The sequence below is a fragment of the Biomphalaria glabrata genome, chromosome 9, assembly GCF_947242115.1.
Source record: "Biomphalaria glabrata chromosome 9, xgBioGlab47.1, whole genome shotgun sequence".
Taxonomy (NCBI): Eukaryota; Metazoa; Mollusca; class Gastropoda; family Planorbidae; genus Biomphalaria; species Biomphalaria glabrata.
The window spans coordinates 41097808-41169896 of NC_074719.1; the positions used below are offsets into that span (position 1 = coordinate 41097808).

The window sequence follows — 72089 nt, forward strand, 5'->3', positions numbered from 1 at the left end:
TTTATAAATTAAAATATTGAGATTTTAAATCCACATTCTCAACCAAACAAATAGTCACTACTTACGGAACACTATGGTAAGCACTTGAACTTTGGATTGACTTTGGGACTTGAACATAAACAGCACAAACATTAAAGTAAACATCCCATCACCCTCACCTATCTCTTAGTCTGTTAAGCCATTGGGGCACCACACGTGAACCGTCTTTCTCCATTCCTCCCTGTCGTTTGCCTTGGATAAAATCTCTTTCACTAAAAGGTCCGTCCAAAACTTTTCATTACGTCTTCTTCTTCTTTTTCCTGGTATCGTTCCATGAAGGAAGGTCTTAGCGAGACGTGAGGATCTTGTGATATGGCCATAAAGTTTTATTTACTTTTTTAAAAAATAGTTGGCAGGTATCGTTGGGCCCAATAGCCGTTGTAGTCTTGTTTCTTATCTTCGTTTGTGATGCGGACTTTGTATGTGATACCTAGGATCTTTATGCATCTGACTTTGACAATTACTCAGGAGATGTTTGCGTGTTTTGTACGGGCGTAAATCAACTAATTTGAGGGATGTTAGCAAAGTACATCATAACAACAAATGATGTTGTCAACTTGAAGTCCTAATGCAAACTGAATTTAAAATAACACCATATAAACAAACTAAATCCTAATATCCCTGATGTCACTAAATGTCGCGTTCAAAGTCCATCAAATTCAGCGCGTCGCTAACCAAAACACGTTTATTAAACATCTCAGTTCCTTTGCTAGGCATCTCTTCTCTAGTTCTGCAGTCAGAGTAGAAGAATCGCAAGCATTTAATTAAGAATGAGGTCATGAAAAGGGACAGTATCCGTCTGATTTTAGTGCCGAGCAAAGATTATAAAAAGAAAAACGGCAACTAAATTCTGGACAAGAAAAACTTTTAAAATATACATTATTTAAAAAAAAATGACAATACCTCCAGTATACAACTTAAAATAAAAATTTAATATAAAAAATAATAATTAAGAAAAATGTTTGGCTCAAACCGTGTATCAAACATGTGATTTTGCCAGTCAGCTGCTTTGTGGGAACTATGCCAGAGGGCAATGCAAGGATGTGCAACTATTTATTGGTACTTTCATTAAATGGACATCTAGATCTACTTCTAGATCTGGAATTTAGATGCAGCCAATAATTAATTTAGGTAAACATATAAGCAAAGCTTAGATAATCTTTCAATAAACTTAAATCAACTTTAAATGGAATGAACAACTCAGTTATCGATACTATGGGTGACTACGCCATATTTGTTTTATTGAATAATTCCAATCATCATCTTCATCAGTCCTTTGAGTTCCTCAAGGAACATAGGGCCTCGACAAAAACAGGTCCACTCTCCACGGTCTCTTGCTAGTTTTTTTTATGGTTTTCCAGCTCTTCCTGGTCTTCTCTGCTTGTTCAAGTACACTGCCTCGCCATGTTCTTTTTGGTCTTCCTCTGCGTCTTGTTCCCTGGGGGTTCCACTCTAAGGGCTGCCTAGCTCTGTTGTTGATATCTTTTCTAAGGGTGTGACCAATCCATCTCCACTTCCTCTCTAAGATCTGCACTTCTATAATTTTCTGCCCACTCATCTCCCACAGTTTGGTGTTTTCTACTTTGTCATACCATAATAATAATTCCAATAATAGGCCTTTAAATTTAGATTTGGAAGCAAAATTTTCCTGAACATTGAGTTATTAAATTCTTGAATCAATTAAGCCCTACATTCTGAAATGTCAGAAAACGATAGTCCTTTCAAAAAACGCGATCATCCTTTAAAAACCTATGTTGGATTTAGATCTTGGTCTAGTTCTATAGCCAAATTTAAACTTATTTTTTTTACTTTGAAATATTATAACGGTCAAACTAGAGTTTTCTTTGTGTGACCAACGAGTTAGTAATTCTTTTCTTAGCGAAATACATCAACTATTAAATTTCTATAGAGCCGTTTTTGAGATCAGCGTCCATGCAGATTCAAGGTTCAAGGTTCCAAGTTCCATGAATTTCTAACTTGAATAATAGCATTGTAAAAATAAGGAATATGTTTCACATAATCGTATACATGCCTTAAGAAATGGACATTGTTACATCTCGTCTTGTTTACAATGCAATCTATTTAAATATTCTTTCTTTCTTTTTTTATATGTGCTTTGAATTACAAAGCTCCTAGCTTTAACCTATAACTTCAGAGTTTAATTAAAAAAAAACACCAGAGACGTAAAGAACACATTATTTAGCTCATTTTAACTCTCAAATTAGCTACACTACAACTAGTAATAATAATACGTATTATTATAATTTTCAGTTTAAGATTATTTACTTGCAGATGACGTCGATTTGTGACTCTTTGTTGCTCAAGGCCTGGAGCAAGTTGGAGGAATCGTTGACTAAACATTTGGTAACAATTTCAGTTACATTTTTGGTGTAGATGTCACACAGCTGCCCTATAGAGTAAACATTCATAACATTTATACTAAGGGGAAAAGTTAGAAATAGGACTGCAAACTGATACCTAATAATTAAGTTTTTCAAGTAAGAAACCTCATGAAATTTGTCGTATTTTTAAATATGTACTTTTAAATAAGAAATTGTATAAATGTACTTCTATAGACACTTTTAAATCGCTTTTCATAAAGCATAATTTTAAACCAATTTCCAAAATATTTAATTTTGAATTATTAAAGCTTACTTAACACATACGTAATTATATATATAAAAGTGGGACCCCATGCATATGGCTATGCTTGAGAGTTTTATCCCACCAAAGGTTTAAAAGGTGGTAAAGACTTGTTTATGGCAAGATTTCAGATTAAGATTTGCGTATTCATGTGGAACACTGCACACATCCTTACGAAGGTTGCCTGGTTGTGTGGTTTGCGCGCTGGACTGTTGTTAGATCGTCTTGACGGTCCAGTGTTCGTACCCTGCCCGCTGCCACCCTGATCGTGCTGTGCGAAGTTTGGACTAGGAAGTAGATTATCTTCCACTTTTAAGGTACATCCGAAAATTGAAAAAAAAATAATTTTAAATTGGAAACTACACAATTATTTGTTGTACCTAAAATATAACGGACCAATTAAAAAAAAAAAACAAAAAAAAAACAACAGTTATTTAATTATGTATCTTATCTTATCTTATATAATACAGACGTTACTTCAAAAAAGAAGATGATTACGTCCTACGCGTCATGCATTTAGTCATGCATATTAACCAATGACTTAAATTCTGCCAAGTCACTGGTTTTCCTGGCTAGCTCAGGCAACCCATTCCATGCTCTAATAGCACTAGGGAAGAAGGAGTATTTGTACAAATTTGTCCTAGCATATGGGACGAGGAATGTGCCTTTATCTTTGTGTCTTTCAGAGTATTTTATTAAATTTTGTTTTTGTATTTGAAGATTATGGTTCAGTGTTTTATGTATTATTGCTACTTTACTTTTGAGCCTTCTGTCCTGAAGGCTTTCTAAATTTAGTGATTTTACTAAAGGTGTTACTCTAGTCAAATGTGAATATTCGTTTGTTATGAATCGCACTGCTCTATTTTGTGTCTGTTCTAGTGTCTTAATGTTTTCTTGAGTTGAGGGGTCCCAAACAGAGGATGCATATTCTATTATTGGCCTAACCAAGGTTAAATAACATTTTAGTTTTATGTTCTTATTTGATTTATAGAAATTTCTTTTAATAAATCCTAATGCTTTGTTTGATTTTTTTGTAGTTTCATCAATATGTGGATTTCATGACAGTTTTTCATTTATTATAACACCTAGGTATTTTGCGTTTTTAGTCTGTGTTACTGGTTTGCCATGAATAAGATAAGTGGAATTAATTTGTTTTAGTTTTTTTGTTACTCTTAACAACTGACATTTTTCTGGGTGGAAAGACATGCTCCAATTTGATTCCCATTTCTGTAATTCATCTAATTCTCTTTGTAAAATATCTGTGTCTTGTGTTGTTTTTATTGTTCTATATATTATGCAATCGTCTGCGAATAATCTGACTTTTGTTCCTGAAGTAATGCAATTTGGTAAATCATTTATGTAAATTAAAAATAGTAGTGGACCCAAGACTGTTACTTGAGGTACACCTGAGTTTACTGTTATCGGTGTTGATTTAGAGCCATTTATTATTACAGTTTGTTATATTGGTAATATATTGGTAATTAATTATTTCAATTGATATCAAAAATGGAAATAAATGCTGTTTAAACTTATTGAGGAATGATATTATATTTGTTGAGTTAGGCCTATTCTTTTTCCATTATCGGATGAAGTTTACATTTTACATACTTATTCATAGTGGATGATAATACATGAGTCAATAAAAAATGAACTAATTAGTTAATTAGTTGTGATTAAATAATTTTGTTTAATATAGAAAATGAGAGCTGCAGTGTTGAGATATATTGAGGGATTTTGCGGTTCTTCCCCTTAATAAAAAAAAAGCAACAAAAATACAGCTTTGTGTTTAAACATTTTTTTTCTTATATTTTGCTTGTTATATCCTACTTTTGACCACTTTACACATATTGAGTTTGAGCTAATGATAGGATATTAGAAAACTCGAACTAATCAAGACCCAAACTAGAGACCTTCTGTCTACGAAACAAAACGTTCTGCCAATTTGTAGTTCTTAAACTATACCTGTGTATAAACTCCATACTCACCCGTCGGATTGGCGGATACAGCAGATATAAATACAATAAGCGTGATAACTAGCACTGACATGGCTTGTGAGAGTGACGGGCCCTAACGCAAATGTTTACAAATATCAAATTTTATAAGACAACGGAATAACCGCGTCGTCTCATAAATTTATAGATCCAGGCGATCCAATCCCAATCTGATGGTTGATATCCTGAATTTACAGCCTGTGAATCCATTTACATGCGACAGTGTACGTTGACTTGATTTCAAAATAGCTTCAGAATGGAAGATAAAAGCTGTTTTTCACATTTTGTTGTTTGTCATTGAAATGTATACTGGGAAATAAAAGGATTTATTCATTTCTTTTGTTGTTGTTTTTTCTACGTAAATTACAATGTAAATGAATGTATTGCTAATCTTAAACGCAGTTTGACTAATAACACAAATATTATTATACTGTAACTTGTTTTTTTGAACTGATTATTTTTATTATTACAATTATTGGCTACATACTTGTTTTTACTTTCTCTACGCTTGATGTCATGTTGAAGTGATTATTACCTCATCTTATCTTATCTTATCTTATCTTATATATTACAGACGTTACTTTATAAAAGAAGATATTACATCCTACGCTTTTATTGTGTCAATCTAGTCATACATGTTAATCAATGACTTAAACTCTGCTAAGTCGTTGGTTTTCCTGGCTAGCTTCAGGCAACCCATTTCATGCTCTAATAGCGCTAGGGAAGAAGGAGCATTTGTATGAATTTGTTCTAGCATTTAGAATAAGAAATGTGCCTCCATCTTTGTGTCTTTCTGAGTATTTCATTTAGTTTTGTTTTTCTATTTTAAAAATTATGGTTCATTGTTGTATGTATTATAGCTACTTTACTTTTTATTCTTCTGAATTGTCTCTAAGTTTAGTGATTTTAGTCATGGTGTTACTATTATCAAATTAGAATATTAAATGTTAAACATTAAAAGAATACAGTCTCATTTATATACTTATGTGGACAAAGTCTTTTTCATACTTTTCATTAATATTAGTAAAATTTTGTTAACATTTTCTTTCTTAATTAAGTCACTATCGGCTTGTAAGTTTTGGAGGTTTCTTTTGAATCTTTATAAGTTAGAATTTATTATTTCAAACGCTGAGTGGCTTGGCTGATTGATAAAACGCTTGGCATCCAAACCGGAACGTTCTAGGGTTCGAATCCTGATCATGACTGGGATTTTTCATTTCCGGATCTTTAGGGCACCTCTGAGTCCAACTCTAATGGGGGCTTGACATTAGTTGGGAAAACGTAAAGGTCATTGTCATGGCCACATGACAACCTCTTTAACCATTGGTCACAGAAAAAGATGGCCTTAACGTCATCTGCCCTATAGATCTGGTCTGAAAGGGGAACTAATGAAGTTTTGTTGTCAATAATACCCTTTTACTTTTATCAATTGTCCTCATGTTTTTACGCAGTGTTCCTACCTATAGACATATGAATTGAAATTGTTGATTCCTATATTTTCTGAAATGTATTTTCGGTTCTTACTTTTGTTAGTGTCACTTGATTGAAATACTGTTAAGACCTGAACATGATTATTATCACAAATATAAGATTTGGTCATCTTAAAGTAATATGCTTGAGGCGCGGTGCCTGAGTGGTATAGCGCTTGGCTTCCGAACCGTGTTCGAATCCTGGTGAAGACTGGGATTTTTCATTTCGGGATCTTTGAGCACTTCTGAGTCCACCCAGCTCTAATGGATATCTTGCATTAGTTGGGGGGGGGGAGAATTAAAGGCAGTTAGCTGTTGTGCTGGCCACATAACACCCACGTTAACCGTGGGCCACAGAAATTTGATGCTTAAAAATCGAATTGTGTAAAAATGTTTTTTTTTCGGGTAGGGTAAGTTGGAAATGAAGATGTAGGTAGGTCCATGACTTCACCTGATATATGTGTGCGAAATAATAGTGGTTAGTTCTTGTGATATCCACATAGCACTTAAGTTAACACGTTAACATTAAAGCTGAAAAGGTTATCTCTGTATATATCGCGCAACATACCATGTTAGGAGCCTCAAAGGCATTGGTCTTGTATGACATTTTTTTTAAATCGATAAATAGATGAATCACTTACTGAATCGACAGATTTTTTTATATCTTTGAAAGTAGCTGCAAATTTCTAGTGGATACATTATTATTTATATCAAGTAATCCTAAAGCTTATCTAGTAAAGAATTAAATTAAATTAAATACATCTACAACCAGACATATTTTATCCGCATAGCTCGGTGCCCAGAAGGGATACCAACAACAGAGCTAGGCAGGTCTTAGAGTGGAAACCCCCAGGGAACAAGACGTAGAGGAAGACCAAAAAGAACATGGCGAGGCAGTGTACTAGAGGAAGCCGAGAGGACAGGAAAGAGCTGGAAAGCCATTAAAAAAACTAGCAAGAGATCGTGGAGAGTGGCGTGTTTTTACTGAGAGCCTATGTTCCCTGTGTTCTCGGTGATATAGAATAACACTGAGATTTGTATTCACTGTTCACAACTGAGCCAGAACACAGTGTTTTATTTCGATTGTTTACGATTCTTTCCCAAGGTATCATTCCATCCGCCCGAACTTTGTATTTAAATATTAATTATAGTATACCCCTTTCTCTAAGCAGCTTGCCAAATTTACAAAAATAATTTTAACATAATGATTTTAAAAGAAAAAGTTTATTTTTTAGTCTATAGTTTTGATTACTCCAATTTAAAACCAGTTTCTCTCTTTCATTAGTTGGTTAATCTAATATTTTTGTAGCCCTTTACTTAGCGGGATTTTTAACTAGTGTACCAACAAGCGTGAGCTAAAATTAAAAGCATGAAGTATGAACTTTGTTTCCCTTGATATCCTATATCTATAATTCATTTATTGGATTTTTTTTTTTACTTGAGACTCAAAATATATATGTTTATGAGCAGATGATAATGAAAAGGATTAAGTGAGGTTTGCAATAGAGACCCGGTCAACTCCTACGTAGTACTAAAGTACGCTTGAATGAATCGGTCTGTTGTATAGCTGAATAGGAATAGGATGAAAAGGTCCAAGAAGATATCATCCCGCAAAACACTTAGAGAAGTATCGCCAAAAGTCGTATGTATCAAAAGAAAACATTGCTATTCAACACGTCAAAATTGTATAAAATAAAGCCGAAATGACGTTTTTCACTAAAAAACGACTAACTATGTGAAATACTATCCAAGGCAAAATAGAGAAATGGAGAAAGACGGTCGACAGATCTTATGCGGTGCCCCAACGATTCAACAGACTAAGGGTTTGATGATGAGGAAGCATGCTTAAAATATGTATATTCTATTCAACGATACAGATCTCATTTTGTTTTTAAATTTTGCTATTGGTTGTTAAATATACGAAACTAAAAGAGTTAATTTTGAAAATAATTGCTAAAGCGCTTTTAAAACTGCTAAATAAATGTCCATAGTACTTTATTGCCTATGTTGTGGTTTTAGATAAGGAACGTTCGCTATGTTAATTGTGAGTACATGGTAGAGAAGGTGGCATGGAGTGTGCGTGTGCGTGTGTGTGTGTTGTGTAAAGTTGATGATTGGGTTGGTGGCTATGCAGTGAGAATGATGAAACAACAATAGGGTCTAGCGTAATACAAATATGTAACGGCAGGCAACCCAGAGCTTTAAAACACAATTTTATATTGTTACTATTACATTTATTTCATTTTCATCTCAAGCTGAACTAGTCTATATTGTAATAAAAGTTCTATTAGTTTTGTTTCAAAAGAGAAGTTTTTACAAGTTATTTCAAGCTCTACAATTGAAAATATTTACTCCTACTATGGTTTAATTACTTCTTGGTTCCTCGCTGCATGTGTGACTTCTTAACGCATATCTCTTTTCGGCTTAAGGCGACACTTTTATTTCAGAATCATATGTACATTTAAATAAACTTAATCGACTACCTGCGGACAATGGTTATACTTGCCATACAGGTGGCAAAATATGTAGGTCAACGCTGGGGCTGCGTAGCCACTGAAAATACTGCATTCCACATTTATCTTCGGACTCAAAGACAAGGCTTACTATTATCTAAAAATTGCAAAATAATAATTATGAGACGAGAGTGTTCTTACTTTGGATGATCAATTACTAGATCTAAACAATGATATGCTGCATACGTTAGGGTTGAATAAAGACTTAATAACTACTTAACAAAAACAACGCCTTGTTTTAGCTTTTTTGAAGTTTTTTCCACGACATTTTGTGTAATGTTAGAGATTTCTATATCAAGTCTCATTATAATATATGTCTATGATAAGGAAATATATGTCATAATAAGCCATATGTATCTTATGAAGACTTTGATCGTATCTGAGATATTGTGTAATATTGTAGAAGTACATTAGGTTTTCAATAAACTCCGTACTTTTATTTTGTCGCTGTTTATTATCGGCTGATGACATGAATTATCTAAGTGGTACAGCATCCATGTGATTATAGTAGATCATGTCTGAATCATCGTTTCTTAAAGCCTCACTTTCCAGTTATAAGAAATAATCAAACGAAACGTTGAACTTACCTATTTCTTTAATTGGTTTTATCAACTGTCCTTTATTTCAAAGTTTTCAAGGTACCAAAAAGTATAACTGTGATATTTCATGTAAAAGAATAGACTAAGAAAAAGTGAAATATCTCTAATGGTGTTTGTTTTTTCTATTTGCTAGATCTAACAGACTTTAATTCCTCTAAGATATAATTTGACAGTTTCCAAGCTATCCAGTCTTTTTTTTTATTTCATATGGAAAAATATATATTTTTGGTGCTTCAGCGACCCGCTGCTTTGCAGATTTGGTCAACTGTAGTAACTAAGTCAGGCCATAAAAATCGTTTACGTCTCAGCTCTGGGTCTTGTTCCACGTATTCCCCAGAGCGCCTTCCGTTGTTTGCCAGTGTGTCTGCTACTTGACACACTTTTTTACCAACGTTGCCGAGATCTTCCCAGAAGTCTCGTTTGTCGTCTGCTACTTCTGGGTCAAGGCCGCTAGTTATATCCCTCTGTGTTTCACTTGCAGCTTTGCAGACCTTGTTGACAACGGTCAAGAGATTGTTCCAGAAATCTCTCTTCTGTACTTGGACTGGGTCTACTTCAGTAGCATTGTTAGCATTATTATCCAAGGAAAGGGTTTTGGCTATTTTACATATTCTGCTGCCAGTCTTCCAAAGGCCTTCCCAGAAATCTCTTTTACTGAATTCCTGTATTTAGAATTTAAAAAATAAAATAATTATCGCATTGTGAATGGTTATTTACATGATTTTTAAATAAAAAAAAAGTATTTTGATTATTGTGAGTATTAGTAACAGATGCCTCCATTAAAGCGTCTTGCCTTTACATGTAAAATTCCTAAATTTTCAATAGTTTAAAAGAACCCACAGCAGGGCTGGCCTTTGACATATGCAAACTAGACAGCCACCTAGGACCTACGACTAGTGGGGGCCAGGAATCAAAACATTTTTATTTGAGAAAACGAAAGAAAAACGTACTTGTCCCCAATGTTATTGTTGAAGCGTATTTTGAGATTTTTTATAAATTACTTAATTTTTTTTTCTTTTCGCTGTTTATTTTTTATTTTTGTATTTCATTTGGTGCCACTAAATTCATTTCGACTAGGGCATCCAATTATCAAAGGCTGGCCCTGTCCCCAGCCTCCTACTGCATGATGTCCTTCTCCCTTTGCTGCAGAAATAAATCATACCATACACAGTGTAGAACAAGGCTTGAGGGATTTTTTTTTTTCGTAAAATTATCCCTTCAGCTCGGAGGCTTTCTGGGATCGCACCACTAGATCAAATTCTAGGCCTATCCAATTAAAAAATGTGCCAGCCGCAACCCACGTCATGTACACAAAGAGTGTTGGGCTAGAAACTTAGTACTGCAATGTCAAAGAGCGTAGTTTCGCTTCAAAGAAAGAGGTCTAGTAATGAAGAGGAAAAATATCGGTCTTTGGCTGACCATACATCGCCCTAAATTGCTAGTTTTTGATACAACCAAACTCAGATCAGTCAGCAAAGAGAATTGTATAATTTTATATGTCAAATAGAAGTCTTAAGACAAGAATCAGAGATAAGAAAATGTTGTTATGTGTCCAAACCAAACCAACATTCAGTTTTACTACAATACTTTACATCGGTAAAGCTACTATAGCAATATCAACAATAAAGATGTAAATACGAACAACATTCACACACCGTACACACACTCACAACCAATGCTTTCTGAGTCACACTTCCATGTTCGTCTCTGTGACGACAGCTGAACTTGTAACGCTCTGACTGAAAGTGGTGTACAGGTGTTTTCAAATCTTCCGTTTAAGCACTAATGGAAAGAGGACAACACTTAGTACAGATGTGATGTAACAGTGGTTTAATGGGTGCAGATTGTCTTGACCAGTGAATGGGGGGGGGGGGTTGGCGCAAGATTTTCAAGTAAAGAAAAGTTGGTTGCTGCCTTTGAGATTCTAGAGTTACACAGAGGCATAGTTTCTATGTAAATTAGGAGACTAAGGCATCAGTGGGGGCCCCTAACCCTTTTGAAAACTTTACAAAAAATGAAGTTAATTATAATGTAAGCTAATGCAATCGATACAGTTTTTTTTGGTCAAAAGAAAGAAAAAAAGTATGACCTGCTGCAGCGTTTGCAATTCCCTCGAGAAAGTCTGATATTCATCATCACTTGTTGGTAGAGCCGAGGCCAATACAAGACTGAGTAGAAATGTGAAGCTAACTTGAAGGAACATGTTCAGCTGATTTGAGTTGTAAATATATATATGTACATATATGAAATGAGAAATGTCTATAGTAATACACCACTCAGCCTACACATGTATAAGAAATAGTTTTATTTATTTATATGTTATAATCTAAAACACATATAAAGTTATTTTTAAATCGGAAAAGACAACAGTTTTGTTTAAACCAAAACACTGTCTCCAGTGGCGTTTCATTATAGGGAAACATAGGAACCCCTAGTTGGCTCGGCTTCCGGCCTCAATGAGAGGAAATCAGATGTAACTCAATGAGTCGTGCTTAAAAATAGCGGATTCATTTTAATGATCCATGATTGATGGGGAAAACTCTGGGCTGAGGGTTCGGTACAAGGCCATCTCTCATACCTGGCCTCTTGAGTAAAATCCATCCAGTTGATCAAGGGTCATATATGGTCGCAAGCTCGACCCTATAAAATATATTCACTGAGGACAGGATAGACAAAAAAACAACAACTTATTCCCTTCTTAAAAAAAAGGTAAAAAAGTTGTTTATAGGGAAAATAAATTTGATTCGCCTCTCCCTTCTCTCTCTCTCTCTCTCTCTTGCTCTCTATATGTCCATTGCATACATTCATTGTCTAGCTTTCTAGATGACATATACATACATATATATATATATATATATATATATATATATATATATATATATATATATATATACATATGCAAAAAGAAAAAGAGATAGAGAAAGATAGAATGGGAGGCAGAATGTGAATATTGAGAGAAAAAGAGAAAAAGAAGATAACTGACTAGTATAAATTTAGCAATAAGTAAACAAATTAAAGAAACAAGCAAAGTATTTAAAAATTCTTTAAAAAAAAACGTTTCTTAAGGGGAAGAACTCTTAAAACTATATCAATAATGAACAAGCTATTTCCCCTGTTTGATATTAAACAAAGTAATTAATTACCAATAGTTAATTGACTGATTGGGTGTTTTTTTTTTAATTGATTTATGTTTTATTAGGTACAATAAATAGTTGTTTAAAGTATCAACTTTATCGGAGAACGCGTGAGGGAGAATTAGCGTCAATAATTATTTAATGGGAATAAACACTACTAATTTAGCCATATCTGAATACTGAAAGATTGGTTTCCCTTGTTTGTATTAAAAAGTAATTACAAGTAATTAATTGACCGATTGGCTGCTTTTCTTTTTCATACTAATTCATGTCTTATCTATGCCAATGAATAATTGTGAGAAGTTTCAACTTGATCTGAGAATGGGTGTGGGAGAAATAACGTGTACACACCTTTTGACAGACAGACTGAAATAGAGACAGACAGACAGAGGTTAGACAGACAGACTGATAGATAGACAAAGTGAGTTGGTTTAAGCCTTGTCAAAACTACTCTTACCACAAAGTTTGACGATTAGTCTATGTAGATTCATTTCAGTATTAGCATAAATATGCCAGGAAATAAAAGAATAAAAAGCAATTAAATCATTTATTCAATAAATATATATCTACATATTTTCGTTTAAAATAAAATAGAGAAAAGAAAAATTTAAAAAAAAAGATCTACAAATTATATTGATAGATTAAGTAACATAAATCTATTCTGTTCGATACATTTATTTGTCTTGGCTGAATGTTGTTCAATAAAGCAACAACAACATTCGTAGAAAATAATTACTTTACATACACAACAAACATATAAAGTAAAGGGAGGTAACTCCTCTTCCCCTCACATCTTGCTATTAATTGGACTGTTTCTTTTGCCAACTGTTCACGAGAATAGTGTCATGTGGACAGCAAGACGGCCAACCGCCATTACTTCACAAATAAAGTAAAGGTCGCTGGGTTGATTCAGGGGCGTCCTTAAAATCCCAAAGTCTGAAACCCGACTCTTCCCCGAGTTTCGAACCCGAGCCCTCTCGATTCGTAAGCCAAGCGCTTTACCAGTCAGCCCTAGCCCACCGACACAAATGTACGCACGTGAAATAACCTTAACTATCATAATCAAAAAGGGAAAGATAACTAGTTACATAGGTAAATGTTCTTTGCGGAAGCACTACAAATTTAAAAACTGAAAATGTAAAAGCCAAAGCAAAACAATTTGTAGCACGAAACAAAACAAGAATGGTTACGTTAGCTTCTAGTCCCTCAGCACGCTAAACTCTAAACGTTCCATATCTATGCAAAAATCGTTTACCATTTATACTTTGAAACTGTGAAGTGTTCGTGATCAAAACACAGTTACTGTCCCTGCTATGCAAGCTCGTAGGCGATAGAAAATAAAATGTATAATTGATCATTACACAATCTTAATTTTTTGTTACATTCAGGATGCCAGTGACCTGACTTGTTTCAAATGAGTGTAAAAGCTAATTACTATGCGATCACACTTACACGAGAGTGCTTCATTTAACCGGCTGAACACCTTCTTTGTACCTTTAGATTTAAATTTAGCCTACATAATTATCAGAAAAAAAGAAGAAAAAAAATTATAACCATCTATCAAAGTGTAAAGGGTTTATGTTTTGCAAGTATTATGCAATATGAAATTATAAAACTGTCTGTTAAAATGAAGTCATATTTACATACACATTTTACATATAAAACATGGGGGGGGGGACTCACCCTCAAAAATACTCTTAAAGGTACAGTGGATGGAGCACGAAGAAAGGGTCGTCAAATGAAAAGCTGGCTGGACAAATAATGGCCTCTGGATTTTCGCCAGTGGACAGCTGCTGACCGAGAAAAGTGGAGGGTTTTGATTACGTCAATGTTCATAGCACCCCCTACTTTGTATTCAAGGTACCTGAGATGAACTCCTATTGAAAAATCAGAGCAGGAAGGACTAGTCCTCCCGTAGTGCTCTGGCAAGAAACTTAGCCGTCCGGCGTAGTGTCTCATAGCTACCATACAAGTCGAGTGACTGCACAGGCAAGTCCCCCCTTAGCTCGCGGAGCTGGGGACACTCGTACAAGACATGCGACACTGTTTCGACGCTCTCTCCACAGTGACGGCATCGGGAGTCAAAGTTAGTGCGGAACCGGGCAAAGTATGCCCCAATAGGACAATGTTCCGTCCTGCACTGCGCAACTATTGACTGCTCTGACCTCCTCAGTCGCCACCATGGATCGTCGCGATCTGGGTGACGCATGCGCTGCCAGACACCACGTGCTCTGTCGGATTCCTCCCAGGACTTTAACCACTTCTCATGAATGAGTGCTCGGATTTGTGCCGTTGCTTGTAAGTACGTGCTTGGTGCTTCGAGGTGTGTGGCTGCCATTGCACCCTCCCTTGCGAGGGCGTCTGCCGTTTCATTGCCCCTCACGCCGCAATGTGAAGGCGCCCACTGCATATAAACGACAGCTCCAATAGCTCGGCGGATGTTATCTGCGCCGCCACCCATAACTAGGAGACTGGAGCGAGAGTCAGTGACCAACACCACCGTAGTGGCGCTAGTCTCGCGTTGGAGCATTCGGGCCCTAATGGCCTCGAACGCCCTAGTTATCCCTGTAAGTTCGGCATACATGGAGCATGCAGCGTAGCCGCATGGACCAGAGAGCCTATCTGGTTCAGTCCGGTCGGGGTAGACAATAAGGGCCCCATACCCCGATCTATCCAAGGTACAGATAACGACGACGATGACAATGACATAAGCAAAACTATTCCTCTTGCTCAACGGTGGTCCGTAGTAATACCAATAATGGGAATTCAATGTAGAGAAAGAGGGAGGTACATCGTCAATATAACGGGCACTAGGCCGAGGGGTTATCTGATGAGGTATACAGGTATACAGTTTACAGACTTTAAAGACCCTGATCAAAAAGTAAGTGTTCGTCTGTTTATGTATTAAATTCTTTAATGGAAATACCCGCTGACGCAAGTCTGTTCGAGATATATATTGTCTAAACACAATTTCGAAAATTTATTGCGGTCAAATAAGAATTATCCTTGTGTGGCTGATTTACTCACTAACTTTCTAATTCCTAGGAAATCAATAGTGTCGTTTCCAAGAATCATGTACAGATCTTTCCGGTTTATAGAGGAATTGTAAAATTAATTAAAATTTTAGTCTGTTACTTGTCTAAAATTACGGCTTAACTATCCGAAAAAAAATAAATCTTTTTATTAGGTAGGGTCTACGAGTTGGAACATTAAGGATGACTGCAGACCCATTTGCGACCTGTATAGATTTAAACATCTCAGAATTTATATACAAGTATTTAACCCCTTCTATTTCATTAGAGGGAAGGCAGGGATGGCTTAGTGGTCAAAGGCTAGCTTTCGAAGCCGAGAGTCCGCAGTTCGAGCCCTGCTGGAGACTGATGTTTTTTAATTTCGGAATCTTAAGGGCGCCTGTTAGTCCATCTAGCTCTAATGGGTATCCAACTTTAGTTAAAAAAAGTAAAGGTGGCTTGTCATTCTGCTGGCTACATGAAGCCCTCGTCAACCCTGGGCGACAGAAACAGATGCCATTTACATCATCTGCCATATAGATTGCAAGGTCTGAATGTAATACTTTATTTTTTTTTTAAATTTCGTTTTAGTTTATGGACTAACTCAGGTGATTAATATTGTAGAACTATATTAAGACGTAGACTACAAGATAATAAATGTAATTATAAAAATACTTGAAAGACCTGAATTGGAACTTGAGAGCTCAGGTTTTCTCAACACAAGAAACTTTACGCCAACCAATCGCTAATGAAAATCGAAGGTTTTATAGTTTTCTTTTTTTAAACTCAAACTTTTTCAAACTTTAAAGCGGCGTATAAATGGGGTTTATTTTACTCAGTGATGCCCAAACTATGGCCCGCGGGCCATATCCGACCCGCGACATGTTTCCATCCGGCCCGCCAAAAAATCGGAACAAAGTGTAGAAAAAAAGGTAAGGTTGACACATTTTTTCACAAACGTCAGGATTGGAACTTTGATTTCATTCCAATCTAATGTAGAGTCTAATATTCATAATTTTTTTTTTCTAAAGAACGCAACGTTGTTTTTTTTTATTTTGGCGACAAAAGTTGACAGTGATTTTTGGTTCTTCAACAATGTCGCTGCTGTCTTGAGTTTGGCCGTATCCTTGACACCTCTTGTGTGCAACGCAGGGCATCATTACTGCATCCTTTTTGTTCGCGTTCTTTTTAGTATCAATGCGAGTGGTACCATACCATGTAATATTTGTGCGTTAATGAAATGGGAGCAAACATGGGTTTAACCCTTAAAGTGCTGAGCTATTTTACAATGTGGAATTACAATTCTAATGTTTAGAGGCTAATTTACCACACGCGTTTAAAGGGTTAAGGATAATAAAAAAAATTATAGCACTTATTTGAGTAGGCGTGCACGTAATCGCTTTAAGGGTGTAAGCAGAGCCACGTGTTTGTAATAAACTGTTTAAACTGGTTTATTCTCAGTTTCATATTTTCTTCTTTTTATTGTTGTGGCCCGCGACAACAGTGTTGGAAATTAAAACGGCCCGCAGACCGAATAAGGTTGGGCATCACTGATTTAACTTATACCATACATTAGTCAGGCATAGTTTCCCCTCCTTTGTTCGATACCTAACAAAATAATTAATGACTAACAGTTAATTAATTAATTGGGTAATATCTATATCTATATATACATATACAAAATACATATATATATATATATAAATTCATTCGTTGATTGATTCGTTTGTAGTCAAAGTGAATGAAATAATTGTGCCAAATTTTTAGTTTGATTCGAGATTTGGTGTGTGGACAACGTTTACATTTAATAACATTTCAGCTCAGATATAACTTTTGAGGTCATATGATGTTTACACAATTTAAACAACAGCTTGATGCTGAAGCAACAGATTGTGTACAGGAAAGCATCCGCTACTCTGGCGTCTACATTCATTTTTTAAGCAATTATTGCATTCAGTGATTCTTAATTTAAAACCAACAAAACGAATTAATGTGAAGTTAGGCTCAAACATTGCCAAAATATATTTTATGTCTATGTGCTCATACTATTATTTCCCGCCGGCTGAATCGATAAATACAGGTATTCCTTTCATCTGACCGAATACTGAAAAACATGACAAGGGGTCTACGAGCCTAAAAAGTTTGGGAACCACTGATCTAGATCTATTACAAATTAAAATAAAATAACTCATAGATCTAATAGTCATAAGATCCACTATATTTTCACTAGATTTAGACCATACATGAGATCAACATGAAAATATATAGTATATAGAATCTAGATCCATCTACTTCACATCACACGATGATATAGACCAGTGAGTGAAACGAGTGCACTGATTCTGATTAACACCAGTTCATAATCATCATCATCATAGACTAATGATAATAATCTAAAAGCAATAATCATACTGCCTTTTTTAGTCAATAGCCTATAGTCAAGCTAGTGGAACGTAGGTTAAACGTGAAGGTTTAATATGGTATAAGATCGACCTATTTTGTATGTTTGTAGCTTGTAGGTCATCTCTCAATTATGATAATTGATATCATCAGCCATATCTAAAGTTACTAAAGTGTCTCAAAAGTCTTTAGCTGATGATTTTGTAGCTGATTCGAGAGGCCCAATAAGGCAAGAGTCTAGTACTCTGTCTCTTGATCTATCTACTTACAAAACTAGTGCATAGCCATAATGTAGTCAAATCTTGATAACTAGTCTTCTAGATCTAGCAATCTAGATAAAAGTACTAAATCTACTGATCTATATTTTAGATTGGACATCTACAAAAATTATATCTATGCCAGGCCTAGACTCCATATAGATCTATTTATAATAGATCTAGATCTATTGGTAAAACTTACCCAAGGCAGTTTATAATCCATGCCTCGCCTACACCCCATATACATTTAATAATAGTTTCAAAATAATTTATTTTCCATGCCATGTCCAGATGCAATTCATTAGACATACGAGTTCATGCAGTATTAAATGATGTAGTGTCAAGTTAGATCTATCCCCTGAAATTCAGTATAATATAAAACTCATAGATCTAGTTAGTTATTGGCTATGACACTGATCAACTTGGACTTGTGATACATATATTTTTTTGTCTCTTATCAGACTTGATGAATGAAGTTTTGGTGCATTTTATACTTGTAATAAGGCTACAAAAGTATCATCAGGTGTGCTCTAACCATTGGTATTTTTCCTAGCAACACTTCTGATCTAGTCTGTAATACATTTTTTTTTTTTTAAATGTTAGTAATGTTTCAGTTATTAACAAGTAGAACCATGGCAACCAGTTCTGGTCCTATTGGGGCATATTTTGACCGGTTCCGCACGAACTTTGACTCCCGATGCCGTCACTGTGGAGAGAGCGTCGAAACAGTGTCGCACGTCTTGTACGAGTTTCCCTAGCTCCGCGAGCTAAGGTCGGACCTTTCTGATCAGTCACTCGACTTGTATGGTAGCTATGAGGCACTACGCCGAACGGCTAAGTTTCTTGCCAGAGCACTACGGCAGGACTAGTCCTTCCTGCTCTGATTTTTTTCAATAGCAGTTCATCTTAGATGATGTACCAGAATGGCTCAAGTATCATACTTATACTATTTCTACTCTCTGGGCAGACATTAATTATACTGGCATCCATTCAATATTTACTGTAAGTACTACTATACAATTTTTATTTTAGTTATCTAATAGATGTCTTATGAAGTGTGTGATTTTCATGGTCAAGCAACATCCAAATATCTGGGATGGAACTTAACATTTTTCTCTAGGTTTTTTTTATAACACTCTTAAGCAAATTAATCTTTCATGAATGTCTAATATACCTTTGTTTTACAATAAACATTTAGAATAAATTAGGCAAAAGTATGTTTGATAATTTGTATGTTTGATACAAACATGTATTCAATTTAATATCATTATTTTTTAATTTTAATGTTTTCAAAAGAAATTTGCCTATATGCCTACATGTATAATTACAGTTATGTTTGGAGATGCAAGAAAAAAGCATGCATTCTTGAAAAGTCAATGATTGGTTGCACCGCTTCAAGGGAAGGTACTGCAAGTATAATTTTCCATGTATTCACTTCTCTCAAAAGCTGAAGTACTTGTATTTTTGAAAACTAACTTTCCATGACAATGTAAATCATAACATATGTTTATAGCTGTAAATTAAATTAACTGAATATCTGCATTCACCTATAGTAATAATTCATAACTAAGGTTAGGGCCATGCCAGTGTCTACACATTAACTCAGTAGCTCATTTTAGGTACAGACTCTTTTTAGAATGGCAAAATTAATTATATAATTATACTTAATAACACATATATCACACATACACTTTTAATCTTTTAATTTTTTTTTAAAACTAGATAACTTTCTGTTATGAGAAAAGATGAGATTCTTGGACTCCTGCATAACACCACCAGAAACAAAAATCCCATCATGTTGCAAAATAAAAGTCTTGGACCAATTTTAATAAGTTATATTATACTGTAAGCTCTATACATATTTATGTATATTCTGTCATTCAGCCAACAGGTTTGAATTTAGTATTTCTTTAAAACTATTATTCTGAGCTCAATTAAAACAAGAGGGAGCGTAGTGGATGAGTGGTAAAGTACTTGACTTTTAAACTGAGGGTTCTAGGGTTCGAATAAGACTGGTATTTTCAATTTCAAAATGCTCTGAGTCCACCAAGCTCGAATGCAGCGGTTCTCAACCTTTTATGCTCGGTGACCCTTTTTTACAATCCCCCACTCCGCCGCGACCCTCCCCCTCCCCACACACACATACAGCAATAGAAGAATAGACAACAGCAATCCATATTTTTGATGGTCATAGCGACCCCTGGCATATCGTCAATCGAGCCCCAAGGGGGTCGTGATCCACAGGTTGAGAACCCCTGCTCTAATGGATACATGGCATTAGTTAGGAATAAGTAAAGGCGGCTTTGGAATCCGTGGTTAAGTCATGGGTTTGAATCTCTGTGAAGACTCAGATTTTGAATTTCTTGATTTTTATCTGAGTCCACCCAACTCTAATGGGTACCTGACTTTCGTTGCGGAAAGTAAAAATGGTTGGTTGTTGTGCTGCACCCTGGCCAAAGAATCAAATGACCTTAACATCATCTACCCCAGTGATTCCCAAAGTGGTCTATATAGACCCCCAGGGGTCTACGAAGACTTCTAAGGGGTCTACGAAAGTGAAAAAGCAAATTGGGGGTCTATGAGATGTCCATGGGGGTCTATGACTTTAATGTTCACACCCCATTAATGTAACTATTTCAAACACTTATAAATGATTTTTACCTTAGTTATAAATAATTATCACATCAGTCAAAAGTAAAATAGTTCTATTTATATTTCAATACTTATTTTAATAGTTAATTTTGTCTACATATAAGTAATGTTTAACAAAAAGAAATCTTGATTTTAAAGCGTTGATTATTTATTTCCTTGTTAAATAAGAGATTGTCTATAATAAGAGCCTTTTTATGACCATATGAAACCAATTACACTCGAGGATTATTTGAGACGATGCCACCCTGATAAAAAGAGAAAAGTGAGAAAAAAAGTTCAGAATAGACTCACTAAATGTTTCTTCAACATCATATAGAAAGGATAGTGGTTTGTGAGCATTTTACAAGATCTCTTTACATGTAGCCAAACACGGAAAACACTGTAGATAAAACATTGATTTTACCAGCCCTTGAAGTAGTTTTAAAAACTGTTTTACACAAACCTTCATCTGATATTATGAAATGAATTTCTTTTAGTAACACTACAGTTCAAGGGCACATCGGTGGGATGAGCATTAAAGCTGCAAACTGCCTAATGGTCATCAGCTCCATATTTTTCCCCAGGGCTGACCCACGAAACCTTTCCCATGTTTGGGTGTATAGCTGCAAAGCAGCAGAGGTTTGAATTCTATTTACCTTCGGCTAGGTAGGCTGCAAGCCAAGGCCAATGAGCCCCTCCTGCCCGAAGCTTACTGGTTTAGGCGCCAGTAACTCACCTTTGCCCTTTCTCCTGTTATTGAAAACAGCTCCGCAGGCTCAATATTTGAGCCAAACGTGAAAGATCAAGAAACTCTTTGCGAAAACGTTTACAATAATACATAAGGCTAATTAATAAATTAATATTTAATGTTTGAAGGACTACTTCATAGAACAACGAATTCCTATATGAAACAATATCCGCAGAAACGGATGATGAACATAAAAAAAAAAAACATATCTGTAAAAGAAGATAGATCTCTCTAACTTATGATGTAGCTTTACATTACTTTTCACTCTTTGACTCAATGCAGTTTGAAATTAGTATAAAAAATTAGTTTGTGAATGTGCAAAAATGCAATATAAGTTAAACAGGGGGTCTACCGAAAATCAGAAAACATGGCAAGGGGTCTACGAGACAAAAAAGTTTGGGAACCACTGATCTAACCTATAGATTGTGAGGTCTGAAATGGGAACTTTTTTTCTAAAGGTGGTTGGTTGTTGTGCTGGCCACATGACACCCTCGCTAACCACGGGGCACAGAAACAGATTAACTTTACAACATCTGCCCGATAGATTGCAAGATATGTAAGGGAACTTTATTTTTTTTTATTAAAATAAGAATCTAACAAAAGTTAACATATAAAATATGGCGCATTCTCCTTAAAGCTAAAACCCAGGTGGGAAGGTTGAAAATGATGGAAAAAAAAACAACCATTAATTAAATATTCTTAATGCCCTTCAAAAAACTTACATGCATGTTGTTCCCTCATAATATTTTTGACAGAAAATCTTGTTTAAATTAGATTTGAATTTTGCAAATTAAAAGAAAATTATAATCAATGGTTGTATCCAAACCTTTTGAATTATTTTTCATTTATAAGTATATTGAACTGAATGGATAGTCATGAAATTGTTAAATGCATTTTAAATTGCTGCTATCATTCCATTGACTAAACAATCATAAAATAATAATAAAAAAAAAAATAATTTCAAAATTATTTTTTTCAAGCATAGATTTCACATAGAGTGAAACTTTTTATTTTTATTTGGCTAATGCTTCAATTTTATTGTATCATATTAGTTTTTAATTTTCATTACCCAGGATATTTTAAAAATATGTCCACTATTCTCACATATAATGTAACTCGTATTCACAAAATGCTCAAATTAAGCTATAATCTTTAGACCATAGAGATTTGTATAAATTAACTTGTTTAAATACATTGTAAATGTATATTGCATTTTTGTATCCAAAATTTTTCTGTTGAGTCTTATTGTTAAAGATATACATTTCTGATTATAAATGACTGTACAAGTTAGTGAATAAAAATTTGTCATTATTTTAGCTGCTATAGGAATACATTAATGTGAGATACCAGTACTTTGGTATGTGTCATATAACAATTTAATGTAATGAAATAAATAGTCTGTAGAATTGAGAATTGACAGTAAAAACATTTAAGTGATGGGCTGTGATCTGTGTGAATTGAGAGCTGATCATGTATTGAATTTATGTGTTTCATCTTTAATTCAAGTAAATGTTAATGAATGAATAATTTAAAATAAATTTTGAAATATCTACTTTCTTTTAATAATATTTTTTTGCATCAGATCAGAATTTTCAACTTTGCATTCTTAAAATAAACTATAATTTACTATTTGCCTAAGGTAATGTCAGAACACAAAACCATAGTTTTATAATAAAGTGTAACTTATCTAAGGTGTATATTGACTACACACAATTTAATTATTATTCTTCATCAAATAGGAGTTTCAACCTTGAGATAAATAACTTGTACATGTACTTATGCAATTTAACTATAAAAAAAGCATAGTCAATGAAATAGTAATACTAGTAAATAAGATAAAAGTAAATTAAATATCAATGCTATTGAAGCCACAGTTGTCTTTTTTTATCTTGTTTGGTGGACTGCAATTTAAGAGGCTATTAATTTCATTGATAATTTCCTCTTAGCTGAAGTGACAGTGTTGTCTCTTTAAAACCTAAGCTATACCAGTTTAGGCGCCATCTTGCTTTAACTGACACAGAAGAGAGCACCTGGTTGCATACACCTTCAGAACGAGACAGATGGATGTCACTTAAAAAACGTAGATGGCAAAAGAAAAAATCTGATTCTACCACTGGCGGACAATGGTTATGCCTGTGCTAGATGTGGCAAAATATGTAGGTCACTGCTGGGGCTGAGTAGCCACTGGAAACATTCCTCATTATTCTTCAGACTGAAAGATAAGTCTATCATTTTTGAAACATAGTTTGTAGCTTCTGTAAATGCATGAACTGCCGTCACTAATTACACAAGTCCCATGTGAGTTTGATGGCTTCTAAACATCTTACTTTGCCTTATATTAAATCGTCGTTCTCTCTGTTCCACTGAGTACTTGTTCAAATATCATTGATATATCGTAACATGTCATCATTTAGAAAATAAAAGCGATAATCTCTGAAACCTAGGTACAAGTCAGAAGCCATTGATAACACTTGCCATTTAAAAAAAATGAATCTAGATTAGTTACTGATTATTCAATCCATTTAGGCATATACATTTATATATGTGAATGTATAATTTTCCAAAGGCTGCAGCCTATTTGGACTAACCAAGCCATTGGACTCGAGACAAAAATACACTTTCTCAACACAATCGTCATTCCAACTGCTACATATGCATTTGAGACATGGAAGTCATCTGTCAAAATTGAGAAAAGACTAAATGTGGCTCAACAGAGATGGCTGAGACGGATTTTGGGAGTCAGTTACACAGATCGGGTCTCAAACAAGGAAATCCTATGCCGAACTGGGAGTCGAACACTTAGTAAGGTTGTGACTGAGCGGCGCATGAGGTTTGCGGGACATGTTCTACGTCAAAATGAATTACGCACACCAAGAGTTGCGATAACATGGAAGCCAAAACGAGGAAAGCGCAAATAGGGACGTCCTCGTATTACTTGGCGACACACCTTCGTGGAGGACCTCAGAACAGTGGACAACAGGTGGGAGGAGGCTTCAGACATTGCCAGTGACAGATCTTTATGGAGACAGCTTGCCCCCGAACGGCGGGGGAGGACCTAAGTCTAAGTATGATTACCGTTTACACTTGACTATACTAGTATACTTTAGCGTAGGCTTCTTGAGCTAAGGTAGGAAGGTTACACCTTCAGATTTACTGTGATCTAGATCTAGAAGTATGCCTAGATCTCACAGTGTAAGGTGTTCAACATGTTTATTTTTGTTTGCAAGCCACTCAAAAGAAAAAGAAAGTGATAAAAGTATTGAAAGGTCTTGTCAGTCTAGATTACTCTAGACAGTCTAGATCATCTACTCATCTAGGATTCTACACTAGAGTATCTGTCATATCGTGATCAGAAAGGTGGGCGGCTCTAGGTATACAGATCTATTCCATGACTAAGACCCTGGCTAGATCTACTGATCTAGATCTAACAATATAACTAGAATTAAACTAAAATACTAGATTAGAAAAATAGCTTTCTTGATCTAGAATCTAAATATAGATCAAGAATAGTTGCGGCAAATGCTTAATTTTTAACCCTTTTAAGTCTATATCTAAGAGCCTATTATCGGAATATTATACAATCTTTTGGATCTATACATTCGCTTAACTCGTACTCTTTCTCGGTAGGAGGTGGGGAGTGGCTAGTTTAAAAAAATGGCGTTTTTTTTTTTAAAAATCTAACATTCATAAGTTATAAAGAGAAAAAAAATGGCTCTATTAGCTCTATAAAGGAATATTGTATTTTTAAGTATTGATGACAATTATGCCCTTGTTTTAAAGAATTCGGAAGCTACTACCTCTATAATGTCACGTTTGCAGTTTTATAAATTGACATAACAGCTACATTGACAAATATTGTTTTCAACTTTCTAGAAGCAGATACAATAATTTTGAATTCGTTTGATTTGTAAACGTTTTTAATTCATTACAGCCTCGAATTTTGAGCGATTTTTATTTTCCGAAAATTAAATCAAGGACAGAAGCAGCAGCAGCAATAAAACCCCAGAGACTTCGAGACTTTCTTATAAGCGTCCCATTGATGTAACCAAATTGCGAAGACTGGGTGTCATTGAATGTCTGGTTGCTTAACTGTTTAGTACTTTCATCATTCTGAAATTCTTTAGATGCCTAAAATGTAAAATGAAAAACAAAGTAAATGAAAAGTGTCATTACAAACTTTTACTATTTTTACTAACTCTAACCCTTACAAAGGTGTCATTATAAAGGTGTCATTATACAAAGGTGTCATCGCAAGGTTTCATTATACAAAGGTGTCATTACGAAGGTGTTATTATACAAAGGTGTCATTATAAAAAGGTTTTATTATACAAAGGTGTCATTATAAAAAGGTGTCATTATACAAAGGTGTCATTATACAAAGGTGTCATTATACAAAGGTGTCATTATACAAAGGTGTCAATATACAAAGGTGTCAATATACAAAGGTGTTATTACACAAAGATGTCATTATACAAAGATTTTATTATACAAATGTGTCATCGCAAGGTGTCATTACAAAGATGTCATTATACAAAGGTGTCATCGCAAGGTGTCATTACAAAGATGTCTTTATACAAAGGTTTCATCGCAAGGTGTCATTACAAAGACGTCATTATACAAAGGTGTTATCGCAAGGTGTCATTACAAAGACGTCATTATACAAAGGTGTCATCGCATGGTGTCATTACAAAGACGTCATTATACAAAGATGTCATCGCAAGGTGTCATTACAAAGATGTCATTATACAAAGGTGTCATCGCAAGGTGTCATTACAAAGATGTCATTATACAAAGGTGTCATCGCAAGGTGTCATTACAAAGATGTCATTATTCAAAGGTGTCATTATACAAAGGTGTCATTATACTAAGGTAGTCATTACAAAGGTAGTCATTACAAAGGTAGTCATTTGTTAGCTTATCAGTGTCTTTAAAAGATGTAACCAAAGGTTCTATATAAATAACATAACAGCCTTTACTTAGTAAACATGTCAGGTATCTTAAAGAGCATTAAAGTCAGGAATGATCTAAAAATCATAAAAAATCCAGATTTCTAATTTTTCATTGAGCTAGAGTTCTAGACTCCGCAGTTCGAACCTGATAACTTTGTTAATCATGCACCCATTGCCTATGATCAAAAACATATAAAACTATTTATAAAAAAAAATTCAGTATTATGTATCAATCTTTCCATTTATATATTTATCAGAGAGCCCTGCGCTCAATGGACTTATCGCTTCTAGTAGTGCCACGTTTCTCCCTCAAAAGCTACGGTCTGCGGGCTTTTTCAGTGCATGGACCAAAGGTTTGGAACTCACTCTCTATTGATCTCAGACAGTCAGCATGCTACACTACGTTCAAGAAGAACTTATAAATCTATCTGTTTAAAACTTTTTAAGATTAATTTATTATCTCTCGTGTTTGTGTTTGTTATGTTATTTTAGAGCCTTGAGCCTACATTTTGTTTGTTAACAGCGCTTTATAAATAAAATTATCTATCCATCCATCTATCTATCTATCTATCTATCTATCTATCTATCTATCTATCTATCTATCTATCTATCTATCTATCTATCTATCTATTTTAGTGTATATATATTTATTAAACAGCTTTAGTTGATCGTACACATTTGCTTTCAACAAAAAATCTACCTGATTGAGTGTATCAACAGTTGTAGAACTTGTTTGCTCTAGATTTGAACTTTGGCTCATTACAGCTGCACATCCAACCAAAACTATGAAGCACAGATGAATCAACATGGCCTCCGTTTGGTTTTGATAAATCAGCTCAAACTTAATTTAAAAAAAAAAGGTTTGAATTATTTAGATTATCTGACTAACTTATAAAATTATTCAAAAAAATAAAAAGAATTAAAAGTTGTTTAACAATGCTTATAGATAGTATCAATTCTTTTGAAAATGTAAGCATACCTACCACAAAACATGTTTATTTTAAAGCTGAATACATTATGTGGTAATATTTTGTCTTGACAGATGTTTTAAATAGATTTAATTGGTACCTAAATGATCACATCTATCGTTTCCACATCTAGCAAAGAAAATATTTGGGAATCTGTATGTGTAGTGGGAACGGGGGGAAGGGGGTGTTCATTGGAAAAGTCGCGAGATTTGAGCATTTGATTATATTAATGTGCTTAATTTATTTTTTACGAGTAACCAACATCCTAATTATGAATCATTTTCATTATGTTACAAGTTTTAAAGTATAAAATTGATCTTTAAATCTTTACTTATGAAGTGATATGAAGGCATATCAAACAATATACAGAAAACACACATCAGGAAAAACACTATTTTAAGACAATTTTTCGATTATTTCTCCGCTTCATACGACAGGACTAATTCGTACAGATGCTCCTTTTTCCTTAGTGCCAATAGAGGATGGAATGGGTTGCTTGAATCAGCCAGGAAAACCAACGCCTCATCAGAGTTTAATTCAATGATTAACATGGATGACTAGATTGACACCTGAAATGTGAAGTATCTTCTATTTTTAAAGTAACGTCATTAATCTCTAAGATGTGATATTACGCATTTAATTGTGTGTTCCTTTTTAATTGATAACAAACATTCTTTTAACAAACCTTTTTGCTTATTTTCAGCGTTCTATTCCATCGGAATATTGTTACAGCTTTTCCATTTATATTTCTACAGATAACTGGCTAGAAACTACCTTAAGTCTTGATACGTCACTAGGTCTCCCTGGTTCAGCTGTATTTACAAATAAACAAGTAACATGTGATCAAACATATAAACGCTTTAAAGACCAGCTTAGGCGTCAACTTTCCTTGGCTGACATAGAAGAGAGCACCTGGTTGCATGCGGCGTCGGAACGAGACAGCTGGAGGTCACTCACGAAGGCCGCGGGATACACATTTGAGACCGAAAGAAAATCTGCTGCCGATGACAAACGCAGACGACGTAAAGATAATCTAAATCGACCGCCTGCGGACAATGGTTATGCTTGCCCTGGATGTGGCAAAATATGTAGGTCACAGCTGGGGCTGCGCAGCCACGGGAAATACTGTATTCCTCACTAATCTTCGGACTCGAAGACAAGCATTATTATTCTATCGATAAGTACAATTTTATTATATCTTTTCATTGATTGTAACTCTTAGATTTTATTTTTTTTTTAGATTTTTAGCCTGTGTTGCTGCTTTTTGCATGCCTTAAATAATAGCTGGCGTTTAATATCCTAAATAAAAGTTACTAAAAAGAAGATCCTTATGTATTAAATATAACTGAGAGAAAACAAAATAGAAATAGAAGAACGATGATAGTATGATTGATTTAAACATGGAGAAAATTACAAAAGAGAAGAAGACTACTGAAGAAGTTTACTGAAGACTAGAAGTTTGCTGAAGACTAGAAAATTACTGAAGACTAGAAGTTTACTGAAGACTAGAAGATTACAAAAAACAAGAAGACTACTGAAGACTAGAAGATTACTGAAGATTAGAAGTTTACTGAAGACTAGAAGATTACTGAAGACTAGAAGATTACTGAAGATTTTTTTTTCCTTTTTGATGCTTTTGTTCAATAAGCCTCAGACGACGATCTATAAAGGGACTAATTTAGCTAATACAACCATTTAAGTCAATTACAATTTCTCTCCCTTGTTCGAGATACCAATCAAAATAAGTAATTATCATAGCTTATTTACTAATTGTTATTTTTTTTTTATTGATTCTTGTGTTGTCAAGTAAATAGACAATTGTTCGAAATTTAACTCTTTCTCTCCGTAATTATTTACCACATTCCGACAGAATCAACGCTGGTATCGTCAGTTAGGAGAGAAAGAGACTGGGTGTCGAATACCGTGAACAAACTTTTTACAAGACAGACAGACATGCAGACAGAGTGATTTGATAAAAGCTTTTTTAAAAAAGAGGAAAAACCAATAGCTGGTTAGTGTGCATTATATGCATTATTTAGTAAATAATTATTATTGTTGATTTTTTTTGTTGTTGTTAACTTTGAACCTTACATCCGTGTTAAGTGTCTTTATCAAGTATATAAAAATGAAAGTAAGTAGTATGTATGTATGTGTGTATAAATGTATGTATGTGTGTATAAATGTATGTATGTATGTATGTATGTATGTATGTATGTATGTATGTATGTATGTATGCAAGTATGTAGGTATGTATGCATGTATGTATGTACGTATAAATGTATGTATGTATGTACGAATATATGTATAAATGTATGTTTGTATGTATAAATGTATGTATTTATGCATGTATGTATGAATACATGTATGTACGTGTATGTATGTGTGTGTGTTTGGAATGAAAATAAAATTTATGACCAATCTTGATAAAACTTGGCATAAATGTTCCGAGTATACTTGAGTGAAAACTAACTTATGTAAAGTAGTCCTAAAACAAACTGGAGACACTTTTTAAAAAATGCCCAACACAATGAAAATATTACAATTTCATGGATCTAGGTCATATAGCCCTGTTCATATCAGACAAGACCGAAAGAGCAGAAAATCTTTTGCATTTTGCGGATGTTCCCGAAAGTTATTACGCTATTTAGAAAACCAACTGCTTTACAAGAAAACTGATGAAAAATGTCCCCACGAACAAAAATCAATCAAATCGGTAAGTTTTAATTAATGCCAAGCACAAGTTGATTTGACTTATATACTAGAGTTTATTCACCGACTTTAACCTTTTCTTTACCAAGGCTTGATTTCATTACTTTTGTTTTTACACCGAAGACTAGTCTCTAGTGCTTTTTTTATTACCAGAATACTTCAGTAACAGTCAAAAGATTGTTAACGTGACTAGGGACTTATAGGTGCCCTCATTTTAATGGTATTTAAATGTCCATTTTCCTACAAAAACAAATGTTTCTTATCTTATATAATACAGACGTTACTTCAAAATAGAAGATGGTTACGTCCTACGTGTCACGCATTTAGTCATACATATTAACCAATAACCTAAATTCTGCGAAGTCACTGGTTTTACGCTAGCACAGGTAACCCATTCCATGCTCTAATAGCACTAGGGAAGATGGAGTATTTGTACAAATTTGTCCTAGCATATGGAACGAGGAATGTGCCTTCATCTTTGTTTCTTACTGAGCATTTTATTAAATTTTGTTTTTTGTATTTGAAGATTATGGTTCAGTGTTTTACGTATAATTGCTACTTTACTTTTGAGTCTCCTGCCCTGAAGGCTTTCTAAATTTAGTGATTTAACTAAAGGTGTTACTCTAGTCAAATGTAAATATTCGTTTGTTATAAATCTCATTGCTCTATTTTGTGTCTGTTCCAGTTTCTTAATGTTTACTTGAGTTAGGGGTCCCAAACAGAAGATGCATATTCTATTATTGGCCTAACCAAGGTTAAATAACATTTTAGTTTTTATGTTCTCATTTGATTTATAGAAATTTCTTTTAATAAACCCTAATGCTTTGATTGATTTTTTGATATCTTCATCAATATGGAGATTCCGTGACAATTTTTCATTTATTACAAAACCTAGTTATTTTGCGTTTTAGTCTGTGTTACTAGTTAACCATGAATAAGATAAGTGGAATTAATTAGTTTTAGTTTTTTTGTTACTCTTAATAACTGACATTTTTCTGGGTGGAAATACATGCCTCAATTTGATTCCCTTTTCTGTAATTCATCAAAATATCTTTGTAAAATTTCTGCATCTTGTGTTGTTTTTATTGTTCTATATATTATGCAATCGTCTGCGAATAATCTGACTTTTGTTCCTGAACTAATGCAATTTGGTCAATCGTTTATGTAAATTAAAAAATAGTAGTGGACCTAAGACTGTTCCTTGAGGTACGCCTGAGTTTACTGTTATTGGTGTTGATTTAGAGCCATTTATACCAAACATTTAAACAATCGTTCGTTTTAATGAGAGATGGGAATCGAGACAATTTTATACAGTTTCTGTTCAGTTCGGTTCAGTTAGATTTAAGTTCTAAGTTTGTTTCGATAAAATAATAAATAAAATGTTTTTTTTTACATATTTCAGATGTTTCTTTCAGAGTTGAAGATAGTCTACTTCCTAGTCCAAACCTCCCGCAGGCCGACGGAGGATGGGAGAGGGCAGGGTTTAAATCCGGGACCATCGATAAATCCAAACGACAGTCCAGCGCGCAAACCGCACGACCAGGCAGTATGGTTCGGGCTCGGTTTGGTCAGATCTGAAGCTTTGGTTCGGGTTCAATTAATTATTTTTATTTTTAACTTCAATCTTTACATATAAAAATGTAAATTTTTAAAGTGATGTCACGTTAAACACAGATAAAGGTTGCTTAAGAAACGAACTATCATTGAAACAATTGCATGTTGTATTTAAAAAATGTCAGCATTTCTAATACCTCTGGCTTATAGTCACCAAAGAAATATTACGGAACTGAACTGTTGCACGTTGTATTTAATGTCTATTTTAATATTTAGAGGGCAACTAACTCTATTTGTTTCAATATGTAGTGTTATAAATTTCTTTCAATGACAGGAATAGCCAGCAATGTTGAAAAAATTATATATCTTTATATTTGCAAGGCATTTCGGTGAGTCAATGTATTTTTTTTTATGTTTCGTGTAAATATTATCAGCATTAGACCAATGAGCCACAGATGTCTTAAAGTCTGCTAGTAAATTTCTGTGGCAATTTGACTCTTATAGGAAAAAAGGGGTTGAACCGAATGACCGAATTCTCCAAAACTGTCTGTGTGCATAATGTGAGAGCCTTGACACCCCCTGGTGTGCTGAAAAAAACACTTTATTTTTATCTACCATATTACGCATCTCAATTAATAAAATCGCGATAAAAAAATACTTCTACTTTATCAAAGCTCAATAAATATTGAAAGTTCATACAATGGATGGATTTTTTTTTTATCCAAGCTGGACAGAAAAACTGCTTTTTAAAATCACTGAAATAAGAAAGAAGACGCTTACTATAAGCTATCCCGACAAGATCAACGTCTAATCTTTCGACTCAGGACCGGACACAACAGAATGCGACAACACATGTACCGGAAGCTCAAAATTGGAACCAGTGAAATCTGTCCATGTGGAGTATCACCAGAGAATGCCGACCACGTCCTCCAAAACTGCTCTCTTTACCAAGAGGCCCGTATAAGACACTGGCCCCAAAACACTGCAGTAGATAGAAAACTATATGGAGAGCTCCCTGATTTGGAAACCACTGCGCAGTTCATCTCATGTATTGGTCTAGTCATCTGAACGCTCTAACATAACAATGAGAACGAAGAAGAAGAAGAAGAAAAATCACTGATACTGTCACTGTCTGGAGTATAGATCTTACGGATTTATGAAATGGCAATAGCCATAAATAGGGGATATCTGCACAATGTCATATGATAGTGGCACAGTAGCTTTTTGAAAGTGATGTCACGCAAACAGCAATTATTTATAAAACTCTTTAGTTGCTCAAATGTGTATGTTTAAAAAATAAAAAAAAATAACCAAAAAATTATGAAAATATTGGTAATTAATTATTTTGTTCAGTATCGTGAACAAGGGAAAGAATATGAACTTGACTGATTAGGTGGTATACATTGAGTTAGTCCCCTTTTACTATGAAAGAGAGAAACGTGAAACTAACAATAGATAACTTTAAAATCTTCACTTTTCGTAAGCACTTCCCTAGCAATAACCGAACACTACATGTCAGTGCTCAGGCCACTTAGACGGCAGTGGTTCGAACCCAGGACCAACCAGACACAAATGTTTTTTTTTTTTTTTTTTTGTTGTGCTTGTTCAATAAGCAAATACTATTCACAATTTAAATACAAATCATTTAAAAACTAACGTAAATAATGAACTTTAATATGTACACAAAAAATCTTTTTTTTTTCTGCCTGTCGAGCTAATATTACTTAGGTATCACAGGCCTGCTAGGACTGGAGATATACAGATCTTGAGTGGTGGCCCAACGGTCCAACAGACCAAAGGATATGTGAAAATATTTGTGATATATCAATCACATAATTCATCGACCGAAACTATGAAAAGTTTTTAGTGCTCAAACATGATTCAGAGATAAGTGTCATCTTCTGTAGATGGACGTAATCTTTGGAAATAGGCATCAAACAAATCTCTTCTTGACATTTTTTCGCAGTTTTACTTAGAAATATATTAAGTTTCATCGCTTTACTGGGAATCATTTGATGAGGCTCAATAGTATTCGATCAAAGTTGACAATTTTAATGTGTTTCTACTTGTTTGACGGCTGTTAGCACATATACATTTAAAGAGTTCAACATTTTATTTCTTAATCAACTATGTCGAACTGGCGATGGTATTGCTAAAAAAATTATTTAATGACGTCAAGCTACTACCCAATTCAGCCCTACCTCCAAAAGTGGCGTCACCATGCAGCTGTAGAGATTAGATACACTTTCATAAGGGTGCATAAAGATATAAAGATATAATATCGTAAGAGCCTACTGTAATGTCTCTGCCCCCAGAAGTTGTGCTTATGGTGCGTACCATCGCACTATTCAACACGGGGCTAAGAAAAGATAAGAGTTTACGGACGAATCAAGTAACTAGAACGAATAGAGTCTAGAGGTGAGGAACTAGAGGGGGAAAAAGACGTCCCTCGTCCAGCCTAATAAATGGCGTTCGGACCTCGATCAACCCTAAGAAGTGAGTTTTAGTGCTGCACGACAAGAATTGGCCTGAAGAGAAAGACATTTAAAACCAAGAACCAGACTTTGTGTGAACGTAAGCCACTGCTTGATTTCATTGTACACTTTCGTATCTGTTCTCGTTTGGTATTAAACATAACAAGAGACCTGCCGCTTACCTCGCTGAGTAGCCTCCCTTTAAGTTATTACACTATTCTGAAAATCCTCTGCCTTACAAGAACACTAATTAACGCTGTTCACGTGAGAACAGAATAAAATCAATCACAGCGTGACGTTTTAAATGATTACAAGCACGAATCGATCTAAACTTTGCCAAACTTACAAACTAATTTTGTGTCACCAAACCAGCACTAGTCACTAGTGAGTCCAAAACTTTCGAGGGGTGGAGATTTTTTTCCCATCGCTAACTTTCATTACCAGAACTCTCCTTTCTCTACCATTCAGTAATAGCACACACACACACATAGACACATACATACATACATACATACATACATACATACATACATACATACATACATACATACATACATACATACATACATACATACATACATACACACATACATACATACATATACATACATACATACATACATACTTACATACTTACAGATATAAGCTTATCCTAATCTGTATTGGCACTTGCCGGTCCTTTGGATACATCAGCTGCATGGAAAAAAAATGGGGGGGGGACTGCTGTGTGGGTGACATTGTTCCGCCCACAGCTAATGCCCAGTTAACGATCCCAATGACTATGAGATGACCCATAGTCACTTTATGACAGAAGGAGGCGCTAGAAAGAAAATGGTTTATTGTAATTATATTTTGGTTTCATGTAATGTAGTATGAAGATAAACAACACATTATTATTAAACTGGTTCCACAAGGTTGTCATTGCCAGAGGTGGTAATGGATGTAAGCACTCCACGACCTATAAAATGCTTCCTAATGGCATGCGTCTCAAATAGCATCTGACACCAGTCCAACTCCTGACCTTCACGTGTAGCTCAGATATTGAGTCCGGCGGAACTGTTCTCACTAACAGGAGAAGGGGCAAAGGCGAGTAACTGGCGTTTTAACTATTAAGCTTCAAGCAGGAGGGGCTCGTTAGCCATGGAAAACTCTGAATTCAAACCTCTGTTGGGAAAGGCTTTTGGGGTCAACCCTGACGAAAAATCAGGAGTTGGCAACCCTAAGGCAGTTTGCAACCCCCAGTGCTACACTCTGGCAGAACCTGCGATGCCGCCGACCCCAAACTGTATCGGCACTGCCGTTCCTTTGGATACATCAGCTGCGTGGATTGGGAAGAACTGATGTGTGAGCGACATCATTTCGACCACAGCTACATCTCATTTCCATGAGATGATTCATAGTCACTTCTCGACTGACGGAGGCTATATATTGTTAAAGAGTACTCATTATTGAGTCAATGGTAATACCTTTTAAATTATATAATTCGTATTCGTTGGTTCATGGTTGTAAACATCTTAACAAAAAGTCAGTTTAGCATGTTAATATTGTAATTAACCCAAGGGAGGCAACTGGTCAACCAAAACTGTAAATTCACATGGGGGACATCACAATCACGAAGTAACAATGTCTGTCTTGAGCACAGCCTCTTCATAAGTTCTTTGATTTGTTTGATTGTGTTTTGAACTTAAGGATATCTACCTATTTGATTGTGTTTTGAACTTAAGGATATCTACCTATTTGATTGTGTTTTGAACTTAAGGATATCTACCTATTTGATTGTATCAACAGCTGCGGCAAGCTTACGCTCAAAATCTGGGCTTGGAAATGGCGCCTCGACTTGGCTCATTGCACCAACAATAAGAACCACAGATGACTCAACATGGCACCTTTTTAGTTTTAGCGAAGCAACTCAAAGAAAAGTATTACCAAAAATAAATAATAATAAAAGTTTAAGTCTTAAGGTTATAATAATAACTAAGTGGTGGCTTAGTGTTAAAGAGCAGGCCTGATTCAAGCAACCCTTTCCATGCTTTAACATTTCAACACGTGAGCGTTATTTGTTTACAACTGAACAGAAGTCATTTCCGTTATTCAATGTAAATTAAATAATTAATCACCAATAATTAATTGACTTATTGGTTATTTAAAAAAAAAGATTCATGTTTTGTTAGGTACAAAAGCTAATTGTTTAAAGTTTGAACTTGTTCCGAGAATGGATGAGGTAGAAATAATGTATACAATTAGATAAGGGGACCAAACCCTACAAATTTAGCCATATCTGTGAATAAAGGATTAATTTTCTTTTGTCGGTGTGAAACAAAATAGTTATTGACCAGTAGCTAATAGTTTAATTGGTTCATTTTATTTTTACTGATCCATGATTTGTCTAAAAATTTGAATATTTGAGCCTATCCTTAGACTGAGTGTGAGAGACATGACGTATATTGACTTATTTCCAGTTGTTTCAAGCTTTGTAACAAAAACAAAAAGGGGGTGAGGCTGGCTGAACAAAGCGAATCAGCTGGCGTAACCGGTGTTGAATGCTAGTCATTTATTTCTGCTTTTTTTTTCAATCTAGATAGAACATATGCTCACTTGTTAAAAGTTGTACGAAGTGCAAGAGAAACTTATTAGAGAAACATCTGCGTAGGACACAGAGCTATCACTGAGTCAACCTGATACCTGGACAATTAATTCTATAAAAAAAAATGTGTATTCCACTGTTTGATCTATACTAAGTTATTTGTAGTTCATATCATTTGTCACATTTATTTTTTTAAATTGTCATCCAGTATAACATACTTTGTAAATCTGAGTCCATCGATTTTGGTAAGTATAAACTATTGTTCTAATAGTTAGTTATATGCCATATAAACTTTAACATAATATTTTGTCTGTTAATTCGAAGCATTTTATTTTTTTATTTTCATTCAATAAAAAAATCCAAAATTAGTCTTGAAAACCGTTTTGTTAGATCAGCAACTTTCTTGTATTATAAAAAAAAATTACATTGATTACATGTGTTTGTTAGGACCAGATGCGTTACGAAGATGAACATTGTTAAAAAAACAACAAATAATTAAAACTTAATTATTATTCTGCATATTTCGACATCGCGTCGTAATACATATTACTTTTCAGTGTCTACACATTTTTATGATGTATTTGTCCTCTAAAACATAGTATGACAAATTGCTTAGATAATAAATTCATGACTTTTATTATATTGTTTTATATCACAGACCCACGTCCTTTATTAAAGATAAACTTGCAACAATGTTAAGTCGGTTGTGTTGGTTATCTCTCATTGGCTGGGTAGCTGTGTTGACCCTAGAGCAGGCTGTGTCGCCGAATGCAGATTTGGAGCAGAAACCTGGTGTTGATATAATGAAACAGGTATACGTTCTTAAGTAAGCGTGTTAAACAAATATACTCGTTGGATTCTTCTTCCTCTTCTTGCCAGCTTTTTGCTGCGGAGCTGTAAGCTCTTTTGCAGACTGTGCCAAGGAAAAGAAAAGTGTGCTGTTTTCTTCAGTTGTTCAGCACTGCCGTACAAGGTGTTGGTTATGTTGGGCTGTAGTGGAAGTAGGGTCTACCTAAGTTGGATTAGGAAGGGGCATTTAAAGAGGATATGGTTTACGGTTTCATAAGGATGGGCGTAATGTCTACAAAGGGGGAGTTGTGTGGGATATATTTTATTGAGATGGTAATTTAACAGAGGTGTGTGTCCTGTCCTTAGTTGGAAGATTGTAGATTGGTTTTTGCGGGGGAGGAAGTTAATACTGTCCAGTTTGTTAGGCATGTTCATTTCTTTGTACATGGCTCTGCCTGTGTTTCCTGTTACCCAGCCTACACTCGTTGGATACAAGAGTTAAATAGATGTGCTCGTTTGAATAAAAAGTTTAACAGATGAACTCGTTGGATAAAAGAGTTAAACAGATGTACTCGTTGGATACAAGAGTTAAACAGAGGAACTCGTTGGATAAAAGAGTTAAACAGATGTACTCGTTGGATACAAGAGTTAAACAGAGGAACTCGTTGGATAAAAGAGTTAAACAGATGTACTCGTTGGATACAAGAGTTAAACAGAGGAACTCGTTGGATAAAAGAGTTAAACAGATGTACTCGTTGGATACAAGAGTTAAACAGAGGAACTCGTTGGATAAAAGAGTTAAACAGATGTACTCGTTGGATACAAGAGTTAAACAGAGGAACTCGTTGGATAAAAGAGTTAAACAGATGTACTCGTTGGATACAAGAGTTAAACAGAGGAACTCGTTGGATAAAAGAGTTAAACAGATGTACTCGTTGGAATAAAGAGTTAAACAGATGTACTCGTTGGAATAAAGCGTTAAACAGATGTACTCGTTGGAATAAAGAGTTAAACAGATGTACTCGTTGGAATAAAGCGTTAAACAGATGTACTCGTTGGAATAAAGAGTTAAACAGATGTACTCGTGGGAATAAACAGTTACACATATGTGCCCGTTGGAAGAAAGATTTAAAAATAAGTATATATTGGTAGAAAGTGAGACTGAAGCGTTGTTTAACAACTGTTCGTTGGAAGAAAGTGTTAAACAGAAGCGTTCTTTTCAACGAAACAGAACATTTAATCTGAACAAAGTCTTGAACTGAAGTGTTCTTTATAGGAAAAAAATTTAATTGTAAGTCTTCAGTTTCATTTGCATAGATTGTGGACAAGATTGTTAAATGTAAATATAAAAAAAAAAAAACTGTATGTCTATCTTCTGAAAGGGAAGATACACTTATACAAACTATAACACATACACTAGGAAGAAATAAAGTATACTGCCCAAAGCTTAAACAAAGAAATAACCAACAAACTTTTCTTGTTTCAAGAAATATTCATTTGTATATAATCTCTTCCATTCAAACATGGACAAAGTAAATCCAAAGTATGTGGCCAGCGAAATGACCAACCGCCATTACTTTTCCCCAACTAATGTCAGGTACCCATCAATGCTGGGTGGATTCCATTGCGCCCTAAAAATCCAGAAAGTAAAAAATACCAATCTTCACCAGGATTTGAACCGGGACGCCCAGTTCGATAACCAAGCGCTTTGCCACTCAGCCACCCTGCCTCCCTGGTATATATGAGCCTAACATATTTCCGTAGTAACAGAAATAATGGGGGCGCGGTGGCTAAATGGTGAAGCACTAGGCTTCTGAAACTGGGGTCCTGGATTAATCTCGATGAAGACTGGGCTTTTCTGCTAACTTTGTCATTTTTAGGCGCCCCTGAGTCCACCCTATTCTAATGGGTACCAGACTTTAGTTGGGAAACATAAAGGCGGTCTGTCGTTGTGCTGGCCACATGGCACCCTGCTCGTCAACCGCTGGCCAAAAAAACAATTGACCAGGAGCATATGGCAGAACTAATAGTAGTTGTTTAATGTTTACTCAAGGACCTGAGCATTCAATTAACGCAGATTCATTTGTGTTATTATGATATACAATAACATTGTTAAATGTCATACACTCATACTCTTATTAGAGTTGACTATCCTGATACGAAATGTCTTATAATATGATAACTAAATGACAACGTTTTTGTTTAGAATAATTCTTTCAAAACCATTCTTTAGTCAAGTTAAACTTGGAACAATCATTTTTGTACCTAACAAAACACGAAACAATTTTAAAAATTAACCCATTAGTCAATTAATTATTGGTAATTAATTATATTGTTTGATAAAGGAAAAAAGCTTTTACATTATAAAGAGATATAGACGTCAATGTGGAATTACTCCCCTTAGATGAGCTCTAATATTTTAAAATGTATTTTTATATTTTGCCTGTTTTTAACAAGTAATTTGTATATATACAACAGGCGGTGAACGAAGTGGTGAACGAGCAGAAAACTCAAGAAGGTGTCAAAGAAAGGGGAGACGAATCATTCAGTCATTACCTGTCATCACCTTTGAGGCGTCTTTCCAACCAAGGCCTCGTAAGGAAAAGTAGAGAATTCTTTGATAAGAGGTCGCAGCAGAGAGCAGAGATAAGGAAAGGGGACATGAATCATTGACACATTCATTACCTGTTACGTCTTTCCAACTAAGGACTTGTAAGAAAATATGGACATTTCTAAACTTATCTTTTTATCTTATAAAATACAAACGTTACTTAAAAGAAGAAGACTATTTCGTTCTATTATTAGGTCAATCTAATCATACATGTTAATCGATGACTTAAATTCTGCCAAGTCATTGGTTTTCCTGAATGACTCAGGAAACCCATTGTAAAATTTTTGTTTGTTTCACATGTTTCGGATGTTCCTTCAGAGTTGAAGATAATTACTTCCTAGTCCAAACCTCCCGCAGGACGACGGGGGATGGGAGCGGGCAGGGTTTGAGCCCGGGACCATCGATAAATCTGAATGACAGTCCAGCGCGCAAACCGCACGACCAGGCAGCCATCCGAAACATGCATGCTCTTATAGCACTAGTAAAGAAGAAGTATTTGTACACATTTGTCCTAGCCTATGGAACAAGAAGTGTGCCTTCATTTTTGTCTGTGTTTTATCTAAGAATTGTTCCATCTAAGAATTGTTCCAGAGATGCAGGGGCTCCTGTTGAAATATTTGGTCTGAAAGAAACTGTTAAGCCTTTCTCTCCTAATTAACCCTACCATCGTTGATTTGACCCTCATTAAATTAAATTAATATTTGGTTTTAGAAACGTGTATTTGTGTTATATATAAAAGGATCATCCATTCTCCTATAATTGTATACCTAAAGTAACGTTTTCTGATTACAAACAAAAATGTTATGGAAGTTTAATCATAACACGGTAGAATGTACAAGTGTGAAAAATGAACAATTCTGTCAGAGCATGGAAAATAATTACAGAGATAAGGAATTAAGAGTTAAGGCTCAAACGTAAGAACATATTTAATTAAAAGCCCATTAATAGGAAATAGGCAAAAACAAAACGATTTTATGCCTCTTTTTTTTGGTTATTTCTTTGTAATTTATAAAAAAAAAAACGAATCGCAATTTTTACCCAATATATTTTTAAAAGACAACATATCAAAAAGTACATCGTAATTCCTTTTCTTTTTTAGAACTCTTTTTTTTTTGTTTTGCGTCATTCCTCCTTGCTTTTTCACATTATAGAAAAACAAATATATTTGTAAATAATATATTTCTATTCGCATCATTTCATGATTCAATTTTTCATGTTTCAATCGTCAACCAGAGAGGTTTATGGCTTTTTTTTTTTTAACGAAGTCAGTGGCGTAACTAAGGGGGGGGGAGGGGGGGGGAGAAATTTAAAATCCCCCCGGGCCCCCACCTAGGGGGGGCCCCCAAATGGATGTCCGAAATTTATTTATAAATACATAAATTAATATATTTGATTGACAAATAGTGTCAACGTTTATGATTTATGGATTAAAAATTTATCACAAAGACTAAACCTAGATCTAGGTCTATCAGTATGTTGACATTTTAAAAATATTTTTTCCCACAGAGATCAAAGTTTTTTTAAAAGTCAGTTTTACATTTTAAACTTTGTTGCCACGAATAAAACTGCATGATATACAGCAAATTCCAGGTATCTTGTTGCCTTTACAAATAATAGATCTAAATGTCGAGTATTTTATGGCTACACTAATTAACCTTGAAGCAAAATTTACAGAATCGAGTATAACAGATCCAAAAGTTATTCTTAAAAATGCAAGAATAGTCCATTATTCGGGTTTGGCGTCTATAATTTCAGAATTAAACTTCACACTCGAGTTATTACCCCTCTATTCATCTTTCCTCCATTCAATAGAAACTCCCTTTTTATTTCCATCTAATCCTTTTGCTTTCGCACAAAACATAAACAACAAACAATGACGTAATATCATATAATATTAGCACATCCTTCTTTTTGAAGTTATTATCACACCCTTCCTTTTAAAGTTCTTAAGAGTGATATCTACTAGCAGGGCCGGCCCTAGCATTTGCGGGGCCCTATGCGAAACGGATCGCGCGGGGCCTAGTCTGGGTAGGGATGAGCATAATGTCAATATTAGTTTTTTGAATTAGAAAATAGGCCTACTTTCGTCTTTGCAATACATTTTTATCAAATGAAAGCTCGCAATGCCACTTTTTATTTATAGGCACCCCAAAATGTCAATTTCGTCTATTCTTCAGGAGATTTGAATAAATTCAAAAAAAGTTCAGAACTTTATCGTATATTTTGCCTTTTCATGAGATTTCCTGGAGGCCCTGGAAAATCAGGAGGTCACGAAAACCCTGTTATTTTATATACGTTATAATGGTTTAATTTAATAATGTACACTTGGAATTAGCGCGGGGCCTATGAAAGCGCGGGGCCCACTGCGACCGCATGGGCTGCAGTGGAGTAAGGCCGGCCCTGTCTGCTAGGAACTTTAACAATTCGTTCACTTCTGGTTGTCTTGACTGGCACAACAAGTTCTCTAGACGTTGGTCTATAACTGTCTGTTTCGTTTGTTCCAACAGTTTGCAGTTCATTGTCTCCATCGGTATCATAGTACTCAGAGATGTCTTCATCGAAACTCTTATTCAAAAAGCGTTGATTTCTTCTGTATGTTTTTCCGTTTGTCTTTATGATGTAAGATCTGGGTGCTGAATGTTTTTTATGACAACTGTTTTCTGCTATGTTTGACCTAGACGAACTCTCCGACAGAATAATCTTTAGGTAGTCTTGCTTTTGCATTGTATTTCACTTTGCTTTTCATCTGTCGTTCGTTGAGTAATGTCTCTGCATTTTCAGCTACCTATGGTTTCAATAGTTTGGGATCAGTTGGAATCATTCCCTGAGTCTTCTACTCGTCAGCAGTTGTGATGGTGAATACGGCAGTCCACTTATCGGAGTATTTCTATACTCGAGCATAACGAGATATATGGATCTTTCCCACTTTTGTATGCTCTGAATCCTTTTGCTTGCGCACAAAACATAAACAACCAACAATGACGTAATACCATATAATATTAGGACAGAATCTTCTTCATGCAGTGAAAATTAAGATTTTTTTGCCTATCTTGAATTCTGGTCAAAGCTCTTGCTCCCAATTTATATTGTTCAGAAGAAACTGGACTGCATATACGGGAAGCTGCTAAAGAAATTAGTACCCTTTCATGCTTTCTGCAAAATGATGAGAAACTGACAAAAACCCAATCCATCAAAAAAAGCAAAAGAAGGTAGTGAATACTATGTATTCCCTGTAATCCCTGTGGGAAGCGCGGTCGAAAGGCTTAGTGCGCTTGAACTTGGCTTGTCTTGGCTACCTAGAAGAGGGCTCGAGGCTCCACATTCGACTCGGCAGAGTTGCTTTTACTGAGCGCCTAAAGGCAGCACGGAAAACCAACTTCTAGATACCCCCCCCCCACTGGTCCACAAATGAGATTGGACCAAAGCGCTCTGAGCATGCTATAAGCATGAAAGTAACGCTATATAAAAGCTATAATAATAATAATCAAAACAACCAGAAGAAAGAAAAGACTTGATGGGAAGTTGAGTTCTAATGTAGGACTGTCAATAGAACTGCAATTCAAACGTGTTGCGACAGAAGTGCTGGACAGATTTCATATGGAGATGAAGGGCAGATTTTCAAAGGCTGGAAAGAAAATGGATACCTTTGGGTTTCTTCTTGAACCAAGACACCTGTTAGATGAAGACCCGCTTATGACAAACTGTGCTACTTTTCCTGTTTGTATGATGAAATAAATGGAAAATCGCTTTTTCAATGATATCATTGATGCACGAGCACTTTTCATCAACAAACCAGTAATACAATCACCAATAGACATATTGAGGAAACAGGCTTCATATGGTAATTACGTGTGCTCAGACTTTGCAACCTCCTCCGAATACCGCTAACTCAGGCCACTTTCATTACGTCATGTGAGAGATCATTCTCAAAGCTCAAGTTCATCAAAAACTATCTCAGGAGCACAATGACACAAGAAAGGCTTATCATGGCTTTAATGTCAGTCAAGTCACAAATACTAGAAAGTATCGATGTAGTTTATGTTATAGATGTCTTTGCTGCACAGAATGCACGACGTGAAGCGATATCAATTGAGATTTGTCACTTGTGCATTATTTAACTAATAAACAAAGGTATTATTCATTAAAAGAGTCTTGATTACTTTTTGTTAAGTTTACTGATATACGGAACCAATTTGATTTGGGGCTTATATATTTTTGCGTACATTATTCCATGTCATATGTCGAATGTCAAAATGCAAGGGGCCCCCAAAGAGGTCAATCCCCCCGGGCCCCCAAATCCCTAGTTACGCCCCTGAACGAAGTAGATCTAGTCTTTGGCTTCTGAAGTAATATTTTATTACTACAATCGTCTGTTGAAAGAACGTCTGTGATTTATAGTAAAAGATTAGATCTTGATGGAATTGTATTTAAGATCAACATTTAAAAATCCAACAAGTTCTCACATTAAGTATGAAGCATATTAATCTAGATCAGGGGTTCTCAGCCTGTGGGTCGCGACCCCCTTGGGGGTCGATTGACGATTTGCCAGGGGTCGCCAAAGACCATTGAAAAAATGGATTGTTATTGTCTATTCTTCTATTGCTGTGTGTGTGTGTGCGGGGGGGGGGGGGTCGCGACTAAGTGGGGGATTGTAAAAAGGGGTCGCCGAGCATAAAAGGTTAAGAACCGCTGATCTAGATCTAATTCTAAACTTTGTTTTTAATGCTTTAGTTTTTAACTCTTTCTCTCCGTAATTATTTACCATATGCTGGTGGAATCAACGTTGGTATCGTCAGTTAGGAGAGAAAGAGTTAAGCACTTTACGTTTTGTACGTAATTTATACAGATAAACACATTTTGTATTTTAATTTCAATTACAAGTTTATTTTAAAATCCAGTGGCTGCTATCTCCAATTTTCTTACAGCTCAACAGCTGTGTAGTATGAATCAAACAACAAATAAAGACATTGACACAAATACATTTTTTCTATTTTAAACTGTGGACAAAATTTGTCATTAAAAGTTCTTAATTCATTACAGCGTCAAATCTGAAACGATTTTATTTCCCGAAGACAGCAGCAGCTACACCAGCCACTTTGGCGACAGTCCAAACGGTACCCCAGAAATCTCTGCTTTTTCTAATGAGGTTTTCGTTGGAACGACGATTCATTGGTGAAGACAGGTATTCATTCAATGACTGGTCCCTTGTATCTTTTGTACCTTCAACATTCTCAAGCTCTTTAGCTGCCTATATTGTAAAACGAGAAAAAGGGAGAATAAATTGTACAAATACGTTAGAAAACGTATGCAAGTTGTTATTCGTGATACAAATTTTGTTTATATCATTAAGTCATTGGTTAATATGCATGACTAAATGCATGACGCGTAGGACGTAATCATCTTCTTTTTTGAAGTAACGTCTGTATTATATAAGATAAGATAAGATATATTGCTGAAGAAGTATTATAAAAGAAGCCAATCATATATCTGAGCCCAAAATGAAAGATACCTCTAAAGACAGGCAAGAATGGTAAAAAAAATGTCTTTTTTAAAAAAGGGATCAACGTAAATTGGAAATTTTGGGCTCAAGCTTTCTAAGCCTATCAGGCCAACGCGGTAACCACTCTACTAGCGAAGAGTCTATGAACATGGAAGATTGAAGAGTTATCTAGTGTTTCTATTTCATGTTTGTGTTCACTAAGCCTCAGACGACTATCTATAAAGGGGACTAATTCAGCTTACCACTACTTCCGCCAAGTACACATTCTTTCCATTGTTTGACAATAACAAAAAATAATAATTTAAACCCCACAGTTGATAAAAGCTTTCTAAAAAGCATTTGAATCAAGCCCCTGTGGAGAATAGTTTTGTTTTTGAGTCGGTTGTGGCAAACTTTATAAGTAAACACAGGTCTTCGTAGCCATCAAATCTCCGGGCTAGAAGATAAGCTTTTATATTATCATAATTTTTATTTAGTTGTAAAAATATATTTTTTTACATTGTCATATATTTTGTTTATTAATTTGAAATTGAATTTTCTTAACTAAAACAATTATTTTTTTAAAACTAGTAGCCCTAAATCTACTTGCCGTTATTTCATAACTTTAATGACATGACAATATGTTTGATATTGTACATGACCAGCGCAAAGCAATGTTGAAGGTAAAGGTAATAATGAATCAGTCTGACAAAAGAAATAAAAAACTATTTATAGACCTAAAGTATTTAACTAAGGAAAAAACTTTTTGACAGGTTTCTAGCTAAAATTGACTTAGGCTTAAACAAGGTTGTTGAAAACATATTGTCTGGATGTGTTTAAATAAGAACAAGAAAGTAAGTACCCATTTTAGACCTTGTGATCTATATGACCGATGATGTAAAGGTCATTCATTTCTGTGGCCAACGGTTGACAAGGTGTCATGTGCCCAGCACAATGACCAATCGACATTATTTTTATCCAGCTAATTTTAGAGCTGGGTGGACTCAGAGGCACATCAAAGATCCCGAAATTAAAAATTCTAATCAAGGATTCGAACCAGGTACATCTGGTTAGAGAAGCCAAGCGCTTTATCGCTAGCCACCGCGCTTTGCTAAATAAGCAAGAAACGTTATAGTGAACTTTTATTCATTGAACAAATTTTTTTTAAACTGAACTTTAATTTATTGAACATATTTGTTCATCCACTGAACCCATCTACCTGTTTGATTGTGTCAACCGCTGCAGCAATTTTTTGCTCGAAATCTGGACTTGGCAATGGAGCGTCTTCCTGGCTGATGACAGCCGCACATCCAACCAAAACTAAGAAACAGAGGTGACTCAACATTGCGTCAGTTTATCTTGAATGAATCAGTTCTAATTTCTCTTACGAAGAAAAAAAAACAGCAGTCTTTATATTATCTAAATAACTAGACAATAACAAATAACAAAAAGCACTTTAAAATCTGTGTCTACCCAGATTTAAATTTAAAAAAAACTTTAATTTATATTATTCTTTTTATAAAAACAAACAATAATATATTCTTATTGTTTAGAAATTAAAATAATATTTCTTATAACATTTACAGTCCGTTATTAAAAAAATGTTTTATATTAAAGAAAAAGTCTAGTTAAATACAAACTTACCTTAAGAAGGGACTTCAGAATGATTGGTACAATTCTGAAGTCCAGATTTTATAGAGTCCTTGGTGACATTTGACCAAATACATGACTAAACTGCATCGTGACTATCACACGAAAATGTGTGATTCTTTTTAGACAAACGTGATCGCGACACATATTGGTCAGAGCATTTTGGATAACTTGGGGATTATTTTTCAATTGGTGAGTACTATACTTTATGTTGGAGGTTTAACCTGTGAGTACAACCTGGTGTGTTGACATTGTGCAAGCTGCAGACTTAACGTAAAAGAATGAAAATAAAAATGTGTTGAAGTCATGATCAGGAACATATGCTGTAGAACATTACTGACATCTCCCAAATACTGATGAATGCTTAAACACTTGTCAAATACATCTGCGCTAAACAAATTTAAAAGACTGAAATATGCATGCGTTTGTTGTTTATTTCTAAAAAGAAAAGAGTGTTGTTTGTTTAGAGTCTATAAGACATAGTTGGAAGAATATTATCCTTATTTTTATAAATAATATTTGATGTAAAAAAATATTTAAAAAATAAGAGAGTAAAGGCCATTCAGAGTGTGGCATTTTATGATATAATAGTAGACTGTACCGTTTGCAACATCTTGTGTAACTAAAGAGACCGATTCGTGATACACAGCTGTGGTCACAGGTTGGGCATCTGTAATTATCAGGCGCTGTTGCACTTTCATCCTTCTTTCTACTACTAGTGGTAGAGAATTATGCAGAACTCTACCAGATCAAAAAATGCTATCTCGCAAATGTCCTACTTTCCAACACTACCAAGAAAGGTTGTAAAAGTAGATAAAAGCTTTCGTAGCAGAATGTCAGGAGCTAAGTCTTACAGTAAGTCTCTCAACGACTGAAGTTATGGCATGTTACAAAAGTACCCACAGTAAGTATAGGATATAACACTTAAAGGATTGTACAGAGATTTACCTACCTAGGATAAACTATTTCCAACCACCTAAATGTAGACATTGTGGCGACAAAAAGAACTGGAAAATCTTCGTCAGCAATGATTATGTTTTGGAGGCCCTGGAGCAGTGGCACCGCATGCCCTACCCTTAATCCGGCCCTGAATATAAACATATATGTGGATCTCTTTCCATTAAAAAAGCTTTAATTTTATTTTTTCTATATTTCCTATCTTATCTTATATAATACAGACGTTACTTCAAAAAAGAAGATGATTACGTCCTACGCGTCATGCATTTAGTCATGCATATTAACCAATGACTTAAATTCTGCCAAGTCACTGGTTTTCCTGGCTAGCTCAGGCAACCCGTTCGATGCTCTAATAGCACTAGGGAAGAATATTTTTCGTGTTTTAAATATATTGTAGTTTATCTAGGTTATTAAACAAGAAACTATTCATCAAGTTTTTAATAGCATAAATGTTTAATAAAATATTTTATTTTCTCATATTCTATAATTAAATGTTATAAGATTATAAGATAGTCCTCAAAATCTTCAACAACTTTCTTATCATCCCTAGCCAAGGAGGGCTGCAACTCCTGCGACTTTGGCAGCAGTTTTCCAAAAACCTCGATTTTTTCTAAACAGGTCCTCATTCACACGACGAGTCAGACGTGAAGACAGGAAGTCATCCAATAATAGGTCCCTTGCTTCTTTTGGGATGTCCACCTTATCAAGCTCTTTAGCGGCCTAATACATAACGACAACGAGAAAAACATTTAAAATACTTTAAAAAAAAAACATCCTTTATACAACGTATCGAGCGATTGTTTCTTTTCTTAATAACTAATGAATGTTAGATTCAACAACACTGGCACATTTTTTTTACCTTCACTCAGTCCTACCCCCCACCCCCACCGCCGAAGAAAGAATCATGGTAAGCCTTTCATTTGGAAATGCGATATTCATTTCAAGAACGCGATAGTCCTTTCTAGCTTGTGCCCAACGAGCTAGTAATTCTGCTCTCTGAGATATACGTCAACTGTTGAATTTCTAGGAAAATCATTAGAACCGTTTTTGAGTTCCGCGTCCTAGTTTTTTTTTTTTTTTTTTTTTTAATAGCGCTACTTTCATGCTTATAGCATGCTCAGAGCGCTTTGGTCCAATCTCATTTGTGGACCAGTGGGGGGGGGGGGGGTAATTAGGAGTTGGTTATCCGTGCTGCCTTCAGGCGCTCAGTAAACACAACTCAGCCCGAGTTAGGGGTCGAACCTCGAGCCCCTTTATAGGTAGCCAAGCCAAGCCAAGTTCACTTAGCCTCTCGACCACGCTTGTTAAAGAATAATTTTACTTACCGTCTGCTAATGAACATCAAGTTTTGATGACGCAATAAGCCTTTAACATTTAAATAGTTATTAAAAGAAAACAATCACTCTATAAGCTGAACAAAGTTGTCTTTAAGAAAAAAGTATTTTGTAATGTTTTTCTTGGAAAATTATTCCTTCAGGAAACGTAAAATGATTGTAAAAAAAGAACTATGGGAAAATAAAAGCTATTTATCCTTGAAAAGGATTAAAATTTGTTTTGAGTTTGTAGCTAACAGGTACCTGTTTGATTGTAGCAACTGCTACCGCTATTTTATTTTCAAAATCTGGAGATGGAGTTGGCAATGGCGGTTCTTCTTGGCTCATTACCGCCGCACATCCAACCAAAGCTACGAGACACAGATGACTTAACATGGCGTCAGTTTATTCGTAAAGATTCCCTATAAAATAAATGAATTTTACGTAAAAATCTTAGGGGGCATAAATCTTTAAAGTGTGTTAACAAAGATTTATTGAAATTATTTACAGAAAAAAAAATTGTTTCCTTATAGTGACTCCTAAGTCGATTGTGCTGCTGGTGAATTGCTTATGAAAATAGGAGATTGTATAGTTTTCTATTGTTTGTTACAAACTTACTTTAAAGGGGCGACCTAAATGGAGTTAAAATCTTACAGTATTTAGAGATAAAGAAGTTATTTATGCGTTTTTATGTTGTTGTTTTTTTTCGTTGTTTGTCTTTGTAGTTTAATTTAAATTATTAAAGAACTTTTTTTCAGATTCTCTCAAGTTTTACTTTTTTTTTTTAAATGTAACTCTTAATTTCTTAACTAAATTTTTCATTTCAAAAAGTACATACTAAATTATTTTTATAACCTAAATAAGGTCAAAACAAGTGAAAGGATTATAGCGTTTTGAGAAATCTAAGCGCTTGAAAATGTGCTAAACGAAACAACTCGAAAAACGTAAAGATTTATTATTGTTAGTCTAGAAATAATACGAACTGATTCAAACTAATTGCTACAGTTACGGGCTATATAAGCTTTGTTTTTTTTTAAAGTGTTTTTTTTTTAATTTCCTTTTTTTTTAAACTAGCTTTTCTAACAGCCATTCAAAATAATAATTCTTTATAATGAACTTACTAAATCAACAGTGGTATTTTTTGGAGACTTTAGGAACACACTCACCAAAAGAATACAACTGACTAGTACATTTATGTTCATGATATTAAAATTTATTCAGTCGTGGTGTCACGAGTCCGTGCCAGGGAACTTGACCATCACGTGACTTGCACAAGTAAACACAGTGTGATGTAATCATTACAGTCGTGACATTTATACGATTGTTCAGTGTGATAGTATTATATTCTCTACACCTGGAGGCTATTTCTTTAAGTGTCACACGGTAGACCTACAAATCTTCCTGTTTTTAATCTTTCCTGTTTTTAATTAATCAAACACGTGGCTATAATTTATGTTGAAATTGTTCAGTCTTAAATGCTGATGTATACAAGGGACACATAGAAGAATATGTCAAAAAAAAGTCAGAGCCATATGTTATATGATAATACGGATAACTGCTAACAAGGATGAATGCTTGGAAATAGACAGGTCTGGTTTCTGCCGATCTAAGGGAATGTTGCATAGACCTTTAGCTCATTTTTTATTACTATACCTCTATTCAAATCAGATCTTCATGGAACCAGCAGACACCTGGAACCAGCACAAACCTGGATCATGGAACCTTGACAGAGGATCTTAAAAATGGCTCTAACGATTTTCCTAGAAATTATAACAGTATATGTATATCGCTGAGAAAATAATTACTAGCTCGAGAGCTACACGAGGAAAACTCTATAGTTTGACCGTTATATTTTTTCAATGTAAGAAAAAAATAAATGTTAATTTGGCTGGAGAATATATCTAGGTTTAGATTCAACATGGCGTAATCAGACGTATTACCTTAATTACGACACAAATAAGTAAATTTACAGTTGCTTCAATTTTATTGAAGTTTATAAGCGTTGCTTATATATTTACGTAAATCTAAAATAGAGTACATCTAGACTAGATCTTAATAAGAGCTCTAAAACAGAACTTTTGATCTAGTGTTAGATCTAGATGTCCATATAATGAACATGCCAATAAATAATCACACAAATGTACCTGCCTTGCTGGCTGAATCAGAAAATGCATTTTGTTTTTGCAGCTCAAGGTGTTTTTAATTATTTTATTAGATTTGAAGTTTAGTAATGTGTTGTTTTTAAATATTTAAAAACATGTTTCTCTTGTTTTGTTGAAAAATAATTTTGGTGTTTGTTTTTTTTTGCTTCGAATCTAGATACATGAGATATTAATGAATTAGAAACAGCGAAATAAACCCATAGAGTTAAGGAGATAAAGATATAGTAAATGTGTTGAAAAAAAAGGGAAAATAGTTAAGGAGATAAAGATATAGTAAATGTGTTGAAAAAAAAGGGAAAATAGTTAAGGAGATAAAGATATAGTAAATGTGTTGAAAAAAAAGGGAAAATAGTAAGCATAAGAGAGAGAAAGAGAGAGAAAGAGAAAGACAGAGATGCAGAACAAATACATGTTTTTTAAAAAAAAAGAGAACTAGGAATACATTGAAAGGTTTAGTCTCGTCAAAACGCTATCATTTTGAGTTATTCTAAACCTTGATATCTTTAAAATTAATTTTGATACTTCTTGTTTTATAAGTTTCGGAGATGAGATTTTGGAACTTCGATATTTTGAAGAAGTCCATGCGTCCACCAAACACCTGACAGGCCGGGGGAAAAACTAGAGGCTAATCATCGTTGTGATGGCCACATGACACCATCGTTGACAGTTTACTAGGCATGAGTGGATACAACACCAACTAGCTGCTATAGTTTCTATTCGATTTGTACATCAATGAAATGACTTCTTCTTCAGACTGTACTCTAAACTGCCTTTGTGTTCACGCTTTTCTGATTAATGTTATGATACGATTAATTCAAAGCAACTAGGTCGAATTCTGCACCTAGACCTAGTATCGATATATTCTTCTTGCAGTGTTGTGTGCGCTTAGGAAAGTTGTCTCAACAGCCCCGGATAAAAACACTGCTCTACGCGGACCCACACCGTTCTGCGAAAGACTGTGTCTAGGATCTAATAAACTGTAATTGGAAAGGGACAGCAAAAAACAAAAATAAACAAAACGAACAGATTTATTCGGCCACCCAAAAAGATAAATAAAAACCTCTGCGCCTTGTGGCTGAATCCAAACATTGGAAAGTCTTCAGGAGATAACCTTGACGATAAGTCAGGAGGCTATGTCCTTGCAAACAGTGTAGTGCAGTCCAGGACCGGATTTAAGTAAGTAGATGTCCATTGCAGGATATTTTTATAGGCTCCCATTCTCTTTCAGGTATACTAAATATTGACAAATAAATCTAAGGCATTTCATTTAAGTGAGTTTCTAGAGGTGACCCTTTAAGTTGAGGACCTTGGAAATTGTACAGCTTACATTTTTGATTATTTACTTAAAATTTACTTTAGTAACGAGCTATATTTCTCTATAATTCTATACTGTTCAGATTCTATCTTTTGCAAAGTTTTGGTCCTTGATTTCTTTTCCATCTACTATATAATTTTCTTTCTTAACCTTTCAATAAGCTCAAAATTCATGTAATATTACAACTATTGTTTTTTAGCATTTGTATAATTTTCAAGATACTCGTTCTCAAAACTCTAGAGAAAATTTTAGTCTAATTAAGATGTTTGTACTCAGATACTATACTTTACCTAATTAAGAGGTTTTTTTTGGTCAATGTTACTGTTCCTTTCCTTGGACTTGTACAATACTTTGGGCAAAGATGTTGTCATTGCATATCCCATCAACCTTCTTCGAGTTCATACGAAATTAGGTCAAGTTCAACTTCGATTATGAAGGATGCCACAAACGGCCTATATACAGGGGTTGCCCTGTCTGGTTGTGCAGGTTAGCCAAAAGAGCCACACCAACAGTGCGAGTTTCTACAGTAAAATGGTCTATTGAGGAAATGTTGGTCAATAGTGACATGGTTTTTGTAGAAATGGGAATCAAACCCAACTTTAAATGTTCTGGTTCGGTTCAGTTCGTTACGGTCATAAGCGAAGTTCGGGTTCAGTTCGGTTCCCATCTCTAGCTGTTTGAGATCAGATCTTTTCTATTCTCGCAAGTGCAATGAACTTCTATGTACTCCAACCGGGTTCTGTTATGTATCCCTATCGGCCTAATCGACTCCTTTATCGTTTTTTTCCCAACAGGGCGTAGCTCAGAGTATAGACAAGTCATCAGTGTGTTTACCGGGTAACGATGGCTGCCTTGTAGTGCGGTATGTGCGTTGGTCTGTCTTGTTAAAACTTCTAGATGTTCCCGGGTTCATACTCTGCCTGCTGCCATCACCCGTCGTCCTGCGGGAGGTTGGACTAGGATGAAATTATCTTCAACTCTGAATGGGCATCCAAAACATGTACAACATTTATCATTTTAACGTGGTTGATATTCATTTTCCAAAGGCTCAGCCTATTTGGACAAGCCAAGCCATTGGGCTCGAGACAAAAATACACCTTCTCAACACAATTGTCATCATCATCATCATCATCATCATCATCATCATCAAACTCCATTTGAGTGAGGGCTTGAGAGGCTCAAATCCTCTCTTGCAAAAGCCCTGGACAGAAACCCTGCTGTCTTGCGTAGTGCATAAATGTCGCCATACAGGTCGAGAATTTTGGGTTTTCCAGACCGGTCGAGACGGAGATCAGCAAGTCTGGGGCAGTCAAACAGAATATGAGGCACGGTTTCCTCTTCTTCCCCGCAGCGGTGGCACCGTGAATCAAAATTTGGCCATAGCCGCGAGAAATATGAGTCAACAGGACAGTGGCCTGTCCTGCACTGTGCTATAATAGCTTGCTCAGGCCTGGACAGCCTCCACCACGGGGAAGTGCGGTCAGGGCGCCTCATGCGCTCCCAGACTCCAGGGGTTTGGGGACTTGTCCCAGCACTCAAACCACTTTTCCATTTCTGTTTTTTGTATTATAGCCAGGGCTTGATGAAAGCTTACAGCCTGATCAGTGGGTGGAATTTTCCCTCCCTGGTGGGCCAAAGAGTCTGCAATTGTGTTGCCAGTCACACCTATGTGACTCGGTACCCACTGCATTATTACAGGGGTGCCATAGCGTTGTTTAATGTTATGTGAAGCCATGATGACAGTGTTGATATTGAGGGGCCATGGTCCGGGGCTTGGCAAAGCCTGTAGTACAGATTTTGAGTCAGTGACCACAACAATCTGTGTTGCCTTCAAATGTCCCTCGCCGAGTTGAAAGTCAATGACTTTTAAGGTTTCACAGACTGCATGGTCTCCGCATCAAAACTGCAAACACTACCACATGGTCCAAAGATTTTGACTGTGTAAGAGCCAAGAAAGTCGATGTAGGCTCCATAGCCTGCTTTTCCAGAATCTATTGATGCCGACCCATCAGTGTATGCAAAAATAGCACTGGGCTTGAAGGTATTAATGGTTTCAATAGCTAAGATTTGAAGGTCGTTAGATGAACGGCTTTGCTTAGTGGCATTAGGGTAAACTAATTTCAAGCGTATATCGTTGGGCGTCACCAAGGGGGAAGGGGATGAAAGCGTTGAATGTTTTGTCGGTTGGTGGAGAGGCCAGCTTCATCAGTGGCATGATGCATAAAAGACTGCATCTGGATACGCCTTCTGCATCTCCAATCATCCACTAGTTTTCTAGCTGGGAGGTATTCATCCAGCCTTTTATACCGCTCATAGCAGGTCAGTACTGACCTTTCCCTCCTAAGGTTTAGTGGACCTATATTAGCCATTATTTCAGCCGCATTTACTGGACTTGTTCTATAGGTTCCACAGACAAATCTTAGTGCTTGGGACTGTATTTTATCAAGTTGTTCAAGAGCAGTCTTAGAGCCATTCTTCTTCTTCTTCTTCTTCTAGCCAGCTTTATTGCTGCTGAGCTGTCAGCTCTTTTGCAGACTGTGCAAAGGAAAAATAGTGTGCTGTTTTCTTCAGCTGTTCAGCACTGCCGTACAGGGTGTTGGTTATGTTGGGCTGTAGTGGAAGTAGTTTCTGCCTAAGGTGGATTAGGAAGGGGCATTCAAAGAGGATATGGTTTACGGTTTCAAAGGGGTGGGCGCAATGTCTGCAAAGGGGTAGTTGTGTGGAGTTTATTTTGTTCAGGTGGTAATTTCACAGAGGTGTGTGTCCTGTCCTTAGTTGGAAGATTGTAGATTGTTTCTTTTTGCGGGGGAGGAGATTAATACTGTCCAGTTTATTCGGCATGTTCATTTCTGAACTGCATTTCCTGTTACCCAGCCTAAACTCGTTGGATAAAAGAGTTAAACAAACAGGGACGTCCTCGTATAACTTGGCGCCACACCTTCATGGAGGATCTCAGAACAGTGGACACCAGGTGGGAGGAGACTTCAGACATTGCCAGTGACAGATCTTTATGGAGACAGCTTGCTGCTCAATGCCCCGAACGGCGCGGGAGGACCTAAGTCTAAGTAAGATATTCTGTAGTTAGAGTCATCTTTGACGCTTTCACCATACATTATATTTTGGTTAACTATAACTATTGTACGGGAGTGCTTCTTTCATAGGTTACATGTCTTGATTATTCATTTTTAGTTTGAGCGCTAAAGTGTTTATCTCCAATTCAATTTATTGAACAAAAATGTAAAACAGTGTTTGTTTCATTGCAAATTATTTCTTTTGTTATGTGGCTCTTTCGTTCTCAGAAGACAAAGGATGCGCCGAGGAGTCACTGGTTTTAATCTTGTCTTGTGACGGGGCATAATCTGGAGTGACTAATCAAGCCTATTCTGGAGCGGCAAAGCTTGTCACAGTCTGTGCATGTATATGCATCAATTTTAGGACAGCTTTCTTTTTTTTCATTTGACTGACGCAGCTTCGTTTCATTTGCTCTCATCAAGTCTCTTACCAGCACGCACAGTTTATATGTGTGTTTTTCGGTTTTGGCTATCTCCTTCCACATACTTTCGTTGGCTGTGGTTTCTTATGTATGGTTTTAATAAATATTAAAACATGATTCAATACAAGCAGGTAAGCATATTAACACAGGCATACTTTGATTTATCAAAATAAAAAGGTAAACGCATTTTTGTGTTTTAATTTCAATGATAAGTTTATTTTAAAATTTAATGACATCTATCTTTAACATTCTTACAGCTTAATATTTGTGTAGTATAAATTAAAATATCAGCAAAGAAACTGACACTAAAATTATTTTTTTTTTGTGGACAGTGGACAAAATTTAAGTCTGATACTTTCGGTTATGAAATGTCCTTAAATTATTTCAGTCTCAACAATGAAACGATTTTATTTCCCGAAGACAGCAGCCGCTACACCAGCCACTTTGGCGACACTCCCAACGGTACTCCAGAAATCTCTGCTTTTTCTAATGAGGTTTTCGTTGGAACGACGACTCAATGGAGAGGACAGGTATTCATTCAATGACAGGTCCCTAGTATCTTTTGTACCTTCAACATTCTCAAGATCTTTAGCTGCCTATATTGTAAAATGAGATCAAAAAGAATACATTGTAAAATTAAGTTAAAAGATCTGTGTACGTTGTCATTTGTTATTGTATGGCTTCTTCTGTCTCGGAGCACAGTGGATGCGCCCAGATAAGTCACTGGCTTTGGATTCGTCTTGAGTCGAGTCAGAATCTGGAAGTGGCTGATCAAGCCAATTCTGGAGCTGCAGAGTTTACCACAGTTGGTGCATGTATATGCATCTGTTATAAAGGCTATCTGACAGGGCAGGAAGCTGCCCTATTATTTATGATAAACATTTTAAATATATAGTTTAGAAATGTTAGAAACGCAGCTATTCACTTATCTGACATAAAAAAAGCAACCGTCAAATATAGGTAGAAAAAGGTGACAAAAGAACCCAAATCAACCCCCCCCCCCCAGGCAAATAACGGTTCTGTCTTTGTACAAGTAACACTTAAGTCTTCGTAACCATATGAACTTCTGGACTCTTTCTAAATCTTCAGACTAGAAGATATGCTTTTAAATTATCTTTATGTTTTTTAAATGCAGTGCTAATTTTTTTTTGCATTGTTATAAATTTGTTTATTGACATGAAATTCAATAATCTTAACTAAAACATCAGTTTTGAAAAAAAAAAATCCAGTAGATTTAATCTACTTGCCGAAATTTCATAATGTTAAGGAAATGTCAATGATTTTGAAAATTGTAAAGGACTAGCTCAAGGTATTGCTGGAGGTAATTATTATTGTAAATCAGGAATATTAAAGAAAGCAAAACACTCTTTGACAGATTTCTAGCTAGGAAATAGAATGCCTTACACTAGAGTCTGAAAACTGGATACCTAGATCTGCTAAAATAAAGCCACTTGCATTTGCTTTGTAAACAGGGAACGTTATAGGGCACTTTAATTTGTCAAACATATTTGTTCATCCACTGAAGCCATTTACCTGTTTGATTGTCTCAACCGCTGCAGCAATTTTTTGCTCGAAATCTGGACTTGGCAATGGAGCTTCTTCCTGGCTGAGGACAGCCGCACAACCAACCAAAACTAAGAAACAGAGATGACTCAACATTGCGTCAGTTTATGAAGCGTTTTTAAGATCTATTACAAAGAAGAATAAAACAGAAATAAAATTATAGGCCTAATATGCAAATACAGAACTAAAATTTATTTTACAAAATATCCTGCATTTAAGAAACACACACACAAATTACTTTACTCTTAACAACTTAAAAATTGATAGATTAAAACAAAATGGAACAATAAAATATTTTCTCGTCCCATCTCCCCCCCCCCCCCCAAAACCGAAAAAAATCTGGTTACTCCTATTTAGAAAGCTACTCAGAGTTTTTTAAATTCCAGTCTGGTGATATGGATTCAGATGGAAATACATCAAAACAACAGTTTCAGATATTAGAATACCGGTTCTAGTCTGAAATATATTAATGATATTATGTTATTATAACTTGATTCATTATTGGATACATATGTTTCTTGTCACAAATCAATTCTAACAGACTTGCTAATGATTTCATTATAAGATGGTGCGAAAAATATTCATCCACGCCTATTCATTTATTCAACTTTTTTTTTTAATACATGCGGGAATTTTCTCAGACTCGTGTTCAAAATAAACATTTAACTTATAAGATGATTGCATTTTGATAAAATTATAACGGTCAAACCAGAGTTTTCCACATGCTGTCAATTTACTACTATTTTTCGTCTTATTTTATGGCATATCAATCTCTTTATTTGTTAATGGTGAACAAAAAATGTAGAAATTAATATTAAAAAAAATCGTGTTCCAAAGGCTACCAATTGACTTTATATTGAAACGAACAAGTAACTGGCTGATCGTGTGTCACGCGTGTCGTTCGGTAGTGTCAATAGTCTCGATGCTTAACTCTAACCCTAACCCTAACAGTGCCCGATGTCATCGTCTGTCTTTCAGAGGAAGTCTCGAGATGGTCTTCAGCTTTGAAAGAACATCTGAAACGTGAAAATCATTTTACAAAATGTTGAAGACAACACATGAATGCCCAGTTCAAATACACACTTACCAAGAAAGAATAGTCTGTACAAGAGACTGTAACTGGAGAATGATGGGTATCATTCTGACGTTCAGATTTTATAGAGTCTTGGTGACAGTTGACCAAATACGAGACTGAACTACATCGTGACTGTCACAAGAAAAAAAAAAGGTGTGAAATATCCTACACAAAACGTGGTAGCCACACTTAGCATTTTGATAACTTTGGGATTTTTTTAATATAAATTCGTGATTACTATATTTCTTGTGCTTGATGTAACTTGTGAGTATAATTGGAGTTAACATTGTACAAGCTCTAGACCTGATCTAAACAAACGTAAATACGTAAATGTGTTGAAGTCATGAGCAAGAGCATATGTTGCAGGCAGGGCCGGTCTTAGGCCTCTGCAACATATGCGGCCGCAGTGGGCCCCACACTTTCATATGCCTCGCGCGAATTCTAGATATAATATATTTAAATAAACCATTTTAACTTATTATTAAAGGGTTTTTGGAATTCTCTTGAAAGTGTAAAATATACGAAAAAAATCATGAAAATCTCCTGAAATTATTAAAATCTGAAAACTGATGCAAATCTCCTTAAAAACAGACACAATTGTCAAATCTGGGTGTCATTCAATATGGAAAACGCCAATACTACTAACTATTTAAAAAAAGGCATTGTCAGCTTTCATTTAATAAAAATGTAATAATAAGGCGAGTTTTAACCAAAACAAGAAGTTCGAATTCTTAATTTACTTTGGTAGTCACAGGCATACAAATAAAAATCTAAATATATCTCGACCTCTTTTTTACTAGTCGATAGTAAATCTAAATGGCAGATCTGAATGTTTATCAGCTTTTTGTAAAAAAACTCATATCTACTGTAGCTGGTTAATTTGAAAGTGATTTTGTACGTAGTAAAGAATGAATAAAATATAAAGACGAATTTATTTTCTAATACAAAATCTTAAATTTCTCTTATTTTCCTTATCACAACCTAGAATTGGCCCCGCGCAATCGGTTTGGCATAGGGCCCCGCAATCTGTAGGACCGGCCCTGGTTGCAGGACAGTGTATCCCAAATGGGGGTACGCGTACCCACCAAGGTTACGGGAAGACTTTGCACGGGGTACGCGTTAGATCACATTAACGTTGCTGTTTTTTTTTAAATACCCATTTACTATGCTGATAATACATTAAAGTGTGGTGGTGGGGGGAAGGGGGAGGGGTACTCAGCATTATTTTTTTTTCTATAAAAGGGGTACACAAAGGTCAAATGTTTGGGAAACACTGCTGTAGGACGTCACAGACAGCCGCCAACTACTGATGCTGAAACACTTGTCAAATAGGTCTGCGCTCAACTGATCTAAAAGACTGATATATTGCTGCTTTTGTTGTTCACTACTACAGAAAAGAATGTTGTTTCTTTGTATAATGACATAAGGCTCATTGTTTTAAAATGATATTGGATCTAAAAAAAAACAAAAAACAATAACCCTTATAGAGTACTCCTTGTAACTAATGGTCATTGTTCACTAATAAAGACATTGAAAACCTAAATTAAAAAGCGTGGTAATACACAGAAATTTAACGAAAGAATAATACTTAAGATAATGAAAAAAGAGAACGACAGAGAGTGAGAGAGAGCGACAGAAAGTGAGAAAGACAGACATAGAGATAGAAAGAGAAAGATATGTACATAGAGAGAGAGAGAGAAACCGAGAGAGAGTCAGAGAGAGATTGCCTATAATCAAAAAAAGGGAGAGAAAAAAAGATAGATAGATAAATATAGAAACAAAGAGACAGAGTTAGAGACAGCAAGAATAAGGAACTAATACAATATTTAACATACTTTAAAAAAAAAAGCATATATTTTGTGAAATTGAATCAATTACTTTGAATCAATCACGTAATTACTTTCTAATAAATCTACACTCACAATAATCAATATGTATGATAGGAAATAACTACAGTATTTTGTTACGCACAACTGGAAATATATATATAAATACTGTAATATTTGTTTCTTTTTTTCGATATCAATCAAAATTAATTGCCTCTATTATATAAAATAATTGGTTCATTTTTTTGTTATTGTAAGGAAAATAAAAAATTGTGCAAAGTTTCGACTTGATTCGAGAATGGGAGAAGTAACAGGTTCCAAAATTTGACCCAGAGACTCAGACTTAGTTGATACAATAATCTTTGTAAAAATGGCCACAGCTTGACTGAAAAGATGTATCTAACAAGGAGTAAGTGTGGAATAGGGTAAACCAAATAATGGGCTTCCAGCTGTCACGGTGTTAACGATGCTTAGATGGCGAATCCATCTCGGACTCTGTAATAAGTGCGTGTTCTGAGATCGTGCCAGATTTTAGAAGCATTCGCCAACTCATTTCAAACTCACTACAAACAAAAAAAAAACCTTGACCACAAGAGAGCCTGACCTTGAGTCAAGGTCATCAAAATACCGATAATAATTTCAAATAATAAGTCAGGTAACCATTAGAGTTGGGTAGACTCAGGGGCGCCCTAAAAATCCCGAAATTCAAAATCCCAGTCTTCACCGAGAGTCAAACCCAGGACCCCAGGTTCGGAAGCCAAGCGCTTAACCACTCAGCCACCGCGCCCACAAAGATTACATGTAGTCCACGGTTAACGAGGTCGTCATGTGGCCAGCACAATGACCAACCTTCTTTACTTTTCCCAATTTAATGTCAGGTACCCATTAAAGATCGCCGGAGTCATAGGTGCCCTGAGGATCCCGAAATTAAAAATCATAGTCTTCACAAGGATGCGAACACCTGGCTTGAGAAAAACCAGAACTTCTGATATGGCAAAAAAAAGTTCCAGGTCGTTGTTTAAAAAAAAATGACAGGAAGAAAGAAGAAAGAAACTACACGAGAATTGGAATACAGAGAGGAACTAAAGATTAGAGCTTCTGGTATGAACTAAAGAGATATTTATCTTACAAAGACACAGATCCTGACACGAAAAGGCCATGTACTTCAGCAATGACAATAGCTTCCTTACACGCCAACGATAACAGCCCATGACAGGACAACAACAACAACGGAAATAGTTTGATGTTACAAAGACAAAGCTGTTGCCATGACAACTACGATAACTTCTGCATGGCAACAACGGTAACCCGACAAAAATTAGCGACGACAAAGTTTCAACTTGATCCGAGAAGTGAGAAGTGCCATAAATCCGTTTCCCCCATTCATTTATTCCAGCTCAATATTTTTCAGCAATTTCAGTTCAATTTCGTTGATCAGAATGGGAATCAAACTTTCCCCTGCATATCACTTATTAATACTCTTTTACAAGAAATACATTCTCTCAATTTCTGTTGTTTTTTTTATTCGCCACATACCTACAGACATTCCTGTAAAGTAACGCTTCCTTTAGTACAACTAGGAAATCCCCAAATTTGTTCTATAAATGAAAATTGAACTGATTCAGCTTCTTCTACTCTAAACAAATTTACAAATTAGTCAAGTATATACATGAAAAGTTCATCATTGTAGCTGGTCAGGATGGTTGCCTGGTCGTGCGGTTTGCACACTGGACTGTCGTTTAAATTTTATTGATGGTCCCGGGTTCAAACCCTGCCTGCTCCCATCCCCCGTCGTCCTGCTGGAGGTTTGGAAGTAAACTATCTTCAACTCTGAAAGTCAAAATACGTCTATACGTTTCCGAACATTGTTGTGTACTTTCCACCCATTAACTGCTGTTTTATCTTTGCTACTGTTTCCCACAGACTTCATTAGCCTCCTTCAGTCATAGAACGACTATGGTTCACCTCGCACACTTCCTCTTGTGGCAGTGAAGCCCTATTTTGGAGAGACACTCTCGTCCACAAAAAGCGCAGGTTAAGGTGGCTTTTGCTTCGGTGATAGAGGAGCTGGCCATTTTTCGCATTGTCCGTTTATCTCCCAGGGCTGAGGCCCATGTTCTTTCGTTATCACCTCGCACACTTCCTCTTGTGGCAGTGAAGCCCTATTTTGGAGAGACACTCTCGTCCACAAAAAGCGCAGGTTAAGGTGGCTTTTGCTTCGGTGATAGAGGAGCTGGCCATTTTTCGCATTGTCCATTATCTCCCAGGGCTGAGGCCCATGTTCTTTCGTTATCACCTCGCACACTTCCTCTTGTGGCAGTGAAGCCCTATTTTGGAGAGACAATCTCGTCCACAAAAAGCGCAGGTTAAGGTGGCTTTTGCTTCGGTGATAGAGGAGCTGGCCATTTTTCGCATTGTCCATTATCTCCCAGGGCTGAGGCCCATGTTCTTTCGTTATCCATAGCTTTCTTGGTCACTGTCTCTCTTAATCTGGTGCGATCTAGAGCTATGTCTTCCCAATGGTCAGTATTGATGTTCACTGATTTGAGGTCACGTTTTATTACATCTATGTAACGGAGGTGGGGGCGACCAGTTTTTCTTGAGCCAGTCGCGAGTTGTCCGTAGAGGATGACTTTCGGGATGCGCTTGTCCTCCATCCGGCGAACATGTCCAAGCCAGCTCAAACGGCGTTGTCTGAGGGCTGTAAAGATGCTGGGAATGCCTGATCGCGCAAGGATCTCAGTATTGCACACTTTTTCTTTCCATGTGATTTTCAAGATCCTACGGAAACATCGAAAATGGAATGAGTTACGTTTTCTCTATTGCTTTGCGTAGGTGGTCCATGATTCACTACCGTACAGTAGTGTACTCACAGACTAAAGTCAAGAATATTGTCGTTGAAACCAAATGCATACATTGCATTGTTTATAAAGCGATTAAAATTATCAGTTTCTTGAGTCTCAAGACTGTAAGGTTAAGAGTTCCCTTTGCTGGTGGGGTTAAAATTTTGTTAATTTTTTTTTATCTCGGACCTAAACATGGTAAATACGCTTGTCGTGTGACAAAAGCAGGTAAATGTTAGTATTTAACCCTAACACGCTGATCCATTCCTTAATGGGAAAATATATCAATTTCTTCACTTTCACCATTTTAGCGTCATGGGCAAGTCCGTCATTTAAAAATACGAAACCTCTTTTTGTCTTTTGAAAGGAATAAATTTCAAGGAAATATCCACACATGACGCCAACATGTGCTAAATGACTCTAATTACGGTAAATGACTGCGTTGTGCCAAAAGTCATTTAGATTGCGGGAACGTAGGCTTTTGCCTTTAACAAAAATGTCTTGACCTGCGTGTTGTTCTGTGTTAATTTCATTCATTAAAACATTCTTGATACAACTTCCAGAGACTAGAATGTACTGCTGATTTGTAAAAGTTTATGTAGAAAAAAGATATTTCATTAGATTGATTGACATTTAAATCTAATGGTGCGTCTTATTCATCCTCTTGACGTTTAAAATCGTCATCAATAGCAAGAGTGAGATTCGTGGATTAAACAATAGCAAAATATGTTTGTGCAGGAGTCATTCAGTTACAGGCATTTACAGCATTTTTATCTTGTTCCTAGGAATTCGGAAACCGACCCAATCATAGATTGAGTAAAACAAATAGACTTCAGAACTCACGACAAGTTTGTCACTCTCATATATAGAGAATGTCTGATATAACGAAAGTCTTATAAAAAGAATGTCGGATATAAAGAATACCTGATGTAGAGAAAGTTTAATGTCGGTTATTTAACTGCTGAATAAACGCGTTTGTTCACAGAGTCCTAGAGGCAAACGACATTACCGAAGACAAGCTCTGCCCAACGGATCTTTCGAATTGTCAAGACCAATCGGCGTCAGCCGATCGAAAACACAATAATATCTAAAATACAAATCTCATAGAAGTAAAGAGCGTTGTTTCTTTAAAAGAAAGACCTGGTGTCATCTTCAAAAAGCAGCTTTTGCTTGAACCCAAGTTTGGGGTTAGGGTCATAGGTTTAACATTAATTTGACAATTCAACGTTAAACTAAAACTACGCTGACAAGCTATTTATTCTTTTTTAATTAAAGAAAACTTTTACACAACTATATTTTAATTACGGCGCTTGGTGGCTGCGTGGTTAAGCATTTGGCTTCCGAACTTGGTATCCTGGGTTTGAATCTCGTTGATAACTAGGATTTCGGGACTTCTTATGGCATCAATGAGTCCACCCAACTCTAATGGGTACCTGACTTAGTTGGGGAAAGTAAGGGCGGTTGGTCGTTGTGCTGTTCACATCAAACCTTGCTTGTTAACCGTTAGCTAAAGAAACAGGTGACTTCAACTTCAAGATCGTAAGGTCTGAAAGGGGGAACTTTTTTTTTCTTTTTTTATATTTTAATTACAACATCAGTGGCCGCAATGATTAGATATCAGTGTATCCCCATCCATTTTTTTAAACTTCCATTAGACGGGCCAATTTTAACGATCTCCCTTAAATTGAACCTGGGGTTGTTTTAATCTTGAAAAAGCCTTATTTTTTAGTTGTTCTAGGCTTAAGTTTAGAGAGAATAGGTTAAATTTCATATACTATCGTCCATGTCACGTTGGAGAATTAATGATCATTATTATGAGTGATTTGCCAGAACCAAAAATTTTATAAAATATAATGATATATAATTATGTAGTGACTAATTATGTCGAAATCAGTCAATACGATGCACTTGAACTGGTCTTGCGCAAAGCCAATGTTATTTAATTCTTATGTAACAATTCCGGCTCCAATGCATGCGTACACTGTCAGATATAACGAGAGTGAATGTGTTATAAATATGTTATTTCTTTGTTGATATCTTTGTTGAGTTTTCTTGTAGCATAGGGAAAATCTGGTAGGCTAGTCCGGAGGATTTTCCAGCTACCGTCGCCTCAGCGTGGCGCCTCCGTGGATACGTCCGCCAAGGGAGTCGGATAGGCTAAGAACGGTAGCACACATAGCTCTCAGTGGGCTACCACAAGTACGGTCGAGAGACTGTACACTGCACGTGGTAGGGATGTAACAAAGGCTCGCTAACCCGTCCAACCCCCCCATCGATTCGCTTCCTAACGGGGGCCATACGCGCTGTGATGGACCCTAGCACGGGTTCAGTGGGACATTATAGGCATACGAAGGGCCCCAACGCGGCTCGGCCTCCGGCCCCGTGCGGGGCTCAAGGGGGCCGTGACTAGCGACACACCGGGTGTGAATACATGATCACTTCGGATAAGGCGGGACTTCGGACAGAGGGATTGGTGAAGTGCCGATGCCTCATCCTGGCCATGGATAAAAGCCTTTCCTTGGTCAAGAGGTCCATAATAGGGAACGGGACGTTCTCGGACCTTAAAGACATCTGATTCAGGTAGGCTAGTCAGTTGTTTCCTGGATTGGTGTGTGTATTAGTTTTTATAGAAGAAGAGGACAGATTTTTGTTTGCTATTACTGAGTGTTTTAATATATAAATAATTAAGTTGTGATATGAAAGATAAAGTTTTTATGGATTCTTTTAGAAATATATTTGTTATCTATAAGTGTTTACTATAGATCTGCAATAATCTTCTAATGAGTAACTTCTAATGAGCCAAGAACTACGCTTATGCAAATGCGAATCACTGCTTTTCTGGAAGAATCTGCCATTTTTACTGCACGATTTGAATGTCTTCAATATTACGTATAGTTGACCTTCCACTGGTCAGTCAATTGTGCTTTGTCATGTACATAGACCTTTCTGATATTGCTTATAATAAGGAAGATAAGGGGTCGTTCGTAAATGACGTCACGCTCTAGGGCGGGAGACGGGGTTTGAGAAAATGTGACACTTTGTGACGTCACAAATTTAAATTCAGAAAAAAAATACAAACAAAATATTTTTTTAATCTTCAAAAATCTTCAAAAAAATAATAACATTTTTTAGGTACTCATTTCAACATGAACTTCTCAGGTAGTTTTATTCTCAAATAAAAAGCATTGATAAATATAGAGATATTTCAGTCTTGTTTGAGGAGTTCAACTGAAAACATCCTGTTGGCACTGCCGACAGAGAATTTCACGTTGTTCTTCTCAAAAATACTAAATCTTAAATTTCCAGAAAAATAAACGACGTCAACGTGTTTTTTTTTTTTTGACAATTCAAATCTCTAATCGGAAAACAACATGAAATGGAGAAAAATATTAAATTCAATTTATTTATCGAAAGATCAGCTGTGACATCGCATAAAGGACTTGAATTCATCAACGAACATTCATCAACACACAGATTTTAACGAGTGAAAAATCCGCAGGAACTTTCAATTAGTTCTCGCTAGACAATTTCATTTTCGAGTCAGCTCCTCAAGCAGAAGAAAATCTTCCATACTATCGATGAGCAAATGAAACCTCTTTGGGAAACAAATTGATGAGAAATAAATAATTTGAAATAAATATGTTTTCTTTATTTTGTGACGTGACGCAGATGAGGCAGGTGAAGGGGGGGGGGGGATCTGAGAATTTGTGATACTTTGTGACAAGGAGGGAGGGGGTTCAAAAAAGGTCAATTTTCTTATGATATTAAGGGCCTCGGATATGTCTGCGAGATCAGTTGTCACTATCTTCTTGGTTAATATAAAAACAGGTTATGTTGCTATTTTAGATAACCTTCCATATTCATTTAATCTCTAAGCTTAGGTTATGGCATTTTTATTTGTTATAGTTCGGCTTTTGTGGAATAGTAGTACAGCGGTGCCAATTATTATTGCAGTTTTTTTTTTTTTTGTCGATAATGAGTAAATCTTGTCCATTAAGATCAAAATTATGTCAATCAAAATAGCTGTATCACAGAATAGTAGATAACTGGTTGACCTAATAACCTCTTGTGGTAAATATGTGTAGCTTGAGGGAGTATTTCAACCAATCAGATCATGTGTCAAGTCAAGATGTTGTATTAGTTTCATAACTTGGTTATAACCACTAAGAACGCTCACCTTCCTGACATTGTTATACATAACAATTTAATTTGACTCCATTAAAAGCTTTTTGTTTTGTTATTATTATATTGCTTCTTACGTAGGTACGTACGTGACCACCAGATAGACACAAATGACAGACCAAAAGAATACCCAACCACTAGGGTCTTTTAAGGACTACCTAGATGGTTTTAACCATTCTATAGGCGCCTTTAAATTAATTTTTAAAATTAAAATTTAGCTTTTTAGAAATGAAAATTTTCCTTGTAATACTTTCGGTGCTTTGATCTTAGAAAGAAAAATTATTTTTAACCAGTTTTATAGCACTTTGGTGGTTTTAATAGTATTTTGTTTTTAAAGGCTAGATTAGAGGTTCCCGGGACAATATGATACTACAATAATATAAAAAAGAAATTATTTAAGAAACAAAATATTTAAATAAATACGTTTAAAAATGCTTATATTGGGTGAAATTGTATTAGCTAATTTGAAACAACCATGTAATCATTTTTTATTAAATCTAGTTCTTTATAATTAATTTATGCATTTTTCACATTGTTATGATTTTGTCTGAACAAATCTAGAAAAGTAATTAATAAATAGAAGGTTTTATAGTTTTTTTTGTTTTTAGTTTCACATTTCTAGCCGACAATCTCATTCGCTACACTAGGCATAACTTCCCGGGTGCCTGGTCATTTAATCCTCTAGTCATATCGTACCCTGGTCATTTCATCATCTGATCATTTTAATTAACAAAGGTTAATTGTATAAAACATTAAATAAGCAATATTTGATATATTCATTTTTATTTACATGACAAAAAAGTGTAACACATTAAATAAGAATAAAATGAAATGTTAATGGAAAATTTAAAAATGTAACATTTATAGATGTAGAGGTCATGTCAAATAGTTTTTTATGTGTTAATTACCATTTGTAAGATAGATATGCTATTGTAAGTACAGAAGACGATCCATCCATTCATATTGCTGAACAATGTTTGTAATTCTCTTTGCCTACATCACAATTTACAACTTTAATGTTTAAGATGAAAAAAAACAACAAATTAGCGTTTGAAAAATTAAATAAAGTAAAATGTTCGTCAGGAGATATCATCGGCATGATCATAAGTATTCTAATCGTTATCATCTCTCCAAAGATTTCTACTACTTCCACCACAACTTGACCTTTTTATCATTACGTCATGCGCAGGCTAATATTATAACATTACATCCCCCACATTCAATTGAAGCGCTATAGCTAAGTACACACCCAAATTTACAATATATTATAAGATTTCTCATCAAGCATGTAAAGTGGAAGGGGAAACACTATAAACGCATTTATAAAAGGTAAAAAAATATTTGAAAAGCATTCTACATAATCATATGTATATATCAGATAAAATAAGGACTGAAATCAAAACTTTAACAGCACAATTAAACAATCAATAAGAAAAAAATATTTAATCGGGGATGAAATGATCGCGAATGAAATGACTGTAGATGACATGATCGCTGATGAAATGACTGTAGATGACATGATCGCGGATGAAATGACTGTAGATGACATGAACGCGGATGAAATGACTGTAGATGACATGAACGCGGATGAAATGACTGTAGATGACATGAACGCGAATGAAATGACTGTAGATGACATGATCGCGGATGAAATGACTGTAGATGACATGATCGCGGATGAAATGACTGTAGATGACATGATCGCGGATGAAATGACTGTAGATGACATGAACGCGGATGAAATGACTGTAGATGACATGATCGCGGATGAAATGACTGTAGATGACATGAACGCGGATGAAATGACTGTAGATGACATGATCGCGGATGAAATGACTGTAGATGACATGATCGCGGATGAAATGACTGTAGATGACATGAACGCGGATGAAATGACTAGCTGACATGATGCGGATGAAATGACTGTAGATGACATGATCGCGGAGGAAATGACTGTAGATGACATGAACGCGGATGAAATGACTGTAGATGACATGATTGCGGATGAAATGACTGTAGATGACATGATTGCGGATGAAATGACTGTAGATGACATGATCGCGGATGACATGACTGTAGATGACATGATCGCGGATGAAATGACTGTAGATGACATGATCGCGGATGAAATGACTGTAAATGACATGATCGCGGATGAAATGACTGTAGATGACATGATCGCGGATGAAATGACTGTAGATGACATGATCGCGGATGAAATGACTGTAGATGACATGAACGCGGATGAAATGACTAGCTGACATGATGCGGATGAAATGACTGTAGATGACATGATCGCGGAGGAAATGACTGTAGATGACATGAACGCGGATGAAATGACTGTAGATGACATGATTGCGGATGAAATGACTGTAGATGACATGATTGCGGATGAAATGACTGTAGATGACATGATCGCGGATGACATGACTGTAGATGACATGATCGCGGATGAAATGACTGTAGATGACATGATCGCGGATGAAATGACTGTAAATGACATGATCGCGGATGAAATGACTGTAGATGACATGAACGCGGATGAAATGACTGTAGATGACATGATCGCGGATGAAATGACTGTAGATGACATGAACGCGGATGAAATGACTGTAGATGACATGATCGCGGATGAAATGACTGTAGATGACATGATCGCGGATGAAATGACTGTAGATGACATGAACGCGGATGAAATGACTAGCTGACATGATGCGGATGAAATGACTGTAGATGACATGATCGCGGATGAAATGACTGTAGATGACATGAACGCGGATGAAATGACTGTAGATGACATGATTGCGGATGAAATGACTGTAGATGACATGATTGCGGATGAAATGACTGTAGATGACATGATCGCGGATGACATGACTGTAGATGACATGTTCGCGGATGAAATGACTGTAGATGACATGATCGCGGATGAAATGACTGTAGATGACATGAACGCGGATGAAATGACTGTAGATGACATGATCGCGGATGAAATGACTGTAGATGACATGATCGCGGATGAAATGACTGTAGATGACATGATCGCGGATGAAATGACTGTAGATGACATGAACGCGGATGAAATGACTGTAGATGACATGATCGCGGATGAAATGACTGTAGATGACATGAACGCGGATGAAATGACTGTAGATGACATGATCGCGGATGAAATGACTGTAGATGACATGATCGCGGATGAAATGACTGTAGATGACATGAACGCGGATGAAATGACTAGCTGACATGATGCGGATGAAATGACTGTAGATGACATGATCGCGGAGGAAATGACTGTAGATGACATGAACGCGGATGAAATGACTGTAGATGACATGATTGCGGATGAAATGACTGTAGATGACATGATTGCGGATGAAATGACTGTAGATGACATGATCGCGGATGACATGACTGTAGATGACATGTTCGCGGATGAAATGACTGTAGATGACATGATCGCGGATGAAATGACTGTAGATGACATGAACGCGGATGAAATGACCAGGTATTGTGAAGCCTGAGAAGGCTTGTGCCATAAGCTCGAATTACCCTTTTTTTTTGTATTAGTGTTTTTAGTGTTAGTCTACATCTATTACAAATTCAATGACTGATCCAAACTAATTGACACAAATAAGCTAAAATAAGCTTTCATATAAGCTTTTTTAGAGAACAGTTTTGAAGGACATGGTCAGCATTCTCTGGGGACACACCACGTGTGCAGATTTCGCTAGTTCCAATTTTGAGCTTCTGAAATATATTTTGTCTCATTCTGTTATGTCCGGTTCTGATACGAAAGATTAGTCGTTGGTCATGTCCTTACAGGACTGAGGTCATTGATTTTTCTTTATTTATCCCTATCTCACTATATATAGTGCGGTCGCTATGTATGTAAAACTATTTAAATTACAGAATTTTGTAAGATTTTACATCATTTTGAAAGAACGCCTATTAATGTCTCTTTTTTCCATAAATCTTATGAATCTTATTTTTAAAAATTAAAGTTTCCCTTTCAGACCTTGTGTGTGAAGGACTAAACAAATAACTTCTGGAGATATACTCACACAGCTAACATGTTACCCAATCCAAGGTCAAGACAAAGTGGAAAAATGTGCCAGCCATTGCTGCTTTGTATGCAAAGCGCATTTATAATATAAA

The 72089-nt window shown here is 35.7% G+C and overlaps 4 protein-coding genes and 2 long non-coding RNA genes across 9 annotated transcripts in view; 1 reads left to right on the forward strand and 5 right to left on the reverse strand.

The window, feature by feature from the left end:
• The window catches only part of LOC129928266 (uncharacterized), a 13475-nt gene extending 8629 nt beyond the window's left edge, over positions 1 to 4846 (reverse strand). The window contains exons 1-2 of the mRNA XM_056041861.1: positions 4668 to 4846; positions 2326 to 2449 (exon numbers count right to left, since the gene is read on the reverse strand). Coding sequence (XP_055897836.1) covers positions 2326 to 2449; positions 4668 to 4728 — 185 coding nt within the window. The 5' untranslated portion in view covers positions 4729 to 4846. The remainder of the gene's footprint in view (positions 1 to 2325; positions 2450 to 4667) is intronic.
• Positions 4847 to 9232: 4386 nt separating this feature from the next.
• LOC106063866 (uncharacterized) lies at positions 9233 to 13686 on the reverse strand. Of its 3 annotated transcripts, XM_056041928.1 has the most exons (4): positions 13477 to 13629; positions 12846 to 12865; positions 11344 to 11463; positions 9233 to 9916 (listed from the first exon to the last, which is right to left on the reverse strand). In XM_056041928.1, exons 3-4 carry the CDS (start codon positions 11455 to 11457, stop codon positions 9488 to 9490), a joined length of 543 nt encoding a protein of 180 aa, XP_055897903.1. In that variant the 5' UTR covers positions 11458 to 11463; positions 12846 to 12865; positions 13477 to 13629; the 3' UTR covers positions 9233 to 9487. The 3 variants fall into 3 exon arrangements, with proteins under 3 accessions (XP_055897903.1, XP_055897905.1, XP_055897904.1); XM_056041930.1 differs by lacking the exon at positions 12846 to 12865 and having other exon boundaries at positions 13579 to 13686; XM_056041929.1 differs by lacking the exon at positions 12846 to 12865 and having other exon boundaries at positions 13477 to 13628.
• Positions 13687 to 25334: 11648 nt separating this feature from the next.
• Positions 25335 to 34441, reverse strand: LOC106065302 (uncharacterized). Its single transcript, XR_008779941.1, has 3 exons — positions 34272 to 34441; positions 27085 to 27225; positions 25335 to 25563 (listed from the first exon to the last, which is right to left on the reverse strand). It is a non-coding gene; the product is annotated as an uncharacterized LOC106065302 (long non-coding RNA).
• LOC106073663 (uncharacterized) lies at positions 33924 to 41657 on the forward strand. Of its 2 annotated transcripts, XR_008779943.1 has the most exons (5): positions 33930 to 34189; positions 36668 to 36918; positions 37332 to 37485; positions 39941 to 40174; positions 41580 to 41657. It is a non-coding gene; the product is annotated as an uncharacterized LOC106073663 (long non-coding RNA). The 2 variants fall into 2 exon arrangements; XR_008779942.1 differs by having other exon boundaries at positions 33924 to 34189; positions 39941 to 41657.
• Positions 41658 to 44928: 3271 nt separating this feature from the next.
• Positions 44929 to 46960, reverse strand: LOC129921583 (uncharacterized). Its single transcript, XM_013234280.2, has 2 exons — positions 46772 to 46960; positions 44929 to 45321 (listed from the first exon to the last, which is right to left on the reverse strand). Exons 1-2 carry the CDS (start codon positions 46895 to 46897, stop codon positions 45133 to 45135), a joined length of 315 nt encoding a protein of 104 aa, XP_013089734.2. The 5' UTR covers positions 46898 to 46960; the 3' UTR covers positions 44929 to 45132.
• A 9668-nt stretch (positions 46961 to 56628) lies between these two features.
• Positions 56629 to 59202, reverse strand: LOC106073664 (uncharacterized). Its single transcript, XM_013234278.2, has 3 exons — positions 59093 to 59202; positions 57976 to 58130; positions 56629 to 57038 (listed from the first exon to the last, which is right to left on the reverse strand). The coding sequence occupies exons 2-3, from the start codon at positions 58099 to 58101 to the stop codon at positions 56850 to 56852; spliced, it is 315 nt and encodes a 104-aa protein (XP_013089732.2). The 5' UTR covers positions 58102 to 58130; positions 59093 to 59202; the 3' UTR covers positions 56629 to 56849.
• Between the last annotated feature and the right edge of the window lie 12887 nt (positions 59203 to 72089).

Bases quoted from the DNA above. Each gene is read 5' to 3' on its own strand.
- LOC106073664 (XM_013234278.2), bottom strand. From the start codon at position 58,101: ATGTTGAGTCATCTCTGTTTCTTAGTTTTGGTTGGTTGTGCGGCTGTC. The intron at 57,039-57,975 runs GTAAATGGCTTC...TTTACAATATAG, and splicing joins CGGTTGAGACAATCAAACAG to GCAGCTAAAGATCTTGAGAA.
- LOC129921583 (XM_013234280.2), bottom strand. From the start codon at position 46,897: ATGTTGAGTCACCTCTGTTTCTTAGTTTTGGTTGGATGTGCGGCTGTC. The intron at 45,322-46,771 runs GTAGATGGGTTC...TTTACAATATAG, and splicing joins CGGTTGACACAATCAAACAG to GCAGCTAAAGAGCTTGAGAA.
- LOC106063866 (XM_056041930.1), bottom strand. From the start codon at position 11,457: ATGTTCCTTCAAGTTAGCTTCACATTTCTACTCAGTCTTGTATTGGCC. The intron at 9,917-11,343 runs GTCATACTTTTT...TTCTAAATACAG, and splicing joins AATTGCAAACGCTGCAGCAG to GAATTCAGTAAAAGAGATTT.